General features: G+C 43.2%; 1 protein-coding gene across 1 annotated transcript; it reads left to right on the top strand.

Moving 5' to 3' along the window:
* The first annotated feature begins 38,736 nt into the window (after nt 1–38,736).
* LOC146854088 (olfactory receptor 5AP2-like) lies at nt 38,737–39,696 on the top strand. The gene has a single exon (XM_085651003.1). It carries the CDS (start codon nt 38,737–38,739, stop codon nt 39,694–39,696), a length of 960 nt encoding a protein of 319 aa, XP_085507129.1.
* Nucleotides 39,697–72,089: the final 32,393 nt, after the last annotated feature.

Genomic DNA, 72,089 nt, shown 5'->3' with positions numbered 1-72,089 from the left:
TCAAGTTCATAACATGTTTTAATTTTGTAGTTATCATAGACAAACTTGGAATTTTGCATAAGCGTTTGCATACCAACTCATTCATTACTGTGTTTGTTGCACAACGGCATGGTAGCAGCATAGGCTAACATTTCAATCTCTGACCTAGAACATGCAAGGTCTAAATGACAAACGGAATGTCAGTAAGGTCAGATCTTATAAGCATAGACACAAATTAGATGTAACTTCTCCAAAGTAAAACAGGAAGATTGAGGGCAAGGGTTTGCCTTCTTCCTCTATTATGATATTTCTGCATGATAAATACAACCAGTGATCACAGGTGAATCCTTGATTATTCAGAAAGGGCTTCAATGAATTTTTACTACACTCATCATTGTTTATGGTCTAAAGTTTGAATTATCGGAAGTCTCTCCTGGTTTAGAGGCACTATTTAAAGCATTAAATCCCAGAATAGTCTGTAGAAACTGGGGGACACATTTGCTGACTTCATGGAGGCCAGAAAATTCAAGATTTGCAATACCAAAACATTTACAATGTCATGTGGGAAAAACATCCAGAAGTGCAGGACCTTATATGTTAAGGGCCTTCCATTTGTGAAGGTTAATGCATTCTGTTGTTTGCCCATCCTTTTTACAAGCAATGGCTGATGGTCCCAACACATAAAAGATGCTTTATCCAAAACGAGCACAGGTTGCAAGAGAGCCTTCAGGTTCTAGTGGAAACTTGGTAGCCGTCCCATCAAGGAAATGGCTACCATCTACACGGCCAGAGCATTGTCAGCTGCTTTGTATGGTGGGGGTCTGTGGGATCATATGCCTTGTGGTCCTCTTCAGGTTGAGGAGAGCACCTTTCTTAGGCATCTGTTGTGTACTCCTGCCTCCATATTACCTTGTATTGTTCATAAAGAGGTAGGCCTAACTCACCCGAAGATGCAACTAGTGGGCCTGCAGCACGGATTGTTCCATCCACATAAGTAGCTTTTCAAACCTGTCTCAGGCCTGCCATTGCAGGGCCTCTGTGTGCAGTATCCTGCCACTTTGACTTGGTATTTAACATTACTTGACAAGCATTAAACCTCCCTTTTGTTGCATATGAATCACTTCCAATGTAGGCCCTAAATAACCCCAGGAGTAGGGTGCCATGTAAACCAAAGGTAGGACATGTTTTTAATCTCTAGATGTCCCGGTAGTGACACATTCCCAAATTCATATTTAACTACTGTGAGGCCTACCCCTCTCATACATTAGCATTACCAATTCCTTAATACACTTTTAAGCAGTAATTCCTGATCAGAGAGGAGTAGCTTTTTCATGCTTCATATCTTTGGAATGGTAATGATAAATCTTCATTATGGATGAAGTTGGATTTAACAATACTGTTTTAAAAATACCAGTTTTAAAAAGTGGGCTTTTATTTGAATGTACCGCTCAGTGTGCCTGACAGCCTGTCTCCAATACATGTCTGGGGAAGGGAACAGCTACATTTTGTGCATTCCCTCTAGACACCCACAATACAAGAATGATAAGTGTGTCTAAATACTCATCCCAATGCATTTGCATTGTGATGGCCTTGCTGGAGCAGGATGGAAGGGAGGGCTTCACTTGAACAGGCAACGTCCTATCCCCACACAAAAGACTGACTACCAACAACCGATTGCCTGCCAGACAGGACTGGGTTGAAAGGGATACTTGTGCAATGCAGAGAACTGGTTTAAAGTCACCCCCACATCAAAGGCACTTTTAGATATAAGTAGTAGGTCTCTGACTCCCTAAAATCAGACACTACTGAACTTGTAACTGAAGCTCTGCCAGAAGAACTGCTGTGCCGCATAAATGCCTCAACTGGGCTGCTGATCTGGAAGGCCTGATTTTCTCTTTCTTACCCTGCTGCTCTCCGACTCTTTTTAAGGAAAGCTGGACTCTGCCTTCACTCCAAGTGTTCTCCCAGGGCTTGGTGGCTTGCCTCCTGTTGCTTGAGACTCAAGGATATCAATGTCTTTACCCCTGCTCCTGTGTCTGGCACACTGGAAGTGGCTCAGATGCTTGCAACATGGATTTTGATGCATCTCCTGTCTATGTGTTGCAGAACCAGTGCATCAACTCAGTTGCAGGAGTAAAATGGGTGCATCGCATCAGAACCAGAACTTCCTCTCCTGAGACTGATGAAACGGACAGCGTTTCATCACTGCTACAGCTTGGTGAGATTGATACATCCCCTTGACAGTGTGGCAGAATTTGGCGCATCGCTCGGCCCCTCTTCATAACTGAGGCATCGCCTTCACTGGGTTTGTGTATCCGGTATCTGTGGGCCTCAAAATCAACACATCTTGTTGTTTGCGACCAGGAAAAGTGCTTTGTTCACCAGGGCCGTCATGGTTCCTGTAGCCTTCCAGCTCTCCGTCGTGGTCGGCCCGAACTTTACTATGCCCCACTCACGACATAAAGCCCGCGACCTAAAATAACCTTTTTGTACTACTTGGTTCTAAGCACTTTACTGCATTTAGTCATTTAAAATTCCATATCTCAACTTTCATACATTAGATGTTTGCCATTTTGGTCTTGTTTTGTTCAGAATATAATAGTCCATGCCACTGGAATCAAGCTATCCTGTCTGAAGAGGGGGAAACCCCGAAACCGCTCCTAGGATGCTTGTTTCCAGTCCAGGGAGGACCTGGCTTAGCCGTTTGGGCTGGACTGTTCCCATGAGGCACAGGGTCAAGACTGATTTGCATATGGCTGGGCTCAAACTGGAATGGCATGGTGAGCAAAAAAATGATGGATTTTGGCCCAGATATCTGTACTGGGGTAAATGTATGACATTGTTCTGCATTCTGTCCATCAATTGTTGTTCTTGCATTTACCACCCCGCGTGGGACAGGTATGCTCAGACGTGGGTCCCGTGCTCTCCAATCCACTGGAATCAAACTATCCTGGCTAAAGAGGGGTGAAGCCCCGAAACCGCTCCTAGGATGCTTGTTTCCAGTCCAGGGAGGACCTGGCTTAGCAGTTCGGGCTGGACTGTTCCCATGAGGCACAGGGTCAAGACTGATTTGCATATGGCTGGGTTCAAACTGGAATGGCATGGTGAGCAAAAAAATGATGGATTTAGGCCCAGATCTCAATACTGGGGTGAATGTATGACATTGTTCTGCATTCTGTCTATCAACTGTTGTTTTTTCATTTGCCACCCGAGTGGGACGGGTATGCTCGGATGTGGGTCTCGTGCTCTCCATGCCACTGGAATCAAACTATCCTGGCTGAAGAGGGGTGAAACCCCGAAACCGCTCCTAGGATGCTTGTTTCCAGTCCAGGGAGGACCTGGCTTAGCAGTTCGGGCTGGACTGTTCCCATGAGGCACAGGGTCAAGACTGATTCGCATATGGCTGGGTTCAAACTGGAATGGCATGGTGAGCAAAAAAATGATGGATTTAGGCCTAGATCTCAATACTGGGGTGAATGTATGACATTGTTCTGCATTCTGTCCATCAACTGTTGTTTTTGCATTTGCCACCCCGAGTGGGACGGGTATGCTCGGATGTGGGTCTCGTGCTCTCCATGCCACTCGAATCAAACTATTCTGGCTGAATAGGGGTGAAACCCCGAAACCAGTCCTAGGATGCTTGTTTCCAGTCCAGGGAGGACCTGGTTTAGCAGTTTGGCTGGACTGTTCCCATGAGGCACAGGGTGAAGACTGATTTGCATATGGCTGGGTTCAAACTGGAATGGCATGGTGTGCAAAAAAATTATGGATTTAGGCCCAGATCTCTGTACTGGGGTGAATGTATGACATTGTTCTGCATTCTGTCCATCAACTGTTGTTTTTGCATTTGCCACCCCGAGTGGGACAGGTATGCTCAAACATGGGTCCCGTGCTCTCCATGCCACTGGAATCAAGATATCCTGGTTGAAGAGGGGTAAAACCCCAAAACCGGTCCTAGGATGCTTGTTTCCAGTCCAGGGAGGACCTGGCTTAGCAGATCGGCTGGACTGTTCCCATGAGGCACAGGGATAAGACTGGTTTGCATATGGCTGGGTTCAAACTGGAATGGCATGTTGAGCACAAAAAAAAAATGATGGCTTTAGGCCCAGATCTCTGTACTGGGGTGAATGTATGACATTGTTCTGCATTCTGTCCATCAACTGTTGTTTTTTCATTTGCGACCCGAGTGGGACGGGTATGCTTAGACGTGGGTTCCGTGCTCTCCATACCACTGGAATCAAGCTATCCTTGCTGAAGAGGGGTGAAACCCCGAAACCGGTCCTAGGATGCTTGTTTCCAGTCCAGGGAGGACCTGGCTTAGCAGTTCGGGCTGGACTGTTCCAATGAGGCACAGGGTCAAGACTGATTTGTATATGGCTGGGTTCAAACTGGTATGGGATGGTGAGGAAAAAAATGATGGATTTAGGCCCAGATCTCTGTACTGGGGTGAATGTATGACATTGTTCTGCATTCTGTCCATCAACTGTTGTTTTTTCATAGGTCTGAAAATAAAGCCTTTGTTGAGCCCAAGAAACGTACTGCTTTCCCATGCTGCTGCATTGCTGTCCTACGTCTGCCTCATGTTACTGCTTTCTCCTTCCTTTCCCCACATTTCTAGGAGTGCTCTCTCCTGCTTCTATTTTGTTTTACTGCTTTCTCCTTCCTTCCCCCCATTTTTCTGAGTGCTTTCTTCTGATTTTTGCCTTGTTTTACTGCTTTCTCCTTTCTTTCTCCCTGGTTTTCTGAGTGCTCTCTTCACTGTTGTCCCGTGTTTTTTCCCATTGCCAATCCTGTCTGCCGCTCAGTTTCCTCTTTAACACCTAGCTCCACCTACCATCTCCCAACGCATCTCCCTCCTCCCAGAACCTACCTAATGAAGGATGTGGCGTGGACGCACAGTGGACGCGCACAGCAGGCACGCTGAAGGCATGCCCGTTAGTGCCCATCCACACCTGGACCATGCCCAGCGGCTGGCCCCCTGACTCTTCCACCCACTAAGGTACACCACCTTAGACCTCTGAGCCCTTGACCTCGGATGCACCAACAAACCTGATGCAACTCCACGCAGCAGCAAACAGTTCTAGCACCTCAAGCACCCTCATGGGGGATGTGCCATGCCTTACAAATGTTTGATTGATTGACTTTTGCTTCTAAACGTTCAATGCTTCCCAGGACATGTGCTATTTGTTTTGTATTGTCCTGTGCTGTATATTTGCTTGTGTAGTGTCCTGTCTGCTTAGTTATTTGTTCTAGCTTGGCCTTGTGGCATTGAAGATCTTGGCGGGTCACTATATGGCTGTGGAGTGGCATGGGTGTAGCATCCTTTTCTCCTTCTATGGGGTCTTCTACTTCTTTTCATAACTCTGGGTACAGGTTGTTCCCTTTGCATTCTCCAACCATTCTGGCTGTGGAGACTTCTGTTGTGGCACATCTATATGTAATGTAATGAGGTACTTATATAGCGCTCTATCACCAGACGGGTATCCTGGCGCTGAAAAGGAGAGTCCCCACCTGAAATTAATAGGGGCAGCCGAGGTGTGACACAAGAAGGGAGGAAAAAGAGAGATAATATCAGAAGGAAAAATTACTCCATCCTATGTGCAATTAAATGGCTACTACAGCATACATTTTGAATCGAATCAAACCCTATGCAGTATAACTTGGTTCCAGAGGCACAGTGAGACCGGGATCCACTTCTGAGCATAACCGGCGCACTAAGGACTAAGGACGTCAAAGGAAAAAAACAAGGTACAGGATGGAATGCTTGAATTAATCAAGGCCATTGGCAACCGCTCGGAGTTGCAACTGAATCCATCATTTATTTCCCGCCATGTGTGCACTTTTTTCACCTTCTTAAGGTGTTACAAGCCCCTTTTCAGTTTTTTCAATATTGTTGTGGTACCTGATACAAGTGATCTTAAGGGTCTTTGGTTACATGAGTACTGGAATTGTGTGGGTGTGTTTTATGTGAGTCAGTTGGATGTGTATGCAAATGGGTTTGGAGGTGATATGCAGGACATTGTAGTTTGTGACATCCGGAGAATATATATACCCAGCAGTATGTCTAATGCATTATGATGGTTTTTAAAATTTAGCACTGGCTTTTGGTTGTAGGTATTATTAATGTAAATTTCCCCAGTTATTGATAATCTGGCAGACATGTGATTGCACGTTATTTAGCACATAAAGTATTTACTGCATGAAGTAAATATCACATTTGGGGGCGTTGCTTGCGAGACGAAGATGGCAGACATGTGAGCATATTGCTCCACACTAGCCTACTACACATGCTGTGCCATCAACTGCCTGGAGTCGAGACGAGCCACGTCATAGAGATAGTGTGACCAACCGTCCGTAAATTTCCTGGACCATCCGTAATTTGGAACTCACGTCCGTTGTCCTTGAGAATCCTTTTTACGAATACCTTTTGTACGTAATTTTGGGCCTTGCAGGGAGCAGAGCTGTTCCCCTGCAAGAGGCCTCAGCTCCCTGATGGGGCTGCCTCGCACTCATCCTCTGAGCACAAGAGCAGCCCCACCCCGCCCATTGTCATTCTGTATTTAGCTGATTCTCACATACAGAATGACAATGGGCCAGTTTTAGCTGTTACAGCATGTTGTGGGCCTTCTCCTGCGTGGTCTAGGGCAGGGCATTCTGTTAAGGTTAGATGGAAGAAATGTACAAAACAAATGTAGAAAGTTAAAACGAAGAGGTTATAGCTCTTACACAGTCTCATCATTTCAGAGCTGAAGCATTTTTAATATTATATACAAGGAAGCCAGAGTTTATTTTATGCAACTAACATCAATTGACAAAGTAAATTGTCAAGGCTTGTTTTAAACCTAAGGTTACTGGATGCAATGATAGAAACAGCAAAATACCAGTGGTGCAGCACATTATGCTCAGCACATATTTTTAGATTAGGTGTTTTGAGCCAAGCCCTTAATTACATCAGACATGCCCCTTGGAGCGACCCCCAGTTTTTTCATCTCACTTAAAGCCCTGGAAACAACACCATGTCACAGTCATCTCATCCGGGCACTGTGCATCATGCATGACTTCCAAGTTTTTAGATTGCCTGTGTGCAGGGACCTTGTGAACCCTCCCCCACCCACCGCACCCCACCCCTTGCTTTACGAACCACAGCAAGGGTGAAGTTCTTGATGGGCCTCTTCTGTCAGCAACTGGATGGGTGGGTAGATGGGTGGGTGGAAGGATTGGTGGCTAAGTGAAAAGGGATTGGAGAGAGAATGGGAGGATGGATGGATGGATGAGTGAAAGCATGGATGAATGATTGATAGAATGGATGGGCAAATGGATGAGTGAAACAATAATGTAAAGATGGTTGAGCGAAAGAATGCATTCATGAGAAAAAGGGAGGGTGGAGAGCTGGAAGAAAGGATGGATGGATGGATGAGTGAAAGGGTGAATGGGTGGACGGATGAGTTACTAGATTGATGGAGGAGTAAGTGAAAGGATGGCTGGATGGGTGAAAGGGTAATGGTTGGATGGATGGTTGGAAGAGTGGATGGATGAGTGAAAGGATGGCTTGGATGAAAGGGTAAATAGTTGGACAGATGAGTGAATGGATGATAGGTGGAAGAGTGGATGGATGGGTGAACGGATGGATTGGGTGAAAGGGTGGATGGATGGATGATGGATGAGTAAAAGGGTGGATGAAGGGATGGATGAGTGAAATGATGGATGGAGGATAGATGATGGATAGGTTTGCATATGGTTGAAAAGGTTTGGATATGGATGGGCACACAGATGGAAGGACAGAATTAGTGGTGAAAGACGGAATGATGAAGGAAAGAATTAATAGATGACAGAATGTAATTTGAAATGGGGGATATGGGGGTTTGATGGAAGGATGAATGGCTAGATCCTTCGACAAGAGAGCTCTTCTGGGGAGGTTTATGATGACTTACTTTGCTTTCTTGGTGCCATAAGAGCTTTAGTTCAAAGTGGGAGGTATTTACATTCTCTGGCTACTCTCTTGCCTATGTGTTACTATTCTGTATTTGCTGTGTGCTTATGTGTGGGGTCTATACATCATGCATATGACATTTTGAGTGACACCCAAGTGCTACTTGAATGTTACACTAGTAATTCTGTAAATATTTGAATGTTTTGTTTTAGGTGTAAGGTGTTAGGGAGAGTCTTATAGTGCCATGAGCTGTGCTTGAGATGTATATTGTGTTTGTAGCAATAGGCAAGGCATCAAAAATAAACTATGTAATATTGTATCGACAGTGCATTCTTTAAGAAAGCTGCAGGGGAAAGCTCCTTTGTGACTTCCGTCAGCTTGTGCAACTCTCTTCGAAGTCCCCATAAGCAAAGTCAGATTCCAGATATTAAGATCCATTTGTGGAAACACCCATAATACATTCCCTATAGTGGGTTCATCACAGCAGTCCTGCAGCTTTACATCTTACAATGGCACGCAGATATGAGATGCTAGTAAAAAAGTTTATCCGAACAGATTTTCCTGACCACTTCTCTCACCAAACATGCCTACTCAGGACCATGAGTTGTAAATAAAATACCAGACCAGACAACCCAGTGCAGTATCCATATGAATAGATTATTATCATATTAAATACCACAAAAAGACCTGCACAGTTGCTCAAAGCTGCACGCATACCAAAAAAAACGTGCATCATGCATTATTGTCCCAAACTATTATAAACTTATTTTGACTTGTACTTAAGTGGTTGTCTATTTATTTACTTTTATACTATGGCACAACTTCCTCTGATGTGTCTGTAAAATTTACCTTTTGTCCCGAAGTTTTGCCTTGAATTTTAACCTTCTGTCCTGAATTAATGTCCTGAAATTTGACCCTTTGTCCTGAATTTTTGCATCCATGCAAGTTGTTCAGCCTACATAGAGATAGTGTTAGTGGTAGTCCACCTGGAGCCTCGTTTCAGGATGAAGTGTGCCCTTGGCTGTGCAGTGGTAGCCATCCCCAGTTGCTGCATGCTATTGGCTCTGGCCCCCAGGATGGTGACTGGTCCTAAAGAGAATAAACACTATGAGGTGACCGGCCTGCGTTTGGAGGATGCCACAGCCCTAGTGTATACAGGTGTAGGAGACACCCGAATAGTGGCCCTGCATGGCTCCTGGTCATGGCTGTATGGCGCTGATGAGAGGTATGTGATGCCACAGTGCTTTGCCTCTTAAGGAATGGATAGCCTCAGGGCCTATATCAGGGCCCAGTACCTCATATCACGGAAGGGGAAGAATTGGCTCACTCTTTCCTGGGGTTAGTGGTGATTGGGGGACCTGGCTGGAGGCCGCGTTGGTGAAGAGCGTGCATATTTTGGTGCAGAGCTGCCTGTCCTGGAAGTGGCACGCTAGCGGACCTGGCCTCCAAGAAGGAGACTGGGTCCTGATGGGGTCACCCCCCCTGCGAACCGGCCAGCCTGAGGGTGGTTCAACCCTGTGAGCACCGAGACGCATGTATTGGCCCCCGACAGCGCTCCTTATTGAAGATTGGTGGTGCCGCTGTCTGCTTTTAAGAAGTGGGTACCTCATACTTGTATTAGGGCCCAGCGCCAGGGACTATGGCCATTGCATGACTGGGGACTGACCAGCTCCCCCCCCCCCGGGATTGGTGATGTTTGGGAGGCCTGGCTGAGGGTTGCCTGAATATAGTTGTGAGATCGCTGCTCCCAGAATTTACCCATGAAGAAAAGTGTAAAAGACTGGATTTTCTTGTCTGCCCAATTAGAATATACAATTTGCAGCGTGGATGACAGAGCTTGATAGTCCCCCTTGACTGGGTGTACTGTGGTCCCCCGAGATAGGCAGAGAGGACTGTGTTTATCTGTGCTGTCTTGACCATGGGATCTGTGAGACGTGGACAGCCCCTTTCCCATCCCTAGTCTCCTTTCCTCCCCCCATTCAGCTCTGAGGTGTGGAGCGATCATTGGGGGCCCCACATGGACATCGTGGACAGAACCCTGAGCCTACTGGGATTTAAGCCCCTCCTGTGTGGATGCCCTGCTTTTGCCTGCACTCAAGAGGACAGACTTCCATTCGCTGAATAATGAGCAGTGGTGGGTGGCTGGCCCACCTGGGTGCCCTTCCCGCAGAGTGATATGGCTTGCGGTGTACTCTGGCACCTGGCATATTTTAGGAGGTCACCATCACCCCTACTTTCTCACAGAATTGCCAGAGAGAGAGTTGCTAATGGAGCAGCGCACGTTGGCAGAGGCCCTGGGGCTGCATGCATATTTGTCTCCCTGGGGAAGTGTCCATTCCCATGTAGCTGAGTTTGACTCAGATGTGCCTGGAGCTGGTAGCCCTGCGGCCTACCGCGAGGCTTGAACGAACTTTCCTTATGGGGAACTGGAGGGACAAACTGGCAGGATCACAACCTTGCTCCGTGGAGCCTTCCCAACCCCTGCTTGTGGACACTGAGGAGGCCTTAACCTCGTGCAGGCCCTATCCATCTCCACCTAGATTAAACTCTTGCTGCCATAGTGGACACTAAGAGCTCCTTCCAACAAATATTAGCGATGTCGTTGTCAGTGGGGCTGTGCCTCCTACAAGTCAAACACTGTGTGGTTAAAGAGGTGGAAAGCTCAGCGGCAAACTACAGCCGGAATACCAGACACTGACTAAACAAATGGCACAATCGACCGACAGGGTGTGTCCTGGAATATCGAGCGGAAGGCACGGAGGAGCGTAACCAAAGGAATAACATCCAGGTAGGACTCCCTGTTAGTACATAGGGTAACGACATGGTGACCTATCTTGAACGCTGGCTCCAGACAGATGCTGCCCCAATTCATCTTACTCCCTTCTCCGCTCTGGAGCATGCCCACAGATTACTGGCTCACTACTCTACTATAAGGACATAGATGGCATACTTCAAATGGTGCATACGAGGGGCCGCTTCATAATGGACAATATCAAAGGGTCGGTGTTTCAAGGCATTGTGGCTCCTGCGCAAGCCTAGCGAGCTTTCTCCTTGGAATTAAAGAAGGCCCTTCGTGATGAGGGTTTGCAAGCTCTGATGTTACCTGCCAAACAAAGAATAATTCTCGATGGTACTATGCACTTCTGTGACAATTCTGTCATGTCATGGGAATGGTTGGAGGCCTTTAGATCAGGGTCACCTCTTCCAGTGGCCCAACCCATGTCAGGTGCACCTAGAAGCAGGTCCATGAAGACATGGGGTCTAATATGGCAGATCGCTGAAGAAACTGTCCCCATCGCAGACTGATCGGGAGCAGATGGCCATGCTCCAGGCCGTGGCCAAGATCATGATGATGCAGAGAATTGTTTCATAGATTGGTACCCCATCGCAGTGCAAATCTGTGATCGCAGAATCTAAGTGTTTACTGGTGGATGGAGTTGGCTTGGCTACGGTGACACTGCAGTCTGTATATGACTTAATCTAATGAACTCTGTCACTGAAACTTTGGACTACTAGGGGTTATGGTTGGAGGTGCTCTCCCTTCACAGGAGGTTTGGGGGTTGGTGTAGGTACCTATTTGGGGGGACTGCATATACAAGTTTCAGTTGCTTGTTCTGGAGCACAGGACCAAGGATAAGCTGGTGGCCAGGTGCGGGAAGGGTCAAATACCCCGAAGATAAAAGCAAGCAGGGCTAGCACAGCTTTGGTTTAGCCTGCACACCGTAACCTTCCCCTACTCGATTGGCTCCTGCCAGGTGACTGTAGGAGGTATTCTACAAACAAAGTTTTCACTTTTCAAGTTTGGGTGGCCAATCGTTGCTCAACTCCTCTTGGAATTACAGTTGGGATTCTTATTATTTGTCTCAGGAATTGCACTACTTGTTGAAGTGGGGGAGCCTGTGGGTGCCTGGATGGGACACACACACTATAAGATCAGATGCCAGGTTAGCGTCACATGCTAAATTTCTTATCATGGAATATCCGGGGATGGAGTCTGCTTCCAATCATCATAAAATGCACAGGTATTTGCAGGGATGGGAGTTAAAGGTTGCTATGCAGCAAGCAACTCATCTTAATGGGGGGGGGGGATTGATCACCTATGGCCTAGGTGGTGTGGCCAATTGTATGCTACCTCCTATCCCACCTGTGCCCGGGTGGCACAGATTTGGATTAGGAAGGGATGTCCTTCAAACTGGTCCACACCTCCATTGACAAGGAGGAAGGTTAAATCTTGATTACGGGTAGAGTACTGGGCAAGGATATCACCTTGTGGGAATATTTATGTTCCAAAACAGGACTGGGTGGCTTTCTTCCAGTCCCTCTCGGTTCCTTTGGTGCCTTTGGGAACAGATTACCTCTTTTTGGTTGGGTATTTTCATTGTGTAGCCCATGTTATTTTTGATCGTTCCACCCCATCGTTGTAGGGTGCACCAGCATATAGGACTATAGAAGGCCTCAGGGACTGACTAGAACACTGGGAGCTGACGAATACTTGGAGAACCCAGCATGGAGTGACCCTGGATTATTCTAACATCTACCAACTCCACACTCAGCTAGATAAGTGTGCATGCTCAAGCAGGCTGAGCTAATATGTGACACACGAGTACTTAGGGTGCACCCTTTTGCACCACAGCCCTTTGCTGTTGGGCATTCAGCCCATTTAGGGGCACCCAGAAATTCATATGGGGCCAATTGTAACTAGAGGATGCTTGCTTCTGAGAGTCTTTGGGTGAGACTATTGTTGGGCACTATAAATACCAAAGGAGGGAGTGGAGAGAGAGTGTGTCCAGACGGACACAGGGAGTGGATTTGAGTTCGACCTCCCCTCACTATAATTAATAACACAAATGGAATCCCCCCACAAGAGACTGGCAATAGAAGACAGGTGGTCTTGGGTTGGATGTGTTTCCTACATGGGTGGGAAGCACATTGTGTTCTTTAAATACCACTCACACACCAAAAGGGCCCTTGGTGTCATGCTTCATCATAGGGGTCTTCGCGCCCCTCTACGGAACGTGGCTTCCTACTAACCAGCGGATACGCGGGAGCACTGATGTCACCACTATTTATAGAGTGAGAGGTGGTGAGTGGTAGGGTCAGGAGTGGATAGTAAGTGAGTGTTTAAAAATACCTAGCATGTGAGGAATAAAAGGAATTTTAATAGACCTCTGTGCCAGTATTGTTAAAATGGTGAGGTGGAGGTGTGATGATTTAATGTGCAAAACCTCCTGTGTGTTTCAACATGTTTCGAAGCTTGCTGCTTCTTCTTCAGGACTGGTACACAGATTCCTACCCTGGTCTTTGACTGGTTCCAACGGAACAGTCTAAGGGCCAACTCGAGCAAGTCCGAGGTTCTGTTTTTTGGTTGCGGTGTCGATCCGGAGTGGCAGCATTGGTGGCCGTCCGACATGAGCCCTCCTGCACAGTCTTCCTTGGTGGCTAAAAACCTGGGTGTCAAGCTGGACAACCAGCTATCGCTGCGAACACACATTCTGGGTCTGGCTGGCACCTGTTATGGAATTTTGAAAATGCTCCGTAAATTCCTGCCCCTGCTGTCTGAGGAGCACAGGCGTATTACTGTGCAGGCTCTCGTCGGTTCGAGGCTTGATTATGCTAATGCCCTCTTCCTTGGCCTCCCTGATTACCTAGTTCAGCGCCTACAGGTGGTACAGAACTCTGCCGCCCGGGCTATCTTTGGCCTGCGTAGACGAGCCCGAGCTTCCGGGCTGCTTCAGGCGCTACATTGGCTGCCTGTCCGGAAGCGGATCCAGTTTAAATCCCTGACTCTGATGCACAAAGCCCTGTTTGGATCAGGGGCTGGATACCTGCGGCGGAGACTAGCCTTCTATCGACCAGTCCGCTCCTTGCGCTCGGAATCCCTTTACAAAGCGGTGGTCCCTCGGGTGAGGAAGGCCCGCACGGGAGGGCGCTCTTTCAGCTGCAAAGCCCCACAGCTGTGGAACTCGCTTCCTCTTTCGCTGCGCAGCACTGTCAATTTGTTCCAGTTCAGGAAGAGCCTGAAGACCTGGCTTTTTAATCTTTAGGCTGTTCTTATTGCTTCAGTTTCAGTTCTTTTTCTCATTCTTTTGCTGTGTTGTGTTATTTTTATTCTGAGATGCAGGTGGAAAGCGCCGGGACACTCTTTTCGAGTAGCCGTGCGCTATAAAAGAACGCTGTAACATAACATAACATAACATGGACAGTATACTACTGTCTATACACAGGAAACACTATGTGTAGAAATAAAGAATAAAAGTTTCAAAATATGCCTATTATGTATAAATGTATTGCAACATGGTAATACCTTTGTATCAATCTGAAAAGGAAATACAAAAATGTACGAGATTAGAACATTAGGTGAGTAGAATTACTCCGGACGTAAAGTTTGTGACCTGTAAAAGTGATATATACAGTGTCTACTGATAACCTTGAAAAAACAAGTGCTGGTGCAGTGACCTGTAAAAAAGGGGGACAAATACTGAACACACACAACACATAACATAAAACACACACTCTATATGGATCAATTCCTGTTAGTTACTGCGGGTTTACTTAGAATGGAAAAGGTTGTCAACACAAGAAATTGATCGCATGCTTGTTATCCAGAAGCCAGAGGCGTCATGAGCCTTCAGAATGGCGGGGACCCCATGCTATTTGCACTCTGTAAGGAGATTAGCTGCATTAGGGATGCGTCGGGAACTCACTTGGTTCGAGCAGGAGTGGCCTTGCAGAAGCGACTATGCTGTACTTACATCAATCAGGATACTACCTTGTTCGATTGTCCCCTCCGCAGCTCCGAGGTTAATGTGAAGCCGGGAGCTCTCGGTATTTAGGCTCGTCTTAATTGCATGAATTTTCCCGCCACTCTTGCGGTTTACATGTGTTACATGTTTTTACATGAGCGTCCCTGTTAGCAGCTCTGAGTTCAAGGGAAAAAAATACCGAAGCGGTTCCGATGAGGTTTAACCCGGAACTGCAAGGGGACATGTCGCGGTGGGAACAAGACCGCTCACTATCTATCTGTCTGCGACTGCGCCGTTTTGATCATGTGAAACAGCAAGGCGTGTCTGAAATTAAGCGCGGAGGGTTGCCATGGTGACACGCACCCAGGAGGGTGCGCCGAACTGGTGTACCAGTTGCTTAGGTGCATAAAGCGTGTACCCAGGTTTATAAATGCAAATAAAAATGGGATGTTGGTGAAAGAGTATTTTACACAATACGGGGATATTTATAATTAGTAAAAAAGGTTTCCTGAGGGAACCACGGTGGGCTGTGAACAGGATAATATCAAAAACAATGAAGAAAAAAGGGGTAGCAGAACTGGTTGGGCCATAACCAATGCTCTCATCCCGATGGCTGTGGGAAGTATGTTTGCAACAAAACCCAAAGGCCAAAAAAGAGGGATGGTAGGCTTAAATATGTTGCCAATCATTCGATGAGGTATCATAGTTTCACCCCGAGGTTTATTCTACTTAACGTTGATTCACACAATCAAAACGGCACAATCGCAGACAGATAGATAGTGAGCGGTCCAGTTACCACTGCGACATGTCCACTTGCAGTTCTGGGTTAAACCTCACCGGAACAACTTTGGTATTTTTTTCCCTTTAACTCAGAGCTACTAACAGGGACGCTCCTGTCACACACGTACACCGCACGAGTGGCGGGAAAATTCAGGTAATTAAGAGCAGCATAAATACCAAGAGCTCCCGGCTTCACAAAACCCTCGGAGCCGTGGAGGGAACAATCAAACAAGGTAGTATCCTGATTGATGTAAGTACGGCATAGCTGCTTCTGCGAGGCCACTCCTGCTCGAACCAAGTGAGTTCCCAACGCATCCCTAATGCAGCTATTCTCCTTACAGAGTGCAAATAACACGGGGTCCCCGCCGTTCTGAAGGCTCATGACGCCTCTGGCTTCTGGATAACAAGTATGCGATCAATTTCTTGTTTTGATGACCTTTTCCATTCTAAGTAAACCCACAGTAACTAACAGTAATTGATCCATATAGAGTGTGTGTTTTATGTTACGTGTTGTGTGTGTTCAGTATTTGTCCTCTTTTTTACAGGTCACTGCACCAGCACTTTTTTCAAGGTTATAAGTAGACACTGTACATATCACTTTTACAGGTCACAAACTTCACGTCCGGAGTAATTCTACTCACCTGATGTTCTTTTCGTACATTTTTGTGTTCCCATTTCAGATTGATACAAAGGTATTACCTTGTCGTAATACATTTGAAGATAATAAGCATATTTTGCAACATTTATTCTTTATTTCTACACCTAGTATTTCCTGTGTATAGAGGGTAGTATACTGTCCATGTGAGATGGGTAGGGATCTGTGGGCCCGATTCACAGAACTACTTAAGACAAAATCCTAAACTTAGTACCATTTTGGTATTCACAGAAGGCACTTACTCATTTCTGTATTCACAGAAGTTAGGAGTCCTAACTTTAGGACTCCTAAATGCCTTCTGTGAATACCGAAAGTCTTAAAGTTAGGATTTTTCTCAGTTTAGGAGTAGTAAAGTTAGGACTCCTAACTTTACTACTCCTAAACTGAGAAAAATCCTATCTTTAAGACTTTGGGTGTTCACAGAAGGCATTTAGGAGTCCTAAAGTTAGGAGTCCTAACTTTACTACTCCTAAACTGAGAAAAATCCTAATTTTAAGACTTTCTGTATTCACAGAAGGCATTTAGGAGTCCTAAAGTTAGGAGTCCTAACTTTACTACCCCTAAACTGAGAAAAATCCTAACTTTAAGACTTTTGGTATTCACAGAAGGCATTTAGGAGTCCTAAAGTTAGGACTCCTAACTTCTGTGAATACCGAAATGAGTAAGTGCCTTCTGTGAATACCAACATGAGTAAATGCCTTCTGTGAATACCAAAATGGTAGTAAGTTTAGGAATTTGTCTTAAGTTAGTTCTGTGAATCGGGCCCAGTGTACCAATCCTGAAGAAGAAGCAGCACGCTTCGAAACATGTTGACACACACAGGAGGTTTTGTACATAAATACATCACACCTCCACCTCACCTTTTTAACAATACCGGCACGGAGGTCTATTAACATTCCTTTTATTCCTCACATGCTAGGTATTTTTTAACACTCACTTACTATCCACTCCTGACCCTAACACTCACCCCCTCACACACTACACATAGTGGTTACATTAGTGCTTCCACGTATCCGCTGGTTAGTAGCACGCTGCATCCCGTACAGGGGTGCGAAGACCCCTATGATGAAGCATGACACCAAGGGCCCTTTTGGTATGTGAGGGGTATTTAAAGAAAACAATGTGCTTCCCACTCATGTAGGAAACACATCCAACCCAAGACCACCTGTCTTCTTTCGCCAATCTCTTGTGGGTGGATTCCATTTGTTTATTGTTGGGTACTCCCATCTTATTAGGGTTCTGCAACAGCTGGCCTGGTCAAGTGGGAGGCATTTAAGGTGACAGTTTGCAGCCATTGTTTGGGTCACTCAATCGGAATTCGGAAGGAGCTGGATGGGAAACTATGGTCTCTGGATGGTAAGTTGTATGAGATAGATAATTCTCTGGAAACCAATGAGGCAGAACTAACTAAAATTCCGGAGGCTTGGGAACAATATAATACTACTTTAAAATGCTTCCACTGCCTCAGTTATAAGAATCATTTTGCCAGGGTGCACAATGATGAAGGACATCAGGGTAGGTCCCTGGCTTGCCTTATTAGACCTGAATTCCGAGGGGCCCCTATTTCTCATATCATAGCAAGTGATTGCATTTCACTTTACTCTTTGAAGGCCATTTAAAACGTATTTCAGGAATATTACGAAACAATGTATAGGTGCTTGGTAACTCTCTAGCCAATGATCCAGGCTGCCTTCCTGTACTGATGACTGCTGCAAGCGCTTGCTCGCGGTGCAAGGGCGGCCCTGGGTGGATCGGGGTTGACTCAGGAGATTCGGTGTGCTATCAAGAAAATGGCTATGGGTTAAACCCCGGGTCCCGAACGACTGCCCGCAGAAGTTTACTCTGCATTTGCGTGGACCCTTGCCCTGAGGCTGGAATCACTCTATGCTGATTCCCTGCAGCTGGGAGCACTACCTGAATGCACTCTGACTTTGACACGGTGCAGTGGGATTTCCAATTTAGGACATGCACTGGATGGGACTAGGGGAGCATTGGATTAATCGAGCTAAACTGCTTTATGCTACTCTGACCGCACAAGTCAGAATGGGCACTACCATCTCCCCACAATACAATGTATATAGAGGCACCAGACAAGGGTGCTCTTTATCCTCTCTTCTATCCACACTGGCCATTGAGGCCATGGTGGCGACGGTCTGGGAACATATTTTCTCTCTTTATGCAGACAATTTCCTGTGTTACTTGGCTGATGGGCCTGCAGGTTCTGCAGCTGTGATACACCTTCTGGGGAAATTTAAGAAGTTTTATGGCCTCTGAGTCAATAAAACCATGACTTGCGTGTTTCCCATGGCACCGAGAGTCCAACAGCCATCAGATATACAACAGGATTTTTAAATGGTCCCCCATATCTTTTCGATACCTGGGTATTTAGGTGCTCCACTAACTGGAGGTTTTGATGGAGGCCAATCTGTGGAAACTTCTAACTTGTGTCTCCTTTTGGCGATCAATTACACTGATGACTATGGCCAGGATTTTGGTGTCCAAAATGATTATGTTACAGCATGTGCTCCACTTTTTTATGAATCTACTGTAGGAGTGCCAGTTACTTGGTTTTGGCAACTAGATACACTGCTGCAGGAACTGATATGAGATGGGGGCCACCAAAGAGCGTCTCTGGGGGTCCTCTTGCGCTTCCTGGATAAGGTAGGCCTAGACTCACCTGAATTTCAGTTGTATTTCTTAGCATTGCAGCTCCAATGGATCCCTCAGTGGCTAGATGTAGCTCACCAGGAGGAGTTGGGCTTACTAGGGTTGCTTCCACACCAGGGGGCAGTGTTGGCAAAGCTACTTTGTCCTGCAGTGGTGTTTCCCCATCTGGGTCTATTACTAATGGTGGCATTGAATTGCTGGAGGCTGTTATGTTCCTGCACTGTCATTGGTGGGTCTCCCACATGGTGACCCTTCTCTCCCTCTCTCATTTTCCATGGCTGGGCAGCTGCCGGCCTGGATGGATGCTGTACTAGTGACGATTGGAGACTTTTATTAAGTTGCCACCCTGCTCCTGGTGGAGGATTTTGTGGCCCAATATGAACTACCCCCAGCCTTATTCCTAACCTCTGATTCATTGATAAGACGTGTAGAAATGACAGAACAACCATCTCCTGAGAAGGACGTTTATTTGCTTCTTCACAACCTCAATCCAATCCAGCTGTTGTGACTGTCAAACAGCCACAACAATCATCATGGAATATTCCACAGACAAAGATGCAGTGGAAGGGGAATGGACCAAAACATATACTAACATCATATGGAAAACCTATTGAACCGCAGGTAGGTACCTTGCTATTTATGGCAGTTAACAAAGTACAATTTAATACAAGAAAATCACAATAAGTTTTCTTCCTATAATAGATTTAGTGAAAGACATAATCCTTGTGACACAAAGGGTCAAAAATTTGACACGGCCAAGGGGCAGGATCAGGATGGACATTTGAATCTGGCAAGGGAGTCACCACATTGGTATTGACTTTCATTATCCTAGAAGGATTCAAAAACATAATGATTCCTTTTGTCTTAGCGTCAGGGGCTTTAAACACATCCCACTCACCCACATTGAATGTACCTCCTACGACTCTGTGTTTGCTGTCATACCTATTTTTGTAGTCATTCTGGTGACTTTTAACTACACTGTCAAACTGCACCCATCTAGTTTGCCCACCACCCATCCAACTCAGAAACATCTTGGTACCAGGAAGTCTCCCTTTAAGCAGTAAGAACAGCGAGGCTCCAGTAACAGAACTGGGGGCAGTGTGGTATGAACACAAAAAATTATTGATGGCAACCTCAACGGGCTACCCCAGAAACCTGAGCCGATTGTACACATACTTTAGCATGCGGTTTACCCTTCCCACCATACCATTGGCTTTAGGGCAGTACAGGGTAGCTTTAAGTAAGGGTGGGCAGAGCTCGTAGAGTGGCACTATGCAGAATTCCACGGGGTTCCATATAAACTCTGTGGAATTCCATAGAATTCCAAGAGCAGTCAGAGTTGCTTCACTTGCCCACTCCTGGCTTTGAGCAGCAACATAAACGTGCCAAGAAGGCTGAAGGCATACCTTGGACTTATTAAGTGCTCAGAGTGTTGCACGTAACATGTACCTACAGTTCTAAATATCTTTGGAATGCTAGAGCATTGGGTGCAACAGCCCCAAAACTGCAGACAGCACCAGAGCGTATATTTACACAGACTGTGGCAGCATACATATGTAAATGGGGCCCGATTGTCCTGCATCCAGCAGACAGGGTCACAAATAGTGGTGCAAGTGCAGTAGTCCATGGAAGGTTGCGCTTGTGTTATAGTATATTGCAGACAGTTATTTAAGTGCTGGTAGAGCAGGGGCAGTAAAAAAAACTGGCAGGAGCATCCATGGCAATAACCAGAAACACACTCCGAAGCACAGTGCTGAGAGGCAGATAGGAAAAGCATTTTTTATTCGCCAATATATTTGGCACCGTTTGACGAATCTTCCCGACATTTTTAAAACTAATGGGGCACTCCAGTCAGCTCCTCGCTTAAGCATTTCGGGATGATTCATCAAGCGGGGGCCGAGAAAAAGGGTGGTTCCAATACACGTTTTCTCCATGTTAATTTCCATAGGAATTTTGAAACAGGTTACAGCCCGAACTGCTGAACGGAATTACACTAAATTTGGAAAAAAGGTAGGTCTTGGTCTAGAAAGCGTGCTTTTTTAAATGGTGTAAAGCTGTTCTGCAGTTCAAGTGAAATTTAAAAAATAGAAATATTGATATCTGAGAACCGAGGAAGATTCGCTCTTCCTTGTACTTAAGCCCCCAGGTGGGCCAGATCACGGGGCTATTACTAATTAATTTGTGGGGCCCCCACAGCCCCGGGGATTGCCACCTCCCTGGGGCTTAGTTAAGTGCATGTGGGGGGCATGTGCCCCCCCCCGTAGCCCCGGGGACCGCCACCACCCTGGGGTTGATTAATAAATGCGTGTTGTGGTCCCAACCCCCCACGCTGCCCCGGGGTCCGTCACCTCCCTGGGGCTTCCTTTTTTAATCAGGGAGGGGCTTGCTGGCCCCCCAAGCCCTAGGGACCTCCACCTCCCCGGGGCTACTTTTATTAATCAGGGGGGGTCATGGGCCCCCCAAACTCCAGGGACCACCACCTCCCCGGGGCTATGTTAATTGTTGAGGGTCCCCCTCCTGGAGCCGTCGATGTACTAGGGACCGCCGCCCCCCAGGGTCAGCTCCTGCAATGTCCCAGGGTGACCACCCCCGGGACATTGCTGTTTGAAATGACAGGGCGGGAGCCGTGCGGTTCCAGCCCTGTTATTGCAAACACTTCTTTGCTTCTTGGAAGCAAGAGCAGGAAACCTGCTCTCACTTCCAAGAAACAAAGCAGGATTGCTTTTGGACAAGGGGAGCTGCATGTTAGCAGCTCCGCTTGCCTAAAAGCAATGCCGGCTCCTGCAGGAGGCTGGGAGCCGACAGGAACCGTGGGGGTATTTGGGCTCCCCCCACGGCCCCTGTGAAGGTGGCCAGGCCTCGGGGGATGGGGTCCCCAGGGCCAGAAGTGGCTCGGGAGGGGGGCTACGTGGCCCCCTCATTTTCTATTAATAAAAAGAGGCCAGGCCCCAGGGATGGGGTTCCCAGGGACATTAGTGCACCAGGGGAGGGGGGCCATGTGACCCCTCTCCCATTCATAAAAAAAAACAAGGCCAGTCTCCGGGGTATGGGGTCTCCGGGGCCAATATTGGCCTGAGGAGGGGGGCCACGCGGTCCCCCTCTTTTAAAAAAAATAAAAATAAATAGTGGGTCCCCGCAGTATATAATGAATAATATAAGTAGGATTTTTTTTTTTAATAGGAGTTGCGACTCCAACGCGTCTCTCAGCGTGACCATCCGTATAACGTTGCGTTGGATTTGCGAACCTGCCCTAAATACATATAATGTAGAAGGTAGTGTTGTATTTGTGAAGTTTTTTTTAAGAGTTACTGTGACTAAAGTTAATGACAAGATTACAATTTATAGAGTTGTTAAAAATATATAAAATTAAAATCAATTAGTTAAACTTGAAAAGTATTGTGTTGTAGTACATTGAGTTTGTGCTTTTATTTTGTGAATTTGCGACGGGTTCGCAAATTCTAAATTTCTTTTTTTTAAATTGTATGTGTAATAAAAATGTATTCAGTATTATGTTATAGGGTGGCTCTAAAAGAGCCCTTGTTTTTATTTTTAGTTTGTTGTAGCTACATATAAGTGCCAATGCAGAGATTTAGGATGCTGAGAAGGACTCTGTTTCCTTGATCTGTGAAGTGTACTCCATCACTTCTGTACATGTCACCCATATCAAAATATAGATTGTTGTTATACATGGAACCCATCCAATGGTCTCTGAGGTAAGCAGAAACAGCTTTATTTACATTCTTTCTAGCTTTCTGATTCTGTGGACTGAATTGATTTGACCACTTCCATTTCTGTCTTTGGCATATGTTAGAGTATATGAAGACAGTTTGAGGTAAAAGCAACATCAATTGTGCAAAGGTGCCCTTCATGAGCATTTCCAGTCCCACCTCAGTCAATGTGCCTAGTTCATTGACCCACAGTGCACAATCGTGAGGTCAGGGCATTGGAGATGCAAAAAGGTTTTAACCAAAGGCATTAATAGGTGCCACTTTATTCTTCTCTGTGCAATCCATTTAATGTCCACTTTTTGCAAATCTGGGTCTTTGTCAAAACCTCTGCATTCAGCATCACTTTTGCACCAAAAAACATAGCTGTGTCTAACAATCCACACTGTGAGCATCTTGAAGCGATGTCTGGAAGTGATAAAAAGATGTCTGTAGCTGAGGTAGTCAGTTGGTAGAATTAGAGGTATGTAAAATGGTGGACAAGATGCTCTTTTAAAAAAAATAGATTATTGATTGGTTGTTTAAGAACATTGTACATTGAAAAATAGAGGGCATGTTACTTTCTTTAAAAATCATGTTTCTTATAGGTTAGTAAAACATGTTTGAAAGGTACAGCAGATAGGATAAGCTCTTATTCTGCAAATTCAACCACACCTGTTTTTGCATTTGTAACATTGTGTGGAGAACTTGAAAATATGGTGAACTTTTGACCTGTCAGTTAAGTTGAATGTTCCATGAACTGTTACTATAGAAACTGGCATTAAGCAGAATGAGGGAAGGGTTGAAACTTAATGGTGGATTTAAAATGTGAAATTGTAATTTATATATGTGAAATCTTATTAAAGTAAGATTTCCCAACTCAGTAGTATCTAAAGAAGTGGTGTGCTCTTGAAAAATAATGGAATTTTTAGTTGTAATATATTCTAGAACTCCTGTATGGATTCGCGGCTCCATCGCGGTGGTGCTTGGTGGGTTCGCGATACCAAAACATTCCAGAATCAGTTTGGTCACTTTTAGAAGTCATTTGGGAAGGGTTAATATGCCTAACCAATGGAAATGTGTTTTATAATTTGAAATAGTGTAGGAAGGAATGTGATTTGTTACTTACATGTATTTGTGAGGAGAAAGAGATGGAAACTTTGCCATTACTGGTTTTACCTTGCTCAGACTGGTGCATTACATTGATTGTGTGCATAAGAAAATCATTTATGAGTTTGTGATATTTTAAATTCTACAAATCTATTTTGAAGGTGAGTTATACATTTGTGAGGTGTCTTATGTATTAGGTTTATTTTAAACTTTAAAAATAATTCAAAATATGTGATGTTTGAAATATATTATTGAATGTACAGATGTGTATTGTAGTTTGTTTTATTGTAGTTAAATGTTGTTTGAAATAGTTTCTGCATAGTAATATGTGTATTTTGGAAGATGGATTAGTGATTGTTGTAGTTTGTTTTAGTGTGTGGATATGTACATTTGTAGTATACCGCATCATTTTAGCTGTTGCTTACAATTTGAAGGTGGAGTCTGTCAACTTTTAAGGTTTGTTTGGACTTCTATCTCAAGTATGCTTCTACTAGTATATGTATTTTCATATATCTTGTACATTTTAAGGTGTATGGTGTATAACAAAGAGGTGTTGTTGCTTTTTACCACCCAGTTACTTCTTACGTAGTCATATAAAGCCCTAGATTTTACCCCTCTGGTCATGCAATCACTCAGGTGTTACATATGTACTCCTTTTTTTGCTTCTTTGTACACCTTTGTTATTTTTGTCTGCATCCCTCATGAGTCTTTCACATCCCTCTACACTATTTCTGTATCCCTCTTCCCGCTTTCTGCATCTTTGTTCCTTTTTACAGTACTTTTTTTTTGTTTCTTTCCGCTCCTCTGTTGTATGTTTCTGTATCCTTTTTGCGTCTTCTTGCTCCCCAATTCTCCCTTTTTGTATGACTCTTGTTTCTTTATGCACTGTTCTTGTTTGTTTTAGCACTTCTCTTGTTTCTTTTTGCACCCTTCTTCCCTTTATGTACACCCCTCCTTCCTCTTTTTGTATTTTTGTTACTTACTTCTGCACTTATGTTGCTTCTTTCTGCATCTCATATGCCTCTTTCTGCACTTCTGTTGCCTCTTTCTGTAGTTCTCTTGCCTTCTTCTGCAGTTCACTTGCCTCTTTTTGTAACTCTCTTTCCTCTTTCTTCCCCTCTCTTGCCTCATTGAGTACCTGTGTTGCTTCTTTCTGCATTTCTTTGTCTTATTTCTGCACCTCTCGTGCTTTTTTCTGCACCCTTTTTCCATTTTCCTGCATGTTTATTGTTTGTTTCTGCACTGCTCTTCTCCCTTTTTGAACATCTCTTTCCTTTTTTTGTATCTCTGTTGTTTCTTACTGCACTGTTCTTTCTGCACCATTGTTGCAGTCCATTTCCTTACATGTCTTAAATGTCACTTTTTCCCTGCTGCTTTACCATTCTAGTAATGCTGAGAGTGTTGGGCCGAGGCAAATAAAAAAAAAGTATATAACATATCTCAGTTATGTCTCACCATATGTCAGGATTTATCACTGAGACACTGCCATAATAGTACTCCAATCACCTAAGCAGTACCTATGCAGTTATAAAATCACTCAGGCACTTACTATGTACTTTTGTAATCCTCGAAACATTACTCTTGCATTCATGCAATCACTTATGATTTAGCTATACACTAATTGAATCACCCAGGCAGTATTCTTGCACTTTTCCAATCACCGGGTCAGAATCTATACACTCCTCCAGTCACCTAGGTAGTACCCATGCACTTATCAAATCTCCCAGGCAGTTTGTATGTGTTCTTGTAATCCCTCAGATATTCTCCCTCAACTTATGCAATCACTCAGACATTACATATGTAGTTCTCTAATCATCTACATATTATCTCTACAGTCATGCAATCACCAATGCATTAGCTATACAGTAGTTGAATCATCCTAGCACTACACCTCCACTCCTGCAATGACTGTGTCGGTATCTATGCATTCCTCCAATCACTTGGTCAGTACTCATGCAGATATAAAATCACTGAACCATGACGTACGCACTTCTGCAATCACCCAGACAGTACCCTAATAGTCCTCCAATCATCCAGGCAGTACCTTTGTTCTCATGCAATCACCCAGCGACTACAGAGTGCACTTCTAAGTTGATTTGGATAGTAGAAAGGAAATGTTTTAGTTGTGCTTTGTGGTACCGTTGTATAGGTTGTGATGTCTTGTAATTGTTGGAATTCTGCAGTATCTCACATACCTTTGGACTGCAATTAAAAATATTTTTTAAATTTATATATGATAATATTTGTATATAATATTTTATTATATTAAATGATTTACCAGAGTATTTAAAGTTTTCTTTCCTTTCAGATACTCAGCATTATTATTAATAAAGATTGACTATGGCAAGAAACAATCAAAAGAAAAGAAAAGAAAGAAAACAGTACTATTTAAAGGAAAGAGAAAAGGAGAAATTAGATAAAGTACAACATGTGACATTGAAAAATAAGGCTTCTGGCTAGAGAACTAAAGAATTTGTTAAAAGAGTTTTAAAGAAGTTAACAAATTTACAAAATGGAGAAAAGAAAAAGAAAAGTAGTACAACCCTTCAGAAGGAAATGAAAAAAGGACATATTAATAGAAAATTAGTTTATGGAAAAACAATCAATGTTGAAAGAAGGATGAAAGAATATAAGGACATTAGGAAACAAATGTATAAAAGTAGAGTAATACAAAATTTATTGAAAGATTAGAAAAAATCTAGAAAAAGATCCACATTTTACAAGAAGAAACAACAGATTGAAAGTGTAGTTTAAAACGCATTTCAATTGAAAAGAAGGTAGTTTATATTAGTAGTTTTGAAGAGAATGCAAACATTGAATTAACCAATGCATTCTATGAAGGACAAAAGTAAAAGGAAACGACTATAGAATACAGAACTAACTTTTGTAAAAAAAAATGTGGGTGAATGGAAGCACACTTCTAGTAGTTCAGAACCTTTTTTTAATGAAGAGAGCTATTTGCAACAGAATACATTAGTTCATGTAGTGGTCGTGCTTACGATGTTAAGAACAGTTGTCCAATTGAAAAAGAAAAGATGGTTGCTAGAAATGTGGAAGAAGTAATAGCTGAAGAAGCTCAAGGGACATGTCCAAAAGCTCCAGTGTTTATGTGGGATTGTAGCAGTACGTGTAGTATCCAACAGGAATCTATTGATATTTTACGTAATTTCTTACGAGAGTATAGTAAAAAAGTGTTAAACAGAAAATAAAGATGTTGCAAGGACTAGATCCTTGTAAAGTGAGAAAAAATACTGTTTTACGGGGTCATTCTCCGGTCTTGTGTTTCTAGAAAAGTGTGTCAAAGTAGTTTTCATCATCTGAGAATGTTACAAGTACATCATTCAGAAATGCATAAGTTAGTAAGAAGATTGTACTATGTAAAAAAGTCCTGCATTATCTTTAAGTGAAATAAACACTACTCTTTTGCATGGTTCAGTGTTCTTTGGTCCTGAAGGGGATTGTAGAGAAAGTGAGAGTTTGATAAATGTAGGTGTTGAAGAAGAGGTGGAAGATAGTACTACTGAGAAGTGTGAAGAAGAAATTACAAAGATTAATGTAGTTTGTTGTGAAAAACCAAACTATGTTTGTGTTTGTTGTCGACATACACACTATAGAAGTCAAACTAGGAATGTTGATATGTATTTAAAAAGTGAAAAGGAAAACAATTATAAGTGGCAGCAATTTGGTGCTTATTTATTGATGGAAGGTCGTTTTGAGTTGGGTAGTGATTTATGTATTTGTAAATATTGTTACAGCAAATTAGAAGAGAACAAAATTCCATCTAGAGCTGTACATAATAATCTAGAGTTGGTAGCTATTCCTCCGGAACTGGTGGATTTAAATACATATGATTCCATTCTAATTCAATCTGTGCACCCATGTCAGGCTATAGTTCATATGGAGCCTAAAACAGGTAAGCTGCCTCCAACCGATTTACAAAGAGGTTTAAAAGGAAGAGTTGTATATTTACCTTTAGATTTTAAGAACTATATTGAAAATGTTGGTGTAGAGAGAGAGAGGAAACTGAAACTCAAGTTATTTTAGGTAATGGTGTACCAACAAAGAGTCGGAAGATATGGCAAGTGTTAGTAGATGTCACCAAAGCTCAAAAGGCTACAAAATATCTCATAGAAAACAATATTTATTATGAAAATGTATATCTGGAAGAAGAAGAAATATCTTTAGGGGATGATAGAGAAATTTCAACTGATCAAATCGAAAAAGTTGACAAGTCCAAGAGTGAAGAAATTTATGAACATTATAGGAAACATCCTTTACACTCAAAAGAAGTAATTGGAAATACTATTGAATTCTTCCAAATTAAGAAAGAAAAAAGGGAACTCCCATGAGTGCTTGGGAAAGAAGTTTAGAAGCTTGTTGTTTTCCACATCTCTTCCCCACTGGAAAAGGTGGTCGATATGATGAACGAGCAGTACAGATTCCAGCTTCAGGATACCGTTCTTTAAGATTGTATTCACAAGATCCAAGATTTTGACAGTGTGTTCCATATTTATTTCATCTTCTGTTTCAAAGTGATTTGTCTGGACTTTCAAATGCAGTGAACCACATATTAAAAAACGGAGTTCATCTTACACATCTTTCTGCAAAGGAATTTTTGGACAAAGTTCAACAAAGAGACGATCAGTTAGAATCTCAATTAATTAATATGATGGCATGTCAATGTGATATCAATGAGTATTTGGTATCGTCGTCATGAAGAACTGTAATGTATGTTAAGGAATTTAGGAACACCTACATGGTTTGTTATGCTTAGCTGTGCTGAATACGCATTGGATGATTTACTTGAATTTCTACGAGAAGCAAATTCAAATATTAACAACATCGAATTGAAGACAGCTGTAGAATTGTGTTCCTTCGATACTGTAAATGTGTGCAGATATTTCAATCATAGTTTTCAAGCTATGATGTCTTTTAACTGCAATAACCACCACTTAGAGAAGTTATTGATTTCTTTTGGAGAAAGGAGTACCAAGCCAGACGTTCTCCTCATATACACATGCTATTATGGATTAAGGATGCACCTAAATTTGGAACCGATTCTGATGAAACTGTTTTCTCTTTCATTAAAGACTCTGTTACCTGTGGTATTCCAAAAACTGGAGGAGAAAATACCTCAAGACAACAAGTTTTACGGTGTCAAAGACATCAATTTGGGAAATATTTTCGGCAGAAATTCAAGTCAAAGGGCAAATTTTACACGAAATGTCATTTTGGATTCCCATGTCCAATAATTTTGAAAGGAAAAGTCAACAGTTTCATGTCAGCAGTAAGACAGACTATAACTCGGAAATCTCAGAAGAATACTTACAACATAAAAAGAAGTCACGATTCAAAGTATATTAATGTCTACAATCCAGTAATTTTGATGATGTGGAATGCAAATATGGATATCCAATATGTTGCAGATAATTTGACTGCTGTTGCTCGCTATGTTACATCATATATAACCAAATCTGAAAAGACGGCGTTGTAAGAAATGTCGGAAGAAATTTCACAAGAGAAGACTCTTAGTAACAAATCGTACGGCTTTAGTTTGAAGATGCCTTCCCATCGAGAGATTGGATCCTATGAATGTTCGGATCAGTTGAACTCTGCAAGTTTATATTCAAAGTCAAGAGGAATAATTTGCTGCATTACAAAATAGAGAATTGAAATCTGTACAAGAAATTGAATAAATAGCTTTGAATGAGCCAGAAAGTACAGATATTGTTAAAACAAATATGTTGGATATATACTGTCCCAAAGGAAGTCCACATCTGGAAAACATATGTCTATATGAAGTACTGCAACATTACAGCCTTAAGACGTTTTTCCACAATATTTACAAATGTTGAATCAAGAGATTGAACAAGAAACTAGTATTGCAGCTGAAATCGCTTGAGATAGTTCTCAAGATAGTCAACGTTCTGCTCCACTAAGTCAAGATCCACTAGGACAACCAATTCTTGAAAATGAAGCAGCAATTGTTATGAATGAAGTAGAAACTGCAATGCAACAAGCACAACAGAATATTATTGATTTGGGAAACTTGGAAGAACAACTAAATATTGAACAAAAAGAAATATATCAGCAAGTTACAGAATAGATACAGCATGGTTTACTGCATCAAAGAAGCTTGTTATGAAGTTTCAAGAGTACTAAAGAAAATGAAACTTCTGATTATTGATGAGGTGAGCATGGTATCAAACTTAATGCTTGCCTTTGTACATTTAAGAATGCAACAGATTTTAAAAACAGATTATGATGTTTTATTTGGCGGAAAACATGTAATTGGATTCGGTGATCTGTTACAACTTACTCAGGTGAAAGGACAACCAGTTTTTAAAACACTTGTCCGTGAAGACACTAGGAAATCTTTGGGAAGTATTGGAAATGTCAACATTTGGTCTCATTTTGAATATAAAGAACTTATTAAGAATATGCGACAAGCAAGGGATGGACATTATGGGAACGTTCTTCAAGATATTAGAATTGGAGTTTAGACAAACCATGATAAAGAAGCTTTACAAAGTCGACTACTAACAAACTTGTTACCAAATGAAAATATTGCACCTGAAATAATGTATAAAATAATTGGAGAACATAAATCTATAGTTTGTCTAATGCCAACACTGCAAGAGTGTTCTACATTCAATCAAGAACTTTTGAAACTGGAAAAACCACCAACAGTGAAAATTGAAGACATTGATAAAATGGAACATGAAGGGGTACTATGCTTCTCTCAGAGAAACTACAGTCAAAAAATGTGATTCTTTGGAAACATTTGTATCTAAGACTGCTGGTTTAGTAAAGACTTTAAATACATGTGTAAACTGTCAGATAATATGGCGTAATTTAGATGTTGAAAAAGGTTTAGTGAATGGAGCAATGTGAAAAGATGTTGATTATGTGAATTTTCAGAACAGTGATGGAATTGAATTTTTGAAGATTAGATTTGATCACGTTGAAGAGGTAAAACAGATTGGATGTTGTGCTGGTTGTTTTTTGCTTGTAAAAGACTTGTATGTTTGTAGAAAACAGTTTCCTCTTTCTTTAGCATATCCGGTGACCATTCATACATATCAATGTTTAAGTGTAGACAGTGCTTTGGTAAATATTAGAAGTACTGTGTTTAAAGAGGGTATGCCTTATGCTGCAATGTCTCGAGTAAGAACATTATCTGGATTGTATTTGATTTGATGAGAAAAAGGTTAGTGCTGATGCAAATTATGTAAAAGAGTATAATCGGTTGAGAAGACTGTTTGCTCCTAACTTAGGTGAATATCCTGTATATCAAAAATGTGTAGTGTGTCCAAAACGAAAATATGACAAACATTCTAGTGAGGTTGGAAAAAATAAAACAATTCAAGAGAATGATGAGGCTGCAAATAAAATAAAAATGGACCCTGTTGATGATATTATAGGATACCAGTTAGAAAATAGTAATGGTATCAACTGCTATGCTAATGTAATTTCAAATGTTGTCTTTTATCTAGAAGATCTTCATCATAAAATTATGGAAAATTGAGAAAAAAGATTCTGTTCTTTATTACATCATATTTTTTTAAAGTTGGAAACTGATTGAACTAAAATCCATACTGCTTCTGGCATTCGGCATCTTTTGGATATATGTACTGGATCTTTGCAATTTACACTTAATATACAACAAGATGCACAAGAGTTTTATATGTTTATGCTTGCAGTTTTGGAAGATGAAGGGATTGAAATTGAAAATGTATTTGGACTACGTTAAAGATTGGATCATAAATGTGAAGAGTGTTCATTTTCTTCTACCACTGAAACAGACACTGACCGATTCATATATTTGACAATAACAGATTGCAAATCAGTGTCTTTTAAAATTAGTAAAAACAGCTAATCAAGATATGAAATGTTCTCATTGTAAATCAGAAATGTTTTCAACATTGGACAATATGTGATTTTTATGCTACAACATTGTAGAGTGGATGGAAGAAAATTGGAAACTAAAATTAAAATTTTGTGGCTAATCAAGTATCAATTTCAGGAAGAACTTTTAAAACAGTGGCAAGTATTTTCCAAGATGGACCTACTAATGCATATGGACAATATACAGTCTATTCAAAGTGCAATAAAGGATGGACACATTGCAATGATGCCCATTTGGAATTCAAATGTCATTTGCCTTATGAATTACCAAAGTTTTGAAAACATCATTCGGCCTATTGGGAAGATGTAAACACAAAAGAACAAGTTGATTTTCGAAATTTTCAGTCCAAATTTATTAGGAAACATCATTCGGCCTGTTGGGAAGATGTGAGTAATTAGTTTTTGGATTATTGTTTGGGCTAATTGATGTTGCATTTTGAAAATTGTGTTTGGAAGAAATATTTTATTTATTTGATCTTCATATTATATGCAATGTAAATGAGAGTGTATATTTTAGAAAATGTAAATAGATAGTTGAACTTATTGTAAATATTTTCAAAATACAATCAACTGATTGTATTTTTTTGCCCGCTGTTATATGATGATCAACATTGAAATCTCTGTGTATGGTGAAATTCAATAGAATCTGAAAACAGCAAAAAATGCAAACTGAATATGTTTTGTAATTCTAAAATGATGTTGTGTTCTTAAAACTATAATATTATATGCAATAACAGTAATTTTTTTTTCTCCTTTACAGAAAGTAATACTAAAGTTTGACAGCATTTTAAATTTAGTTTACAATGAAACAACTGTAAAATAGTTACAATTAGTTTGATATCTGCTTCAATAAAGAAGGTAAGATGAAATAATGTAATAAGCATAATAATATGAAGTAATGTTTGCAGTCATTCTTGTTTTCAAACTCAATCATTTCACTCCTCAAATCATTTCAGCTGTACCCTTGCACTCCTTCAATCACTGAAGCATAACATGTGCACTTACAAAATCATCCAGGCACTTCCAATGCACACTTGCAATCACCCTGGCACTATTCATCCACTCGTGATATAACACAGGCACTACCCATGGACTCATCCACTCACACATGCACTACCCATGCACTAATGTAATCGCCCAGGCACTACCCATGCACACCTCTAATTTGCCAGTTAGTAGCCATGCACTTATAAAATCACCATGCACTATTCTTGCACTCCTCCAATCACCCAGTTACTACCCATGCACTTATAAAATCACCATGCAGTATCCTTGCAATCCTCCAATCATCCAGACACTACCCATGCACTCATGCAATTACCCAGGCACTACCCATGCACTAATGCAATCACCCAGGTATTACCCATTAACTCATGCAATCACCCAGGCATTACCCATGCACTTACAAAATCACCCAAGCAATACCCATGCACTTACAAAATCACACAGGCATTACAAATGCACTCCTGCAATCACCCAGGCAGTACTCATCCGATGATGCAATAACTCAGGCACTACCCATGTACTGTTCCATTCCAATCACCCGTGCACTACCCATGACCTCCTCCAATCATCCAGCCAGTACCATGCACTTATCCAATCACTCTGCCAATACCCAAGCACTTATAAAATCACAACACACTACCCTTGCACTCTTACAATCACCCAAACACTACCGATGCACTCATGCAATCATCCAGGCATTACCCATAAACTAATGTAATCAGTCAAGCATTACCCACGTGCTGTTCAATCACCCATACATTACCTATGCACTTATGCAATCAACCAGGCAATAACTAAGCACTTACAAAATCACCCAGGCACTACCCATGCACTAATCCAAACACCCAGGAATTACTCATCCACTCATGCAATAACCCGGGCACTACCCATGCACTGCTCTAATCACCCATGCACTATTTATGCACTCCTCTAATCACCCAGGTACTACTCATTTACTCCTTCAATTACCCAGCCAGTAGCCATGCATTCTTGTAATCACCCAGTCACTACCCATGCACTTATTAAAACACCATGCAGTATCGTTGCACTCCTTTAATCACCCAGGCACTACCCATGCACTCACGCAATCACCCATGTACTACTCATGCACTCCTCTAATCACCCAGACAGTATCCTTGGACTCATGAAATCACTCAGGTAAGTTTTCTATTTTTAACCAATATATGTGGTTCCGTAAGAACAATTTTTTGACTTTTTGAACAATTTTAAAAATGATTTTATTTTTTTTCAGTTTTTTTACTTTTTGTGCGTTTTTGACTTTTTTAAACAAAACAAAATTGAAGACTGCAAAGGAACTGTTTAAGGAAAAAAAAATTAAATTTGGCAGCACGTTATAAAACAAATTAACATTTATGTCCTTTGATTGCATTGGTGACATCGTCAATGCACTGCTCCCCGATGCACAGTTTTGCATCACATTTTTTGAAAACTATGGCTACTTCCAACAGCTCTGGAACAATATGATGTCTTGGTGCTGTTGTATGTGTTTGAGAGGATGTAGAAGGGGCATTAAGGTCTTGTTCTGCCGCTTCTTTCTGTTGTCAACGTGTCTCTTCTCTTGCCGGATTTATGGGATGCATGGTCTCCAAATGTTTTTTCATGCTAGATGTCCTGCATGAGTATTTTTTGTCAGAGCCCCTTGACAAGATTTTCTAGCAGATAAAAGACATACATTTTCGTGCATTTACTTTTTTTGTCCCTCAGGCACAGTAAAGAATGCCCATACAACACCCTTTTTCCTCTTCTTTACTGGCTCCACAATGTCATCGTCCTCCAGTTCCAGTGGATCAACTTCTCCATGACTGGATGCCATAATTGTAAAAACAAAGTCAAACAACACACAAAAATTGTAAAAACAGGAGAGGTACATCAAAGAAGGTTTTGTCAGCAAGACAGACAAATAATGAGAGAGATAAAGAACGATAGATCCTCCCTCTTACAGAATGAAGATGATTTAAACCAATGAGATGCTTTTTTTTTTGGTAACATGGAGTCACGTAGGGTGCGTGCACCGTCGCTTACGCGTCGCACAGCCTCAAAATATTGTATACGTAATAATGAACTATAAATAGATGTTTATACAATATTTTAAAAAGCATATAGGTAAAAGTGTTTATTTAAATATGATATTTTAACTTTCTATAATGATATTTCAAACTTTGAAAATGCGCCGAAGTCGTGACCCTGGCGCGATCCAGACACGGTCCTGGAAATATGTGCCGGGCGGAGTCGCGCACCGTACATGCAGATGTCACGCACTCCTGAAATTTCGTATTGTTAATAGTGCACACAAAAAAACTGTTTATAAATTTTTTTTTAGGTATATCATAAAACGCTTTCATCAAAAATTATATTTATAATTTCTACAATGATAATTTATGCTTTTCAAATTACGCTGAAGTCTGAAGATTTTTTCAGTGAATATGTATATATATATATATATCCACATCTATATATAAGTATTATCTACTGGCGGTCGCCAGTAGATAGTTATAGTTAGGACCGTGTTTCCATAGGAAATCTCAAAATTCTATTTTGAATAACTTTGGCGTCGATTGATGAATCTTCGCGAAATTTTCAAAACTAATGGGGCGCTCCGCCCCGCTCCTACCCTGAAAGTCTCGGGGTGATTCGTCAAGCGGGGGCCGAGAAAAAGGGGGTGTCCATAGGGACTTTAGTCGCAGCTACAGCCCGAACGGCTGAACAGAATTACGTGAAATTTGGCAGAGAGGTAGCCATAAGGTCCATGAAGTGCCTTTTGCAGGTTTGGTGTAAATCTGTTCAGTATTTTCTGCGAAAATAGCATTTAAATCATATATATCTATACGCGCGCAGCGTGCGCGCTGGGTGCGCGCACCTTGCCGTGCGCGAGCGCAATTCTGATTGGTTGGTATATCTTGGTAAACATTCGAATCGGTCGAAACCAGGAAGTGTCGGCCGCCATTTTGTCTCTCGCACTCTGAGGGGGTGAAAAACTAATGTGGAGAACATGAAAAGGGGGCAGCATGGACACTTCCCGACCCCCTAGCCGTGGTCAGGGGGTCCCAGAAGGACCCCCCAAGGGCAAAAAAAAAAATTCTTTTTTTTTCGTAAAAATCGCCAAGTGCGCGCACCCAGCGCGCACCATCCGAACAGAAAAAAATCTGCGAAGTTCGCGCAGCATTCGCGAACTCCGTGATTTAGTAGAAAAAAAAAAACCACGGCACGAACTGCGTTAAGTGGGCGCGCGGTGTGCTTTGTGAAGCGCACCGTGCGCGCACGCCCAGAACTGTATAAAGTGGGCACGCGGTGCGCGAAGTGCACCGCGTGCCCACCGCGCGCGCACGGTGCGTTATAGTTAGGAATTAGGATTTTAAAAACCTTGCAAATTCACTTAAAAAATTATAGGTTTCACACATGTTATAGTTAGCTGGGCATTTCCTTCGAAAAAAACCAATGAAATTCCCCCGTTATAGTTAGTGCAGGTAACTATAACTCACGCGACCGCAATCCGCTGCTGATGACGTCAGATATTACATCACTGATGACATATGTGTCTTTCTGAAAATTTTTTTTGTAATATATGTATAGCTAAAAATGAATGGAAGAAGACATGGGTAAATAAGTGTCTAAATACAGTGATGTAATATCTGACGTCATCAGCAGCGGATTGCGGTCGCGTGAGTTATAGTTGCCTGCACTAACTATAACGGGGGAATTTCATTGGTTTTTTTCGAAGGAAATGCCCAGCTAACTATAACATGTGTGAAACCTATGGTTTTTTAAGTGAATATAGATATATATATATATATATATCATTAGATATAGACATAGGTATAGAGATAGATAGATAGATAGATAGATAGATAGATATATAGATAGATAGATAGATAGATAGATAGATAGATAGATAGATAGATAGATAGATAGATAGATAGATAGATAGATAGATAGATAGATAGATAGATAGATAGATAGATAGATAGATAGATAGATAGATAGATAGATAGATAGATAGATAGATAGATAGATAGATAGATAGATGGATGGATAGATGGATGGATGGATGGATGGATGGATAGATAGATAGATAGATAGACAGACAGATAGATAGATAGATAGATAGATAGATAGATAGATAGATAGATAGATAGATAGATAGATAGATAGATAGATAGATAGATAGATAGATAGATAGATAGATAGATAGATAGATAGATAGATAGATAGATAGATAGATAGATAGATAGATAGATAGATAGATAGATAGATAGATAGATAGATAGATAGATAGATAGATAGATAGATAGATAGATACATCCTTCACCTAATAGATATGGTGCTGTGGTGTTACCTCCTTTTCACATAACCTAGCACAACAACTTTGGTAACAATGCTACATGAACATATAAGGCCTACCAGTATGGCTGACATGGGACTCCTACACCGTATAGTCCTTAGTGTCTAAAGTAACATTTCTTCATATTGATGCACACACTTGTAGGAATCTTTGTCTTTGTGTAGCATGTTTGTGATGTAATGTGCTCTGACACTCTACATTGGGATGAGTAGTGCTATAGAATAAATAAATGTGAGAGAGAGGATAAGGAGAGATGAGTGGCACCATTGGAGGGTGGTATTGAGAGAATCCTTTTAGAAGTAGGTAATTGGGGAGGTTACCAACAAATATTGTTTAACCGGGCACCACCAGTGATAAAACTGGCCAGGACAATATTTTAAAGGCTATAGAACCAGAATGGTGGAATGTGCCAGAGATGGCACCTCCGTTTTGGTGGAAGAGAGTCGCCCCACTGCTGGAACCAGCAGGCGCATGTGAAATAAAATGGTAATAAAGCAACTAATAAAACTGATTTATTATCATTCTATTTTACTACAGACCCGGAGCAAGCAGGAGGAGTGGAACCAGCCCGCTCCACCTAATCCCTACTCTTCTCTTATGCTGGGTAATACCAGCATGAGAGTAGTATCTGGATTGGTGCGGGGAACTTCTGGAGCCTGTGTGAGCATCGTGGAGCAGAAGAGGCGCTGAAGTGGCGGACGTCAGGCTACAGGTACTTCATTTTTTCTTTATTTTTTCTCCCGCGATGCCCCATCGATGTCTGCTAGTGGCCACCACTGGAATATGCCATACTACACGTAAATGGATCCACCTCAAAACTGCTCTGAAAACCCTCCACCAACTGATAGCCAAAAGTAGGAGCAATTTCGAGGTTTTATTCACTGTCCACAATACCAACAGAGAAAAAGCTGAAATACCCTCAACAATTATCACCTCCAATTATATTTACGTCTACTTTATATCCTAAAATTAGACTTTCGCGCTGCTTGAGTGTCACTTTTTTGACGCTCCGGTTGGGCAATGTGCCACAGCATATTTTCACGGCCAGGCAAAGCCACTTTTTGTGGCTTTTCATGGCGTGTAAATATGTTCCCCTTCTACCCAGAACACTGTGTGAAAGGGTAATTTCATGGGTTATGCTGTGGGTGTTCCCATACAAAACACCCATGGAATCTGAAGCATTCCCAGATTTACGAGGAATCGTAAACCTGGGAATCCGTCAGATTCTAATGCCACTCCAGGGGTGGTGTTGGGGAGGCACAATGAGGAGAAATACTTTTATTTCTCCCCGTTTTTTCCTCTTTTAATGTGTGCTGCATTCTGCACCACACATAGAAAGAGAAAAACACTTCTCGTGTTTGTTTTTGAGCAGAAAGTTGTCCCTTCCTGCACAAGAACAATCACCCCTACAACAAAGACATCCTTGTACCATGGCCCAACGGTGCCTGAGTTAAAGCATGACAGGCCATTGTGAGCCAGCACAGAGGAAAAGGACAGGAATGCACCATATCTCACAGCATTCCTGCCCTCTTCATTTTACTCAGGGTAGCACAGCAAGATTCCTTGCAGCGCTGCCCTGAGCAAAAACTTCATAAATGAGGCCCTTAGTTCATGAAGCATTAAAACACATTTCAACAAACCTAAGTGTATGAATGCTACAAAAAGGCAACCGTGAATTTATTTAAAGTCAACAATGAAATAAGTGATAGGGAAAGCGCAAGTGCTTTAATAGTAAATAATGTCTTTTTCACTAAGGACAACCAGGAAGTGAATTAGTGATCTGCAGTGATAAATGAAAGGTGCAGCTCTCACCAAAGGTCTATGAATATTATGGTTTTCCTCCTTCATCAATACCCTAAAATAACCACTATGTTAATATCTCAGAGCTTCAGATAATGCATCACATGACCAGCGAAGGGCTGAATCAAACTTGTGCCTCCGAATTCTTGCTCCTCGGCTTCTCCGATCACCCACAGCTTCAGTCCACATTTTTCACCTTGTTCCTGCTGATCTACTTGATGGCTCTCCTGGGTAACCTTTTGATTATCACTATGATAGGTGCTGATGCTCATCTGCATACACCGATGTACTTTTTCCTGGGGAACCTTGCCACCTTGGACATCTGCTGCACCTCCTCTATCATCCCCAAGATGCTGGAGACCCTGATGTCAGAAACAAAGTCCATTTCCTACTCAAGCTGCCTTACCCAGCTTTTTTTTTGTTCAGCGTTTCTGGGGACAGAGCTCCTCATTCTGGCACTTATGGCCTTTGATAGATATGTGGCCATCTGTAACCCTCTTCGCTATACCAACATCATGAGTATGGAGTTCTGCCTCACTACGGTGATAGCCATATGGGTTTCAAGCTTGGTTGTCTCCTTTGTTCACACCATCCTAATCACAAGGCTGTCTTTCTGTGAACAGATTGAACTGGACCACTTTTTTTGTGAAATACCACCAGTCCTCAAGGTTTCCTCCTCTGATACTCTCATTAATGACATTGTGATACTTGCAGCTGACGTGTTTTATGGCATGTTCTGCTTTCTCCTTATTGTTCTTTCCTATATTTACATCCTCAGGTGCGTTTTCAAGATGCCCTCAGCTGCCAACAAAAGAAAGGCCTTTGCCACTTGTTCATCTCACCTCATGGTTGTTACCTTGTTCTATGGAGGCATTATCTACACCTATGTACGTCCAGCCCTCAATGTCACTGGTGAAAAGGACAAGGTGGCATCTGTAGTATATGCTGTTGTTTCACCAGTAATGAACCCACTAATCTACAGTCTCAGGAACAAGGAGGTGAAAGGGGCACTTGCTAAAATGATGAAGTTGAAAATATGGTCGTTAAAAATGTAACATGCTATGAAAAAAGACATTTTCCAAGAATTTCATAATATGACGTATTGCAGACTTTGAAATTGCAGCACTAAATCACAGACAAATATGTATGTTGCACAGTTTGTAATAGAACATATTCAGTTATGATTAGATCAGAGTTTCCATTTCTAAATAACTTTCACACAGTGAAACAAATCTGCATGAAATTTTCCCCCAAAATGTCATCCTTTTTGAGCTCAGCTTGGCAATTTTTATGTAGATCCGATGAGCAAGAGCCCAAACATTTGGGTATTGGGGGGAGGATCAAAAGAGTGATATATTTTCCATGTTAATTAAAAAGGGATACTATTAATGGAGTTACACTAAACTTATCATGTAAACAGTAGCACTGTATCCAACGATGCTTGGTTTGGAGCAAGTCTGTTCAGTGGTTTTTGAGAAATTAGCATTCTTTTTTTTGTGTTCAGCATGAAAGGTTTAAATAGAAGAGATATCCGGACCATTCATTTGTGGACATCCATTGTGTGGACCTAGGTGGACCAAATCATTTCTTTTCCACTATTATACATTTTGGACCCAAAAGCCTGTCATCAAGTTCACAGAACCAAAGCTCTTCTTGGCAACCCAAGGAAACAGTTTGTGGCCACCATGGACATAGGCACTTGGACCCGCATCTTGGAAAATAAACTAAAAGAGCAAATAAGGCGCGGCTTGGTGAGCAAAGCCCCAATGGGATCCTCCTGTGAAGAAATGATTGAAAAAATGCAGGTTTTGCTGGGTGTTCCTGCCCTCAGTGCTGGATTCATGGCCTGCAGTGAGTCGTCCATGAGTTCCCTGGATAACGGAAAGGAATCCAAAATCTGGAGAACCTCATAAAGCTTCAGGCGTGGAACTGCAACCTGCGGTCAGGCCCTATGGCTACACCCAACTGTAGACAGCAAACAGCTGAGTACAGAGGGGATTGTCCACCTACACTGGGCTGGGTACTGGATCTGCTGCACACATCGGAAAACCATATGCAGTGAGGGTTGGCTTGGCTGCATGTAATGTGCTGGAAAACTATTGGATGTGGTAAATGATAAAAAAATTGATTAAAAAATTGATTTTATGATTAGCTTTATTAGAGCACCTAAATATCGGTTAAAAAAAACCTCAGAAACTCACTGAAGGAAATACTGTTGAAGTGAAGTTATGGTTATGAATTAAAACTGAAAAACCAGTGAAATTTGTAAGTTATGGTTAAATATAAAATGCATTATTCGCATAAAAGCCACACAATTCAAATGCTATACGAATTTCATTACTATATTCAGATCGATAAATAACAACACCTAAAAGCACAATGTAATTTATTGATAATGTGTCCTAAAATTAATAAATAGCAATACATTCATAGTTGTCTCTTTCATAGTATTCACTTAATGTGCCATGTATAACATCTATAAGATTATTTACAACATTTGTAATTGCATCTGCCCTATCAAGGATAAGCTCATAAGCATAGCGTTTTCTGTGGAAGTTATCATTCATGTGTATGCTGTGCAAGTAAGTGTTTTATTCAGTTTTAATTATCCAGCAACCTCATCAACATACTCAACTTGGTACAGCATTTCACATAACCAACACACTCCAAAGGCCACATGTTGGCACTAGTTCATAAAAGTCAGAAAACTGTGTTATCCCCATTGGACCTCTCTTTCTGTGCCAGTGGAATGGGTTTTGGTGTTGTAATGGTGACATTCACTAGTGGTTGACCTCCCATGGCACAAAAAGGAGTATTCATGAAAATAGTGTTTAAAAAACTCGATCTGGGGCTTAGAAATTGTGTGGACTGAAGAATTGATATGAATACAGACTAAAAGACAGGCCTCAGATCCTTGGCAACAGTAAACCCCATGGGTCTAATATGTCTGGAGCATAGTTTTTAAAATCTGGTTCTAATGTTGCAACACATGCGCCTCAGCCTGGATGGATGCCAGGGTAGGCAACATATCAGACATGGAAGAAGGGTCTTCTCAAAGAACTTCCAACAAGCTTGAGTATTCATTTGTTCATTGGTACCTAGACCTATATTTCTCGAACATCAAGAACATTTGTAGATTCGTCTTTCTGTCATGGATCCACTCATCTTGAAACAACATGTTGCTGCAGGAGCAATTAGGATGCCACCAGCCCAACACTAGACTACTGTATGGAATCCAATAGACTACTGCATGTTGGGAAGAGAGGAGAGATCTTCAGAGTTTCAGTACAGACCTTAAGATTGATTCAAGTAGTGTTGTCAGAGGCACATTACTTCTTAACACCCCTTGAACCACACATATCTTGCAGACTTTGCCTACATGAAAAGATAATGTAAGGAGAACACTTAATTCATTTCCAAAAGTAAGCCTACCAACACATAACTTCATATTTTCAAATATAAATATAAGTAAAAAATGTGCCATATGTGATCGCAGGACAGTCAAAGCTTTTTCTTTTCTGAGAAATATCGCCATTGTTTTTTGTTCAGCTGCAGTAAGGGTTATCTCAGGCTCTATTTAATTTTACAGGGCTGTTCATGGATTCATAGTTCTACAAGTTCTCTTTCAAGTCTTTTTCAAACTCAAGCTAAAGTCTTAAACCTTGATTTATTTTACTATGAGCCCAAAAGAACAGTTGAAGTCTCCAACTTGAATGCAGTTTCCTATGAGTCAAAAGGGACCTTATCACAATCAGAAAAAAACGTGCAACCTTTCATTTTTCATACTTTGTATTAGTTTCTTGCTAGTGCAATAACTTTTGTACTTAGAATTATGCTGGTGTTTTTACTTTCCAGGTAAAAACCTTACTGCGATTTTGTCTTCAGGAAACTCAAGCTTCCAGGAAATCAAGTTTAAATCCACTCCTCATGGTCGAAAGCCAGGAAGGCAAGCAGTTGGTCGGCAGTTTGGGTGTGGGATTTTGAATGACCATGTTTTCAGAGTGGATTTTTTTCTTTGGAGGCGTTGTGGTCCAAGAGCTGGTCCTAGGACTATGCATTAGAGCACACATAGGAAGGGAACATCTGGGAGCCTGCATGCATTGCTGCTAGTCCGTGAACAAACTTGGATCAAATTAGGCAGTCCTTGACATTCCTCAGAAAAATTCAATGCCATATATCACTTCTTCAGTGTGAAAATACAGAAGATTCGATAGCACATTGACAACACCATGTCTGCTCCCTATTTTATGGTCACTCCTTCCTGTATAATTCTGAATTGGTCATCTTTCAAAGGGTTTTCTCTTACACCTCTTGCTGACATACTCAACTCCATCAAAGCCGCTCTCATCTTTACTCACCATTGTAAGTGACTCCTGCACTAAAGGCATCTTCCCAGAATTTATAATGACAGGCAAGACTTTCCAACTTTTAAAGAAAACTACACTTGACACTGACGACCTCAGGAACTACCGGCCCATCCCTCACCTACCATTTATTGACAAGATCATTAAACAAATCTATCTATGTTCAGCTCCAAGATCACATTAATGCTCATGCATCTCCTATGTGACTACCAATCTGGTTTCAGAACATCCTGTAGGACATAGCCCGCTAACTTACACATTGTAGACAATGCCCTCCTGACTACAGATAAAGATGACTTCTTCTGATTTTGGTTGATCTCTCAGCTGCCTTTGACACAATCAACAATCCCACATTAATACAAAGCTTGCAGTCTCAAAATGTATTCATTCAGTGGACTTTCCCACCAGCACCAGTTTGTTCGCATGGTCACCCCTAAGGCCCAAAACATCCCTGCCAACTGTGGAGTAGCCTAGGGTTCCATACCATACACTGTCATCTCAACCTCTACATGGAACCACTTAGTGATCTACCCACAGAAAACAGAATGATGCTTCACGAATATGCCAAACATACACACCGCAACTTTAAAGTCTCCTATACTACAGAGATTCAACACATTAAATACTGCTTGAAATTACCTAGACTTGAATATCTAGCACATCCTGGAAGCTCAACCCAACCAGGACAAAATTACGGATATTTGCCAAGAGCAACAAAAAGCGACAACACAAACTTTGGTTAATGACATGAACCTTGATTACTTTGCATCTCAAATTTCACTGTATGCCAAGTCACTTGGATTCATCTTGGACACCAAACTTTCTCTTCTAAAGAAAATGATAGCTTTTCCTACAGAAAGTGACTTCAGAACTACTTTTCCAGCCCTCATAATCTCAAATCTGAAATTTGGTAATTCCCTGCTCCACGGCCTCCCAGAATCCACATTGGCTTCCTAAATGCTGCAACATCTCTTGTCTATGGTCTGAAGAAATATGATCACATCACCCTCCCCCCCCATCCTGATAGGCTCCACTTGCTGGCCTGCACCACCTTCAAAACTAGCTGAACCATTTGCAAAAAACCCAGCATCTCCACTTATCTTGCAAACAAGCTCATTCTCACTGATGACTTTCGGCACAACCACAGCCAGAACACCATCAGATTGCAGACTAAGATGTATAAAGAAAAACAAGGCAGCAGGCCTTTTCCATGCATGCACCCAGTATATTGAACAACATCCCTGTGTCTATCTAGACTGGCCCAAAGCTGCTCTAATGTAGTTGAATGATGCACCAAAGAAGACTACATCACAATGTAGTCCACAAATCAGTCCCTTCTCTGTCACTCATTGGTTTTATAATTGACTTTGAGCCTTTATAGCATTTATAGCATAGGTTATTTCTTTTAAAATAGCACCTGCAACCATAACTACAATTTAACTGTGGTTAAATCACATCTTGTTTGCTGTCTATTTTCCTTGAGAGGTACTCAAATGACACTAACATTTTTCAAGCCTCTAAGTATCAAAATCGCTACCCCGATCCTTGAATCAGGGGATGGTCCCCGATTCTAAGATGGAAGGCCTCTGTTGTATGCGGGAGTCCATGTTCCACAGCCATGAATCCCATGATCCCCCACACGAGTCAGGATGTTAGAGTGTGCTCATCCTGCTCACTTTGTGCCCTTCCAACTTTATGTAGAAGTTAGGGACCAAGTCCCAGAGTCCTATGATGGCTGCCAACATTATCTGCCAGCCATTTAAATCCTTTTGGAAGGTTTGTAGACCTAGATAACTCTACAATTCTGGGAGTTTTATCCACTACATACCCAACCCCAGCCCTTCTTTAAAGGCTGATTTCTTGAAATATACTGCATAGATATACACCAAGTAAAAAGTTTGAACGTCAAACGTGTATCTGTATCCCAGAAAAAGATGTTAAGGTTGTCCAAAGGCAAGCTTCCTCAATGAAAAAGTCTTTGTTGCCTTTCCTTGCCTTCCTAAATTTCAGAAGAGTGAGTAAATAGGTATTAGCTGAGCGCAGTTGTTGTTTGGGGCTACATAGTGCACATTTTCATTGTAAATAAAAAGGTCTGTGCAATGGCTCTATGCACAATAGAGATTTAAACACACCACCAATATTTGTAAAGGCAGCCAATGCAAGGCATCCAAGGGCTCTTTTGGCAAAGTGCAGTGATGAAGGGATACTGCTAATTTAGCAGTGGCCACTTGAGTGCTGTAAATACATCACAGAAAATATTCTGGAGACCCTCAAAATATGGAGATACAGTAGTATGATGTACTCAAAATGGAAAACCGCATAAATACAGGTCCAGTGTGCCTAGGTAAGAAGGGAAGAATTTGAAATATAACCTCTATTAGAGAAAAACATCAGCAAGACCGTTACCTATGTATACCCCAAGATTTTAAACAGATGAGAAAACTGTTGTAGCAGAGGCATCTGTAAAAGACTAAACATTGTGTGAGAGTGGAAGAGAAGGCCGTCCAAAGGAACAACACAGATTTTCAGTCTACTTTGCATCAATGTTTATGGAGTTTTGAATACGCCATGTGAGGATCTCAAACATACACTGGTGGAATGCCTCAAAAGGGATGGGAGAGGTAGGATCAACTGATATGATTAGCTGGGTGTCATCAGCATAATTCATAAACGTAATTCTGTATGATCTGATCAAATGAGCTAAAGGTCTGAGATTCATATTAAATAAAGTTGGAGACAGGGAAGCTCCTGGTTGTCCTTGTTCAAATCATTTAAACTCAGACCTGAAAGGTGGAAGATGGACCTCTTGAGTTGTAATTTGTAAGTAAGGTTGACATCACCTCAAGGCTCTACCTCTAATCCCAATTTCAAATACCTGGAAATCAGAAAGTCTTGGTTGCCTAGATCAAAGGCAGCAGATAGATCTAACAATACTAGGGCCACAAAGTGGCCGCTGCCACCATTCAAAGGTCATCCATAACAGATACAAGGACAGAGCCAGAGGAAACAATTTGCCAAAATGTTACAGAGTCAATATTATATAATCCATAATGATATGAATATAACCTTAGTTTCTGAAAACCTGAAACACAGTGAATAAAAATATTGTTATAAAAAAACAGGCAATACGATAAAAACATATTTCATCAGACCAAAGGATTTGGCAGTAGTAACAGTTATAGATACACAAATAATGCATCATCTAAATTCAAATCATTGGTGAATTAACTTTCAAGATCAATAATATATGTGTACTTTAGGTATCTCAGTTCCAACACTCTGTTACCACCTCTTGGGTTCTTTGATACACGGTCAATCCCCAAATAAATCTTGCCCATACTATTATGTACCTCTGAAAAATGTCTTGTTGTACTTTAATGCATGTTGTTGCTGTTTATTGCCTGAAAGTGTTCAGGAATTCTCTTTTTCGCAGTAAAATAGTGTTCCCAACACACCCATTGAGACACTTACACTCAATCATATGTATGGTAAAATCAGTTTGATGATTAATGCTTGCCTATTGTTCTTTTTTAGGCTTACAGGTATTTCACTTTCTTGAACATTGGTGCTATATTTACATGCATTGCAAAACCCACATTGAAATTAGGTTTAATTTCTCACCATGTGGGTTACTTATTGGCTTGCCAATTTGTCCTTTAAGAAAGAACATTTATTTTTGCAATTATAGATCTAGTACCAACTACAGGTTTAAAAAGTATCGTCAATGTGTAATACTAAACGGTGTTTGCTAAGATTCATTCTGATTTCATCTGTATGTGTGCTGAATATTGTCATAAATCTGATGCACTGATGTTCTCCTCCATCTTTACTCTTTGTTTTCTTGTTAATTTCTACTCTGCTCATCAGCCTTTTGTAGGGTCTGTTTGAGTATTGCTTATGAATATTCAATTTCTCTAAACCTCCTCATCACATCAACCTTAGTTTTCTCCTAATTTTCAACTGTGCTACAGCATGCAAAATTGCATTCCCAGTAGTCAATTTTCTAAATAGAGAGTTTTCTAGGCACTCATTTTTCACAGGTCCAGGTAATCCATTGAAAACTGATTGAACAGCCACCTCCTGCTGAGGAATCAGAAGATAGTACTCCGACTGAAGTGAGTGAACAGGAGACATTTGGGAACATGCCAGATGGACAGATAGGGCAGTTTCCCTTTCTATAATCTACAAGACCCACTTGTCCATTTTTATCTTCTTCTAGGGCTGGAGAAAGGCTGAAATCGTTGATCGAACCAGCTGTGTGTGTTCCTTTAACAGGAAACTAAAGCAGCTTTTCAGGTGGTGCAGGGGAGAATGAGGAGTAGAAGAAGGAATGGCCTGTATCCATGTTCTTTTGCCTTTGTCCCTGTTTTGCTGGAGAAATTGGTTCTTCTGTTTGATTGGCTGGAGGGATGTTGCTATTTAAAGGAACCCTAGGAAAGTAGCTGCTAACGTTTTTGATATTTTCTGTGGAAGTCTCAGGCTGGGCACGCTAGTGCCAAGTTGATCTGACCACATTAAATATCTGTAGGACTGGGATGTCTTTATCTCTGGAAAGGGGAGAGCCATCTAATTGCAAATCCGTTTACATCTCCAGGGAAGCCTGTATATCTCATCCGTGTCTATAGGTAAAACCACGGCCCTCGCAATGGTCATCACTGTACTCTGGCTTGCTCTGATAATTTGCCCAGAGGCATCCAGGCAATTCTCATCACTTCCACATTGGGCTCCTCCAGGTGGTTCATCAGGCTCTGTACCACCATATTTGCAATGTCCAGCAAAGCATGCATTTACTCAGGGGGCACACATGCAACATTCATTAAGCTTAGGGGTAAACTGTCTTTTCCCCAACCCTATTATGGTACCCAGCCTATGAGAAAATATGCTGGAGATTTATGCACAGACCTATTCTACCTTTGCACACCCCTCCTTTATTTCTTTGCTCCCCCACCCTAGTGCCCCACCCTAGTGCCAGGCCGTAATACCATTTTGAATAGACCCTTATGAAACCACCCCAAAATACACAGTCCTTTGATAGCCAAATACACTTTTCCAAAAAATGTTCCCTCTCTGAAAGTTAACACTTCTTAAAAAAAAACCCTGGCACCTCAATCCGTCGCCCCTCATCTGACACAGGAGCACTTCTAATATTCTATTGGGCTATACATCATTGAATAGTTCCTGAGTAATCATTGATTGATTGAATATCCACAAATGGATCCACACAGGTAGAAGAATCACCTCACCCTACTGTGTCATTGCCAACCACTAACTCCATATCTTGAAGATCCTCCTGAACCTTGTCCAATTGGCCTTCATACGTTTCAGCCCCAAGATTCACTGCTACACCGTTAATTCTTCCCGCCTGTTTCACCTGACTCTGATACACCTTGGTAAAATGCCCTGCCTTATTGAAAATCCTGCAAGTGATATTCTTAGCTGGCCACAATCTCCCACTCATAAAATACGACACATTCCCACACCGAAAACACACATTTGTTTCTTTAAAAAAAGTCTTATCCAATTTTACACTCTCTCTAGGCTGGACAGAGTTCTTTACAAAGACTATTGCTTTCTGCCTTACGGTATTTACAACTTCCTTTTTCTTATCTTCCATTTCCGTCACGGATATTTGCAACGTGTGGATGCTTTTAGCTATCCGCAATATTTCCTCCAGGGTACAATCGGTCAGCAACAATACATTTTTGCTGTATAGCTTTGTTTGAGCAATGGCAGATAAATTGGTCATGTACCAACTGATTAAAGTTTTCAAAGTGACAATATGCCACTAGTCTACTAAGAGCTGACACATGCTTGTTGACATTTTCCCCCGTCAGTTGCTTCCTCATAAGAAATTTGTGTCTCAAAACTACAATACTAGGTTAAACACTAAAGCCTTTCTCCAATTTATTTACACATTCTGTATATTCATCTAACTGTTCCTCTTTGGTATCTTCAATGTCGGGTAAAAAAATAAAAAACAATGGAATTCAACAATAGAAACTTCTTGCATTTTGGATGAAACGTTGAAGCTCCTGTTGCCCATAAATAAGGTTCAAAAGCATTGAACCAGTTCTTCCACACCACTGGTGACTCCAGGAAAGGTAGGGGTGGATTAACCGACTACATGCTGGCTTACTGAACTATTAACTGGAATAGTCCCTAAATCACCATCAGAGTGGGCCAGTAAAAGGCTATGTTTCTAATTTGAAATGCCCAATAAGATGAAGATGTAGGATAAAAGGTGAATACTAAAAGAAACCTGAAAAGGTAGAGGTGACCCTCCGTCTTATCCTGAATTCCTCTTGTTATAAAAATGTCACAGGCAAATAATTTGCAGAGCCTTAATTCAGCACTAGCCTTTTCACATCATGCGAATCGCTGTTGATGCACACAACCCCGAACACATATAGGCATGCATATCAGTGTTAACTTGCATTAAGAATTGGCTTGCTTCCAAACCGTGCGTATTGGTGTCACTGAGCACTAAAATCAGCAGTTCCAACTGTGTGTACTGGCTTTAGTCTGGTGATCTCGACGCACACCATGGCTGTCCGAGAAAGAAGTGGAATTGACCTTGCTGATAGATTTTTTTTAATGCAAGGAATTGCAAGGCCTCATCATTGATTTCTTAGGGGGGACATCTCATAAGCAGTACGCAACAAATAATTATTGGCGAAAATCACTGAGAATAACTTTAGAGCCATATTAAAGGGCATTATAAAAAGGGAACTGATGCCAGGGTGCTGTGGTGGCACTATATGGCTCAGTTGATATTATACCTTCCGGCACAAAGATGGAGCTAGCACCACCTACTAACATAGGAGAGCTATTGCAAAGTTTCCGGAGCCTGACTGACACCTAGGCTCATTCAAAAGTTGAGAAATTGCCTGGGAGAAGTATGCACAAGAAATGTATATATTAATTGCAACCTTTTTTTGACCATACTATCTGCGTGTTTAACTTATCCATGTCCCATATGGTACATGCATTGCTCAATACTTCCTTCTAAAGACACTTTGGGGTCTATAAGTATGGCGGGCGGAGGCACCACCGCGGTGCTTGCGGAAAATGCTTTTTTCTGCACGCCAGCAGCAGTTCTCATGGCCGCCATATTAGTATGGCCAAAAAAAGCCCATTTCCCGTCCGCCGTGGTTCGACGTGAACCGCCATCAAAGTGCGCCCACCACCGCGGCAGTGAGAGCCAATGAAGAATCACCGCCGTACGGAATGACGTCCCGACCGCCGTACAAATCAGGATGCCCAAAACAGCCAGTCGCACCGCAGCGGACAAACCGCCCAACCAGAGACGGCGGAAGCATGACAGCGGAGTACGAAACCAGAGTCCCAGTCCCTTCCACAAGGTCCTGACCGCAATGGCCCCTGCTCTACACGTCTTCCCGGTGCTGTACCTGATACATTACCAGCAACTCATGGACCGTCGCAGACGACGACACAGGTACGCAATAACACAAATCACACAACCACAACACACAACTCCAGGGCTGATAGAGGATTCCTGTCCACAACAGATACCCTTGTGGGGACAGGAACACATCCACAAGTGTATCCACGCATGTCCTACCTGTCACTAAATCACCCCTATGCATCCAGGTCACCCATCTACTGCGATCATGAGTAATGTCCCGGTCACGTCACCGCAGCAGCAACTACGCGGGAAAACATGCACACAACGCAGAAGGCAGTGCCAGCTCCAGGCATGGACAGTGCACAAAGACCAACATGAAGGGACATGCCATGTGCTCTTCCTGTGCCCCCCTGCGCAACAACAAGCCATGTGAACCCACACTCTGCACCACACACCAAACAACTAGGGAGACAGCCACAGCAGGATTGGCTGCAGAGGAACACACAGCACAGAGGCACGGGACCAGGGCAACCCACACACCACCACCACACCACCACACACATGGCAATAAAACTGATTCCAAACACAAAATGAGCACACACACACACATAATGAACAATCACTCCACTGGACACACAGCCTGCAATGTCCCACAGACATACCCCACACTGATACACAGCCAAATACAGAGACCAAAGGCAAGCAGCTATTGACCACAACCTATAGGAAAGCTAAAGTGAGGTGCACACAAATGGAAGGCCAAGGAGATAACCACCAAGCATCTATACATCACATGCAAGGCAAGGAACATATAACAATACCCTCAGCCCATCAAATCACACATGGCTGGCACAATGAGTGAGGTCAAACCACAGTCACCTCAGTGAAACAACTCAGGGAGAAAGTAAGGCAACTCATGTCAAGGCACAGGGATGAAAGGAAGGCCCTGAAGTCAAACTGTGACCAGCCACCCATATGTGTCCAACTACTTGACAGGAGTATGTCAGCAGCACTACACACAGGACCCATTGACACACTCCATGGCTGTCAAACACAAGTAGGACTCTTCACACATACCCCCATAACACTTGCAGCACACAACACCAGTGTTAGACACACAGAAGGGTGTCAATAATGTCCAGTCAATACACAGACAAACAATCACAGTCCCCTAGGGTATCCACAAACATCACACACACACAGGGATGCCAGACCCATGTCTGCACAAAAACAACTGCCAAACACATAACTCAACAAAAACACACACAGAACCACAACAAGACCAGACATGACTTGTGTAGCCAAACTGTGGAAAGGCAATGGGAGCACAGACAGAACAGGAGTGCACAACCTCATCAGGTCAGGAACAATGCACAGACAACATACCACAACACAGACAAGAAGTGCACAATCACAAAACAAACATTGACACAAACTGGGAGAGATGTGCCCACAATGACACACAGACAGACAAACCTCGCCACCCATCAAGCCGACATGCTGTCCATCCCTTGTTTATCAGGTGTACACCCTACAGCGCCCTCCTTTCCCTGCTTCACTGGGCTTGGGATGGGAGTCAAGGTTGTGGGTGAATCTGCCTTAGAGCTCTTCTTATGTGTACTCTTAGCAGGCGAAACCTTCTCAGTGGGCACAGAAACTGTCTGATAACCTGCACATGCACAAGAATGACAAGAGACAGCACAAATATGAGAGGAGAAAACACCAAGGACACACCTAACACAAGCACAGGAACTAGAATGGACCTAAGTTAATGTGACAGACACACAAGTAAGGCACACCACACTGGCAACACACATCTGAAAGAAACACACCACACCAACAAAACATACACACAGACATGCAAATATAACACCACACACAGAGCATCTGTCAGCGGCAAGAGACAACACAGCCCAAACACTGCACACAGACACATCAAACTGTCAGGCTCTGTGCTCTTCTGTTTCGCTCGGGAGCAGAATGTTCCCAACGCCCCTTCCCAGCTCTCTGGGCACTCGCCGATTGATACGAGTATGCCCAAGTGAACCGGTGGGGGGAAAGGGGAATTGGACAGAGAAGAGACAGTCACTTCGTCTTTTTCTTTCTTGAGTGTTGTCGCTCTTCCTATCTTCCACTGCTGTGATTGAAGTGGATGTACTGTGAGGGAAAAGTAATATTTAATTAAGTGCTCTACTCTACACTCTTTCCTACTATGCCCTAGGTGACCTTTCTTAGGTTATACCCACCCTAACTTTTAGTGACCGATGCTCCTCTTCTGTTGTGTGGTGGTGGTGTCGCCTTGTGGTGTAGCTTTTCTGCAATACAAATGATCTCTCTTAGTTATCCTACTCTCTCCCTCTACTAGGCTTTTATTTCTTGCTACTACGGGCTCGCTTACCCTAGATACCACTGACGACGTCTTTAACTGGATTCTGTTTTGGAAGTACTTCTTCTTCTTCTTCTACTTATTGTGTACTGCTACCATGTTTCTTTTATTTATTTCCTCCTCGTGTTATTGCCCCTATTTCTGTTCAACTGGAATGATTCCTAAGAGGCTACTTGGGAGTCTTTTATCGCTACTATCGAGGGAGTTCTGCCCCACTACGTTGATACTGCGCCCTGTTCTTTTTATGCACTACCCAGTAATATCAGTTCAAACGGTAATTCACTGTGGGTTGAAAGTCGGGTTCCTTCTCTGACTGCTGACGGGATTTTTTCTGAGGTGCATAAGTATTATTATTTTCGTTGTCTCTGATACTCTCCTCTCTAACTTCTTTCAGGAAAAGTACTGGTACTTATAACATATTATTCTAGGATACACGAAATACACATGAGCTTGTCTTCCTTCGCTTAAATTCGTTTGTAGGCAAGTAACTCTTACTAATATACTCGAGGGGAGTACGGAACAGTCTTACTTAGTGCACGGAAACTTGGACTTGTTTTCCTCTCAAAACTCGACGTTGAATTCTCTTCTCAGACGCGTGGCACAAACAACGACTCTCTCTCCTCACGACTCCGGTGAAGTGCGCCTCTCCACCGGGCTGACACCTGGATCTTACTGATTGACCTGGAACGCTAGAGCGCTAACCTGCTGCTCACGCGTTCCAACAGCGGCGGCCATCTTAGATTCCAGTCTTACTCCTTTTAACTTGGGGATCACTGTAGCGCCTGATCTGCTGGTCCTGACAGTACCCCCTCTCAAAGGGCGTCCTCCCACCCTGGGCTTATTAGGAAATCTCCTGTGAAAGTCCCTAATTAAACGAGGAGCATGGATGTTTGAAGAAACTTCCCACGCTCTTTCTTCGGGCCCGTAACCTTTCCAATCCAATAAATAGTACATTTGGCCATTTCGTATCTTGGAATCCAAGACTCGCTGTACCTCAAATTCATCCCCCAATTCAGTTTGGATTGGTTTTGGGGGTATTTTAACTCGTAGGTCTCTGGAAACCTTTTTCAATAAGGAGACATGAAAAACTGGATGCACCCGCAATCCTTTGGGTAACTTCAACTGATAGTTTACAGTACTTAGTTTTTTCTGAATCTCATATGGCCCTATAAATCTGGGTTGAAACTTCCTAACCCCCTTGAGCCTAAGGTTTTTTGTGTTTAGCCAAACCTTCTCCCCAACTAGTAAGTCTGGTTCCTTCCTTCTTCTTTTATCAGAATAGAATTTGTAAGTCGCCTTTGCCTTGGTTAAATTGTCTGTGGCTAGTGAATGCACTCTCGTCATGTGATCAACTAAATTTGTTACTGCTGGAACATCTACCTCTTGAAAATCTACAGTTTGATGGGGATGTCTTCCTGTATTTAAATAAAAGGGGGAATAACCTGTGGACATGTTTTTTGCATTATTGTGGGCAAACTCCGCTGCCCACAGATAATCTGGCCAGTCTCCTTCCTGTTCTAATAAGCATAGTCTTAGGTACTGCTCTAGCTCTTGGTTTGTGCGCTCCGTTTGGCCATCTGTCTCTGGGTGATAACTAGTCGTGTACCTAGAATCAATACTTAATTTTTTAGTGAAGGCCTTCCAGAAATGGGATAAAAATTGGGATCCCCTATCGGATATCACCACCCTGGGTATGCCATGGGCTCGAACTATGTGTTGGCTAAAGGCATGCGCCAGAATTACTGCCGTGGGTACTCCCTTCAATGGTACAAAATGTGCCATCTTAGTAAATGCGTCTACACACACCAAAATCGTATCATAACCCTTACTGGATGGTAAATCTACTATTAAATCCAAGGATATCGTGTGCCATGGGTGTGGTGGTGTAGGCAAAGGTTGCAGTAACCCTTGCGGAGCTTGTCTTTCCGGCTTTCCCCTAGCGCAAATGTCACAAGTGGCCACATATTGTCGCACATCCTTTGCCAAACTGGGCCACCAAAAACGTCGCCTCACTAGATCTTCGGTCTTAGTTATTCCTTTATGGCCCGCCAACAGATCATCGTGACTTTCCTTCAAGGCCTGTTGCTGCATTTCTGTTGTCGGCAAGTAAAGGACCCCATGATGATATGGTAAACCTTCCCGAACCTCTCGACCTGAATCTTCTCTCACCCATTCTTCCAATTCCTCCTTGGTCATAGGAAATTGCTTCTTCTTGTCCTGTGATTCTCGCAAAACTGCTCCAATTATTTTCTCTGAAGGGATGATGGTCTGATCCTTAACCTCCTCCATGACTTCTTCAGTTCCTCTCCTGGATAGGGCATCCGCCTTACCATTCTGAGCCCCTGGACGGTAAGTAATTATGAAGTCATAGTCCGCAAAATATAATGACCATCTCAACTGTCTTGGTGTCAAAGTTCTCGCAGACTTCAAGAATTTCAGATTTCGATGATCGGTGTAGACGGTTACCACATGTCTGGCCCCCATTAGGTAGTGTCTCCAGTCCTTGAAGGCATCCTTAATGGCCAACAACTCCTTCTCTGTGATGGTATAATTGACCTCTGGTGCCGTCAACTTCCTCGAACGATAGGCCACTGGGTGCAGTTGACCAGTTGATTTGTGTCTCTGTGATAGCACTCCTCCTAAGGCCCAATTGGAGGCATCTGTCTCTACAAAAAATGGCTCTGATGGATCTGGATGCAATAGAATTGGGGCGGTAGTAAAATCTCTTTTTAACTGTTTGAATGACTCTTCTGCCTCCTCTGACCACTCAAATTTGACGCCTTTCCTCAGCAGCCTTGTCATTGGAATTAACTTCTGAGAGAAATTTTGAATGAACCTCCTGTAAAAATTGGCAAATCCGATAAAGCTTTGGATTTCCTTCACGGATTTCGGAGATTCCCACTCCAGAACTGCCTTGATTTTACTCTCGTCCATAGTCACCCCACTGGGGGCGAGCACAAACCCCAAGAATTCCACGGATGATACACCAAAGGCACATTTTTCCAGTTTGACATAAAGACGGTGCTCTCGCAGTTTCCGCAACACCTTCTTGACATGCTCTTCATGTTCTTCCACCTTGCTCGAATAAATGAGTATGTCATCTATATACACCAATGCATGCCGATCGATAAACTCCTTCAGAACATCATTGATGAAATGCTGAAAAGCTGCTGGGGCATTACATAGGCCATACGGCATGACTTGATATTCAAATAGGCCATGTTTTGTCCGAAACGCCGTCTTCCACTCATCCCCTTCCCGAATTCGGACCAGGTGGTAGGCCCCTCTCAAGTCCAATTTTGTATAAATTTTTGCTTCCTTCACCTGATCCAGTAATACAGAAATTAAGGGCAAGGGATACCGATTCTTAACCGTTATTCTGTTTATTGCCCTGTAGTCAATGCAGGTTCTTAATTCCCCACTTTTTTTTGGAATAAAAAAAGTGGCGACGACACGGGGGACTGCGACGGTCTTATGAAACCGTTCTCCAGATATTTGTGCAGATACTCCTTCAAGTGCTCATCCTCCTTCTCAGTTAGAGCATAGATTCTACTGCATGGAAGATTGGATCCAGGTTCCAATTCTATCTTGCAATCGAAGTTTCGATGCGGAGGAAGTCTTTCCGCCTCCATTTCACTAAATACATCTCGGTACTCTTCATATTCCTCAGGTAGTTCTACGGTGTTAATCACACAGATTGTGGATTTTCCTTCGCTTAAAAGAAGGGCCTGGGTTTTTTCTTGATGTCCGGGACCTCCCAAATAACAGTGTTCCTTGCAATACTCTGAGTTCAAGGACACCGTACGAGCTCCCCAATCTATTGTAGGGTTGTGTTCGGTTAGCCAAGGTAACCCCAGGATTAATTGGAACTGTGGAGCATCGATCAAATTGAATTGGAGATCTTCTCGATGACCTTCTTCAGATTCCAACTCCACGATTTCAGTATGACTCACTATGGGTCCAGATGAAAGATTCGTGCCATCTACTGCTCGCACTGCCTCACTTCTTTCCTTCTTGATGGCCCTCAATCCAATCTTTTCCGCGAACTTCAGGTCACAGAAATTGCCTGTTGCTCCCGAATCTAACATCACTGCGACTCGCCGTAATGTTTGTTCTCGGTAACGCAGCGTCATCATTAAGATTAAGTGCGGAGCCGCAGACTGCAAGGTATTCGCCAGGGTATGAGAATTTGGAGCTGTTTCTTCATCTGCAACCACCAGTCCAACTCCGCTTACTGGTGGTGCAAGGCGTTTCCCGCCGGCTTCTGCTTGGGCTTCTTCTGGCAATCCCGAACAAAATGCCCAGATCCTCCACAATATAAACATTGCTTGTTCAGCCTCCTTCTTTCCTTCTCCTCCTTGGAAAGTGGACCTCGAATTGTCCCAATCTGCATGGGCTCTCCCCCACGGGCAACGTCACCTTCCTTACTGCCTTCTGTTCTCACCCGATCGAACCGAGGCACACTTGGACGATAATCTCGCCTCCTTTCTCCTCTTCTCTCTCCTTGACGGAAGTCAATTTCTAAAACTAGATCGATCAATGCTGATATCTCCGTGGGTCGATTGGGTACTTGTGCTAATGCGTCTTTCAACTCGTCCTTTAGGCCTCGATAGAACACAGCAGCTCTCTTGTTCTCTGGCCATTCCGTTTCTACCACCAACTTATTAAATTGAGCCAAGTAAGCTACTAGGTCTCTGCTTCCCTGTCTTATTTCCAATAGTTCATTGTCTGTGGCCTGGGATACTCTTCTTCTGTCAAAAATGCGAAGGAATTCCTTCTTGAATTCATCCAGATCATATAACAATGGAGCGTTGCAGGTGACCAGAGGCATTGACCACGACGCCGCATCTCCACTTAAGTACGACAATATGAAGGCCACTCTAGACTGCGCATCGGGAAATAATGCCGGACGACACATAAAGTGTAACGTGCATTGGGTCAAAAATACCTGTGCCTTCTGGGGATCTCCACTAAAACGCTCTGGGGGCGCCAATGGAATTACAGGTGACAAGGAATGAATTACTTGCGTCGTTACTTTAGGCTGAGTGCCTGAAGACTCACTGGGAGCTCCTTCTGAATTAACTGGGTACCTAAAACTTGGGTCCGAAGCTATGCCACTCATCTTTAAGTTTAAATCTGTAGTTTCCTTTCGCAATTCCCTATTCTCCTCTCTAACGGAAATTAACTCTCTTTGGATTCCTTCTAAAACCTCTCCTAATTTTTTCAAGTCCAAACCTTCAGCCATTCTGCTCAAGAGCGAATAAAAAAAACGTGGGCACTTCACTCTGTCAGGCTCTGTGCTCTTCTGTTTCGCTCGGGAGCAGAATGTTCCCAACGCCCCTTCCCAGCTCTCTGGGCACTCGCCGATTGATACGAGTATGCCCAAGTGAACCGGTAGGGGGAAAGGGGAATTGGACAGAGAAGAGACAGTCACTTCGTCTTTTTCTTTCTTGAGTGTTGTCGCTCTTCCTATCTTCCACTGCTGTGATTGAAGTGGATGTACTGTGAGGGAAAAGTAATATTTAATTAAGTGCTCTACTCTACACTCTTTCCTACTATGCCCTAGGTGACCTTTCTTAGGTTATACCCACCCTAACTTTTAGTGACCGATGCTCCTCTTCTGTTGTGTGGTGGTGGTGTCGCCTTGTGGTGTAGCTTTTCTGCAATACAAATGATCTCTCTTAGTTATCCTACTCTCTCCCTCTACTAGGCTTTTATTTCTTGCTACTACGGGCTCGCTTACCCTAGATACCACTGACGACGTCTTTAACTGGATTCTGTTTTGGAAGTACTTCTTCTTCTTCTTCTACTTATTGTGTACTGCTACCATGTTTCTTTTATTTATTTCCTCCTCGTGTTATTGCCCCTATTTCTGTTCAACTGGAATGATTCCTAAGAGGCTACTTGGGAGTCTTTTATCGCTACTATCGAGGGAGTTCTGCCCCACTACGTTGATACTGCGCACTGTTCTTTTTATGCACTACCCAGTAATATCAGTTCAAACGGTAATTCACTGTGGGTTGAAAGTCGGGTTCCTTCTCTGACTGCTGACGGGATTTTTTCTGAGGTGCATAAGTATTATTATTTTCGTTGTCTCTGATACTCTCCTCTCTAACTTCTTTCAGGAAAAGTACTGGTACTTATAACATATTATTCTAGGATACACGAAATACACATGAGCTTGTCTTCCTTCGCTTAAATTCGTTTGTAGGCAAGTAACTCTCACTAATATACTCCGAGGGGAGTACGGAACAGTCTTACTTAGTGCTCTGGAAACTTGGACTTGTTTTCCTCTCAAAACTCGACGTTGAATTCTCTTCTCAGACGCGTGGCACAAACAACGACTCTCTCTCCTCACGACTCCGGTGAAGTGCGCCTCTCCACCGGGCTGACACCTGGATCTTACTGATTGACCTGGAACGCTAGAGCGCTAACCTGCTGCTCACGCGTTCCAACAGCGGCGGCCATCTTAGATTCCAGTCTTACTCCTTTTAACTTGGGGATCACTGTAGCGCCTGATCTGCTGGTCCTGACACAAACACACAACAGATGTACATGCCAATAAATCACATAGCAAACACAGCATGACATCAGGGGATGCACACCAGGCAAGGACAAGGCTACATACACTCGCAGCACTGCATGCACGACAAGCAGTGTGAGCACACAAAACATACCAGTATAACGCAGATATGAGTGACACACTATGAACACCCATAACAATAATCAAAACAGCACACTGACAACATCACACTCTGGAAGTCAAGCATATATACATCTAATCATACACCCACAGATGCACAAGTCTGGAACTCCACAGTGGAAACAACCCGACCAGAGGACTGTGCAGCACAAATCATATGAGCAACCATGACTGATGAACAGTACAAGAAAATCACATATAACTAATTGTAAAAATGTCCTGAGTGGCACATTTCTCCTGTGCAAAGATCTGCACCACAAAGCACAGTGTCACAAATGAAGTGATGGGGAGACACATACACAGGCAACACAAGGGGACAACTTAAATGAAAGTGAAGTGGTGTGTACCTCAGTAGTGGACATGGCAGAAGTGTACCATACACAAATAGATGGAGGGCAGACTCACAATGGGTAGGTATCTGAAGCACAGATAGGAGATGGTATGACAACACACACCACATGCCATACTGGAGGCAATAAAGCCCCATGTGTCAGCAATGCATGAAAAAAATCACACCCACAATGTCAGTGTGGTTGGGCAGGTATGCACAGTGACCACAAACAGCATCAAAACACATGAATGTTCAACAAAACACAACACTGACTTGCCAGTCACATACTCTGCATACTCACAATTGACAAAAACAACAAGTAGAAGTCAGCCAGAACTACAAGGACACACCAACACACCACACAGTGCACAACATGCAACACACACGTGCACACAATCACAATCACAGGGCTGGACAATCACACAAAAAGGCACTCCACTCCTTGGTAACATATGTGTAGTTGACATTGCAGGGGCACACACATATCAACACTCACAACAACATCACCCCTTCACACTGCACACTTCTTGACCACCCAAGTGCACACACTGAAAGCAAGCCATGTGACTAGGATGACTGACCATCACAACATGACTATACACCTACACTGCTAGGCACACATAAAGTAAGAACAAACATTCATAATGACCCTGGCCAGCCTGCCTGCCATCCTGTGGATAGAATCCCCCAATGTGCTGGCAGTGCCCCCAAACCTGACATGTGTACAATATAGCTAACAGGAACAAAGAATGACAATGTTAATGGTATTTCATCTAGGACCACCATCATTGCACCCACAAGCATCAGAGTCAGGAAGAACTGAAGTCCCTGTCACCCCTGTAAAAACAAGAAAAAGTGAGACAAGCCATTGGCAATGTTGAAGTGGCACACAGAGCATGTGGCACAGTAAAATGTACCCACACAGTAAATACTTTTTTCAGTTAGGACTAGGCCTGGGCCAAAATTCCGTTCCGTTCGCGGAAATTGCGATAATTTGGCATTTTTGCGTTACGCGGAAAGCGTGAAAATGTCAAAATTTCTGCATTCCGCAGCTTAGCGATAATTTGTTTCTTGCTCGCGCTGTAAAATAATACATTCTCGCGTGCGCGCGATCGCCTTACCTGAATCCCCGCGTTCGCCGACAAGTTTTCCCGATCCGGTCGCGTTCTCCACGAGATGTTCGATTATTGGTAGCCATTTGCGCTGTCTCGCGACAGTTCGCGCCCGCAGTAACGTCATGCGTCGCACGATCACGTCTTTCTTCTCGCGAACATGCACCGCGAGACAAGTGAAAACAAGATGGCCGCGCCCGCGAGCAACCGCATGAGTAAGTTGGCGAGCCGCGACCAAGCAGAAAATACCACGAACGGGCGGGAAAAAAAACTTCCGAATCTTTGCGATATTTCCACGTGCTTGCGGAGATTTTTAACATTTTCGTGATAATTTACGAAAGTGAGTGGTACACTTGGCTTGCCCTTGTCTTTGCCCCTCCATCCCCTGTTTATCAGATGTACACCCTACAGCGCCCTCCTTTCCCTGCTTCACTGGGCTTGGGATGGGAGTCAAGGTTGTTGGTGAATCTGCCTTAGAGCTCTTCTTATGTGTACTCTTAGCAGGCACAACCTTCTCAGTGGGCACAGAAACTGTCTCCTTGTCTCTGCGAGACGGTTTTGGGACAGGAGATTCCTTGGCTGGGGATGCCTCTGGGGCATGTGACCCTGAGGTCTGCTTCTTGGCTTTGTGGCCCTTGGTGTCGCCTGACGGGCTTTTGTCTTTGCACTCTGTGATGGCTTTAGTGTTCTGTGGGGGTGGTGTCTGCACCCTGGACCGCTTGGGCTGCTGATGCTGTGTGCTGCGTGTGCTGTATCTTGCCCTTGATGTCTATGGTGCGTGGTCACTATCGTCCGATGTGGCCACTGGCAGGGGTGTGAGCAATGGGACTGGAGCTGGACTCTGAGATTGTGCCAGTTGAAGGGCTGCCATCACTGCGTTGGACAAAGACTGGACAGTACGGTCTAGCCCACCCACGTCTGAATTTATGCCATCCATTAAAGCAACCACATGTGCCAACTTTTTGTCGTGATCTATGAAGGCATTGAGGAGAGCTGTCTGGCCCACAGCTGGTGCAGAAGGTCCACAGACTCAGCACTGATGGCAGCAGGGGGGACAGGGGCAGCGGTGCCTGGGGTGAAGGACACTCTTCCCTTCTTACTGGTGCGAACACGGGCAGAAACAGTGGAAGTAGGTGGGAGGGTGGGCACTGTACGCTATGTGGTAGAAGAGGAGGCAGAGTTCCCGTTCCCTATGCCCACCAACATGGATGTGTCACCGCCATTGACATTGAGCTTTGTGTCTCTGGCTGTGATTCCTCCATCAGATTCCTGTCCCCCTCCGAGGCGCTGGTCACATCTGTGTCACTGTGCTCATGTGCAGCTGTTGTGCATGATGCCTCACCACTGGTGTCCATCCCCTGTCCCTCCGTGATCACGGAAGATGCTGCATGAGAGAGAGAGATGTAGAGTCAGTTCAGTGGCAGCAACAGAACAAACAAATGCAAGCAAAGGATCACTGAAGAGGAAGAAATAAACACGATGCACACCACCCTGTGCAATAACATGATGCAACCTCCAATTTTTAACTCGAACAGTGTGTGTAAACAAGAAAACCACGCATAAGTGAGCCATGTGATGACCACACAACACAATATCCTGCCCGTGGCTCCATTCAACCAGACACACAAATAGCTCAGACCAGACCTAGGGCCCTGATGGGGGCAAGGATGAACCATACAACATGTTGCCACTGTCAGATCTGGATGGAGCAGAAGGGGACATAACAGATACAGACTCCTACATGACATTCCACAATGGCCATGAGCCCATGCCATCAACCATGTTGCACTTTGGGGCACAACTACTGTTGCACATTGGCGTCAGATGTCCAAGCCTCACAAATCTGAGGTCAGGCCATGCATGTATTGATGAAAGCACACTCAGATTGGGCACACTGCCGTTCCCTTCCATGTGAATCCCCAGACTACCCCAATGCAGACAATGCCTGAAGACCACGGCTATGTAAATGCCCAGTACATTAGGAAGTACAGGTAGGGCAAATGCATGATAGCTGCACCCAGCACAGAGGCAACTTATAAGCCACTGCATCACACTACCAACATCACATAGCCCAGCGTTGGCCCACGCTGTGTACACATGCAGCCACTCACAGCCAAAGTCACCCTTCCCAGAATACTCACCCCTAGTCTGCTGCTGATGCTCCTTCAATTGTGCATCCAGCTCAGGCTGTATCACGGCCAAGATGCGGGTCATTAGTGGTGTAATGTTGCATCGTGCCAACCTGCCAGTCCAAGGGAGCAGCCCCAGTGTCATCTGCGCCACGTTCTTGCTCAGCCGGCAGATGCCATCCCACCTCTTGTGGCAGTGGGTGCGCTGACAGTTTGAGACACCCGGAGCCCACACCTTGCTTGCAATGGCCCTCCACACGGCCTTAGCCTGGTGTACTTTGAGCTGCAGGCATGGGAGACAAGGGGGAAAAACATCAGTGACACATTGTTATGCACCAAAATCGCTCAGGACAGTAGCATGATACTGACTCATCACAAATCCATAGATATGTCTAACAGAGACAAGAATGCATCTCACATGGTACATCATCATGGGAGAACCACATGTAAATGCATGTAGGTTTGAGGGGGGGACACAGTACGTGCCCATCTCATACACATGCAGGATGCCAGCACAGAAAGCCATGTGTAGTCTGCCCACATCTACTGTCCATTTCTGAGGTAGAGCAAGGCATACATTACCTATCAACATATGTTTAGGGTAGACTCACTGTGTCCAACACTGCGCAGCCCTCAATGTCCTTGCCCTGTGAATGGCTCACTGTGTCATGGATGTCACATTGAGGGACATGATCTCAAAAACACACCCGTCATCATGTGCAATCTACAGGGCTGACATGGCTCATTGATGGAGAGTAATTAAAAAAGACACATGTAACACTCTGCACATTCAGTGATGTGTCCTTGTCATTTTGGATGGTGACTGTGCAGGCCAGGTGGGCTCACACTGAGATGAACAACAGGGACCCACACAGCCATTCACATAAGCAATCTCTGTCCTGACTAGGGGTGGGCGGAATTTGCGAAAGCGACTTTCACAAATTATCGCGAAAATGTTAAAAATCTCCGCAAACAAGCGGAAATATCGCGAAGATGCGGAAGTTTTTTTCCGGCATGTTCGCGAGATTTTCTGCATGGTTGCGGGTCGCCAACTTACCCATGTGGTTGCTTGCGGGCGCGGCCATCTTGTTTTCAGTTGTCTCGCGGTGCATGATCGCGAGAAAAAAGACGTGATCGCGCAACGCATGACGTCACTGCGGACGCGAACTGTCGCGACACAGCGCAAATGGCTAAAACAATACAACATCTCATGGAGAACGCGACAGGATCGGGAAAACTTGTCGGCGAACGCGGGGATTCAGGTAAGGCGATCGAACGCGCGCGAGAATGTATTATTTTACAGCGCGAGCAAGAACCAAATTATCGCAAAGCTGCGGAATGCGGCAATTTTGACATTTCGGCGTTCTCCGCGGAACGCGGAAATGCCAAATTATCGCAAATTCCGCGAACGGAACGGAAATTTTGCCCAGACCTAGTCCTGACTCCTGCATTACAAACTATCTGCATCACTGTATGGCTAACAAGACAATACATGTCCCTCCAATCTTGATGTGCAGGCAGGGAAACGTGCGATATAGGCTACACACCCCTTACCCCTGGAGACAGCCTGTTAGGCAGTGCATGACACGATCACACACTCACAGGCACATACCGCAGCTGATGAACTACATGTGTACCGCCTTGCACTCTCACTCACACTGTTGAAGACTTACCACGACATTTGGGGCACCATATAGCCTTGGATACTGTGTGAGCAACTCGTCCACCAGTACCTCCAGCTCCTGGCTGGTGAAGGGACTGGCCCAGTTCTTCTCAGTCCTCACCATCACTGTGGGCATGTGACAGCAGCAGCGGCAGTGGGTGGTGAGGGGTCTCAGGCAGCAGTTCCTGAAGGCAGCAGCAAGTCAGGGGTCTCAGGCAGCAGTCCTTGGAGGCAGCAGCAGGTGAGGGCTCTCATGCAGCAGTCCCTGGAGGCACCAGCAGGTGAAGGGTCTCAGGCAGCAGTCCTGGAGGCAGCAGCAGGTGAGGGGTCTCAGTCAGCAGTCCCTGGAGGAAGCAGCAGGTGAGGGGTCTCAGGCAGCAGTCCCTGGAGGCAGAAGCAGGTGAGGGGTCTCAGGCAGCAGACTTTGGGAGCAGTGCAAATGTGAGGCTCTCTCCCACACATATATAGCCCCCCTGGGGACGTTTCAGTGGTTCTAAGCTGCTGCAATTGGTGTTCCAGCTCTGCCTTTATCAAATGCATCCAATGGCCGGCTCCGCAGTGGCGGAGCATGCCTACCGCAATTTTCAAAAGTGCATTAGGCTACCGTGAGTGCACTTCCCATTGGCTGTAAGGGCATGGTCCATGGCGGTGACACTCCGCAGGGGCCAGGCGGACACTACCACGGTGGTGCATCTTCCAAATGCATCCAATGACCGACCCGCGGTGGCGGAGCATGCCTATCGCGATTTGCACAATTGCATTAGGCTACCATGAGTACGCTTCCCATTGGCTGTAAAGGCATGGTCCATGGCAGTGACACACCGCAGGGGCAAGGCGGTAGCTACCGCGAGTTGTGTGCCATACCTTGACATGAGTGACCGGCATTTGGGTGGTGGAGCATGCCAACCGCCATTTGGCAATACATACATATCTATCACTGCCGCGAGTGTGTCTTGGGCATTGGCAGTGACACACCGCAGGTGCCAGGCGGTAGCTACCACAAGTTGTGTGCCATACATTGACATTAGTGACCGGGATTTGGGCGGCGGAGCATGCCAACCGCCATTTGGCAATACATACATATTTATTACTACCACAATTGTGTCTTGGGCATTGGCAGTGACACACCGCAGGTGTCAGGCGGTAGCTACCACAAGTTGTGTGCCATACATTGACATGAGTGACCGGATTTGGGTGGCGTAGCACTTTGACAGCATCTATGGACACATCATGCTGTGTCAATGGCCACTGGGTAGTCATCAACAGTGCACAGTGGCCACATGAATAATGGCATATCATTGTGCACACAATGCCAATGTGACATTTAGCACACTGCTGACTACACATGCCATGTTTGTGTATGTGATTTGGTACATCGGCATGTACTCCGTCACATGTCACCTGTGATATTGATGGTCATGTACACAGAACAGTGTTGTCATGGACTCTCCAATGTGTACACATGTCAATGTGTGAAAGTGCAGTGAAGATTCACAGCGATGTATGTCTCAATGAAGAATGTGCAGATTTGACTGCCTTCTTTTCCTGTATCATGCACGCACTTGTCATTTACGCTCAGCCTGTGGTCATTGTGTTGATGCGTGCCATGTGCAACTTACGGCTGAAGGTGTGTCAGGTACAGCAGCTAGGTAGGAGACAGTAGTGTTGCAGTTTTACACATATGCTGTATGAAATACTCTCAAGCCTGCTCATGCTAGATGTGGCCATATCCCTATGGGCAATCTCATAGTCAGATGTTGTTTCGGAGGTACTTACTGTGTGAAAGGGGACAAGTGTGTGAGTAGAGTAGCAGAAGGTGTCCCTATAAGTAAGCTGCTCTGTAACTCAATTGTGATGACAGTCATTGGCGTTGTGTCAGTCAAAACGTAAGATGTTGTGCACATCTCATGGTGTATTGCATTGACATGTGTCCACTTTCATCTCACCTAGGAGGAGACCAAATCTGTATTGTCCATTCACAGTGCTGGCAGACATGGAGAATGAGGGGATCATCCAGAAATTACGTCTGGATAGAGCCACCCTACAGAACCTATGTGCTATGTTGGAGCCCCACCTGCAGCCTCGCAGAAGATATCCAACAGCTTTCACCCCAATATCTAAGGTGATGGCGGTCCTGCATTTTTTTGCCACTGGATCATTCCAGAATATAATATAATAATAATCCACATTTGTAAAGGGCGAACAATTACCCGTAAGGGTCTCTAGACGCTGGGGGCCGTTGGGAAGATTAAGTAAGCTATTGCCCAGAGTCACATGGTGCTTGGCTAATCTGCCGCCGGTGCTGGGGATCGAACCGTGATCCCCAGATTCCGGAGGCAGTCACCCTGGCCGTGGCGCCACACCTCTTCCAGCGCATTTGGGATGTCACAGCCTATGTTCAGCATGGTGCTGCGTGATGTCCTGTCCGCTATGATGATCTACAAGGACAGATATATCCATTTCCCCAGGGGGCCTGAATTGGCGGCTGTGAAGGAAGAGTTTTATACCCTTGGACACATCCCCCATGTTGTTGGTGCCATTGATTGCACCCATGTTGGGCTTGTTCCACCACAGGTACATGAGCACATCTACAGGAATCGTAAACACTTCCACTCCAGAAATGTGCAAGTGGTGTGCCAGGCAGATATGATCATCTTGCATGTGTGTGCCAAGTTTCCAGGCTTAGCCCATGACTCATACATCCTGTGAAACAGCATTGTACCACACCTGATGGCTAATCTGCTTCCTGAGCGTGCATAGATTGTGGGTGAGTATGCATAGTCAAATAGCCTGCTGTGTGTGTGACATGCTGTCCTCTGCCACAGTAACTATACAAGGTTTCTCTGTGTTTCTCACACCAAGGTGACTCTGCATATCCCAACCGTCCTTGGTTGCTGAGCCCACTGCGGAATCCCAGAACACCAGCTGATGTCCGCTACAATGATGACCATGGGAGGACTCGTCGTGTGGTGGAGCGTACTTTTGGTCTCCTGAAGTCACAATTTCGCTGCCTGGACAAGACTGGAAGTGCACTGATGTACTTGCCTAGGAAGGTGTGTCAGATAGTAGTGGCATGCTGCATGCTCCACAACCTGGCCATTCGCAAGGAGATCACTCTAATCCTGGATGATGATGACCAGCCAAGGCCCCCACCTGCAAACCAACCCATGTCCAGTGACAAGGACAGTGGCGAGGAGAAGGTTTCGACCTGCGTCAACAGCTCATCACCCGCTACTTCACTTGAAGGTAAGTGCAGATGTACAGTGGACACATTGTCTGATGATGTTGCTGTTGTTGTGAGGGTGTATGGGAGCTTTGTGACTGCAGTCGGTTGTGGACTCAGTGGTGGCTGACAATGTTACTGGGACAGGGTATATTGGAACATCTACAGCATGTGTATGTTGGCAGTGTTGCTCATTGTGATGTGTGCATGATGGCTTAGCTTGATGGTAAGTGTTGTGTGATGTCTGTGATGCCACACCCAGACTAGTGAATCTTATTCTGTTGTGTTTTCCTAGGTCCCTTCAGCCTCTTCTTGATGAAGTACATTCCATACTCCTGGTACATTGTAATCATGGTGAAGACTGAACATCCTGGCATAAACACGTAGCAGAAACAATGACGTGTGTAAGGAGTGTTTATTTACAATGTTGACATGTGCGGGGGTGAGCATTTACATTGAGGTGATTAGTGAAGCAGTAAGCTGACAGTTATGGAAATGAGACGGTAGAGTAGTCACCGCATAAATGTGGTGACCCAGTCCAACAGACAGAGGACATTCACAACGCAGTGTGGGGAAGGATAGTCCAAAAAGTCAATGCAGTAGTGAAGAGGTTTGGCTTTATGGCTGGCTCAGTGACTGACGATTGGCAGTGCTTTGCCACGGGTAACTCCCAGGGACTTCTCAGGATGGCCCCTTCATCGGTTGGCAGAGGAGGCCTCTGCTGTAGGGCCAGGGGGTCTGAGGACTCACGCCTCTCTCTGGCATCAGGGGAGGATGATGAACTGTCATCCTGCGGCCCACCGGGGGGGTGGAGGTGTCGTTTGTGGTGCAGGCTTGTCACTCACAACCACCACTAGCTGGCCCAAGAGGTCCACGATTTGTCCCATGCTGGTGTCGATGAACCTCATCAACAGGAGGAGCTCGGGGGAATCTTCTTCTGACCGGCCCATTAGTCCCTGGGCCCATTTATATGCCCCAAGGACTCTTTTTATGTTGTCCAAAGCTTCTGTCCCAGGCTTGGGTCATCTGTGAGTGACCCTGCCCCTCCCACCTGCACTGCTGCCATGGACCTGTTGCCTCACCACTGTGGGTCTTCGCATCCTCTCCCAGCCCTCCTCAGTTGGTGGTGTGGAGTGGTCATCCTCTGGGACAGGGAGGGTGTTGCTGGCAGCATTGGTGGTGGTGGTGGTGGTGGTGGTAGAGGACGCACAGGCCGTAACAGCTGGGGTCTGCTTGGTTGTTGGTGTTGCTGCAGATGTGGTGGGGGGATGATGGGGTCCTGGGACTGGTTGCACTCTGCAATCACCCAGACAGTACCCTAATAGTCCTCCAATCATCCAGGCAGTACCTTTGTTCTCATGCAATCACCCAGCGACTACAGAGTGCACTTCTAAGTTGATTTGGATAGTAGAAAGGAAATGTTTTAGTTGTGCTTTGTGGTACCGTTGTATAGGTTGCGATGTCTTGTAATTGTTGGAATTCTGCAGTATCTCACATACCTTTGGACTGCAATTAAAAATATTTTTTAAATTTATATATGATAATATTTGTATATAATATTTTATTATATTAAATGATTTACCAGAGTATTTAAAGTTTTCTTTCCTTTCAGATACTCAGCATTATTATTAATAAAGATTGACTATGGCAAGAAACAATCAAAAGAAAAGAAAAGAAAGAAAACAGTACTATTTAAAGGAAAGAGAAAAGGAGAAATTAGATAAAGTACAACATGTGACATTGAAAAATAAGGCTTCTGGCTAGAGAACTAAAGAATTTGTTAAAAGAGTTTTAAAGAAGTTAACACATTTACAAAATGGAGAAAAGAAAAAGAAAAGTAGTACAACCCTTCAGAAGGAAATGAAAAAAGGACATATTAATAGAAAATTAGTTTATGGAAAAACAATCAATGTTGAAAGAAGGATGAAAGAATATAAGGACATTAGGAAACAAATGTATAAAAGTAGAGTAATACAAAATTTATTGAAAGATTAGAAAAAATCTAGAAAAAGATCCACATTTTACAAGAAGAAACAACAGATTAAAAGTGTAGTTTAAAACGCATTTCAATTGAAAAGAAGGTAGTTTATATTAGTAGTTTTGAAGAGAATGCAAACATTGAATTAACCAATGCATTCTATGAAGGACAAAAGTAAAAGGAAAAGACTATAGAATACAGAACTAACTTTTGTAAAAAAAAATGTGGGTGAATGAAAGCACACTTCTAGTTCAGAACCTTTTTTTAATGAAGAGAGCTATTTTCAACAGAATACATTAGTTCATGTAGTGGTCGTGCTTACGATGTTAAGAACAGTTGTCCAATTGAAAAAGAAAAGATGGTTGCTAGAAATGTGGAAGAAGTAATAGCTGAAGAAGCTCAAGGGACATGTCCAAAAGCTCCAGTGTTTATGTGGGATTGTAGCAGTACGTGTAGTATCCAACAGGAATCTATTGATATTTTACGTAATTTCTTACGAGAGTATAGTAAAAAAGTGTTAAACAGAAAATAAAGATGTTGCAAGGACTAGATCCTTGTAAAGTGAGAAAAAATACTGTTTTACGGGGTCATTCTCTGGCTTGTGTTTCTAGAAAAGTGTGTCAAAGTAGTTTTCATCATCTGAGAATGTTACAAGTACATCATTCAGAAATGCATAAGTTAGTAAGAAGATTGTACTATGTAAAAAAGTCCTGCATTATCTTTAAGTGAAATAAACACTACTCTTTTGCATGGTTCAGTGTTCTTTGGTCCTGCAGGGGATTGTAGAGAAAGTGAGAGTTTGATAAATGTAGGTGTTGAAGAAGAGGTGGAAGATAGTACTACTGAGAAGTGTGAAGAAGAAATTACAAAGTTTAATGTAGTTTGTTGTGAAAAACCAAACTATGTTTGTGTTTGTTGTCGACATACACACTATAGAAGTCAAACTAGGAATGTTGATATGTATTTAAAAAGTGAAAAGGAAAACAATTATAAGTGGCAGCAATTTGGTGCTTATTTATTGATGGAAGGTCGTTTTGAGTTGGGTAGTGATTTATGTATTTGTAAATATTGTTACAGCAAATTAGAAGAGAACAAAATTCCATCTAGAGCTGTACATAATAATCTAGAGTTGGTAGCTATTCCTCCGGAACTGGTGGATTTAAATACATATGAGTCCATTCTAATTCAATCTGTGCACCCATGTCAGGCTATAGTTCATATGGAGCCTAAAACAGGTTAGCTGCCTCCAACCGATTTACAAAGAGGTTTAAAAGGAAGAGTTGTATATTTACCTTTAGATTTTAAGAACAATATTGAAAATGTTGGTGTAGAGAGAGAGAGGAAACTGAACCTCAAGTTATTTTAGGTAATGAGGTACCAACAAAGAGTCGGAAGATATGGCAAGTGTTAGTAGATGTCACCAAAGCTCAAAAGGCTACAAAATATCTCATAGAAAACAATATTTATTATGAAAATGTATATCTGGAAGAAGAAGAAATATCTTTAGGCGATGATAGAGAAATTTCAACTGATCACATCGAAAAAGTTGACAAGTCCAAGAGTGAAGAAATTTATGAACATTATAGGAAACATCCTTTACACTCAAAAGAAGTAATTGGAAATACTATTGAATTCTTCCAAATTAAGAAAGAAAAAAGGGAACTCCCATGAGTGCTTGGGAAAGAAGTTTAGAAGCTTGTTGTTTTCCACATCTCTTCCCCACTGGAAAAGGTGGTCGATATGATGAACGAGCAGTACAGATTCCAGCTTCAGGATACCGTTCTTTAAGATTGTATTCACAAGATCCAAGATTTTGACAGTGTGTTCCATATTTATTTCATCTTCTGTTTCAAAGTGATTTGTCTGGACTTTCAAATGCAGTGAACCACATATTAAAAAACGGAGTTCATCTTACACATCTTTCTGCAAAGGAATTTTTGGACAAAGTTCAACAAAGAGACGATCAGTTAGAATCTCAATTAATTAATATGATGGCATGTCAATGTGATATCAATGAGTATTGGTATCGTCGTCATGAAGAGCTGTAATGTATGTTAAGGAATTTAGGAACACCTACATGGTTTGGTATGCTTAGCTGTGCTGAATACGCATTGGATGATTTACTTGAATTTCTACGAGAAGCAAATTCAAATATTAACAACATCGAATTGAAGACAGCTGTAGAATTGTGTT

This window comes from Triturus cristatus, chromosome 4_1, assembly GCF_964204655.1.
Source record: "Triturus cristatus chromosome 4_1, aTriCri1.1, whole genome shotgun sequence".
Classification (NCBI taxonomy): domain Eukaryota; kingdom Metazoa; phylum Chordata; class Amphibia; order Caudata; family Salamandridae; genus Triturus; species Triturus cristatus.
This window is presented reverse-complemented; position numbering and strand designations above follow the sequence as displayed.

Bases quoted from the DNA above. Each gene is read 5' to 3' on its own strand.
- LOC146854088 (XM_085651003.1), top strand. From the start codon at position 38,737: ATGCATCACATGACCAGCGAAGGGCTGAATCAAACTTGTGCCTCCGAA.